Source organism: Lactuca serriola, chromosome 3, assembly GCF_051521515.1.
Source record: "Lactuca serriola cultivar US96UC23 chromosome 3, Lser_US96UC23_V15, whole genome shotgun sequence".
In the NCBI taxonomy this organism is placed as follows: domain Eukaryota; kingdom Viridiplantae; phylum Streptophyta; class Magnoliopsida; order Asterales; family Asteraceae; genus Lactuca; species Lactuca serriola.
Window position 1 is genome coordinate 241,843,287 of NC_136410.1, and position 72,089 is coordinate 241,915,375.

The following is a 72,089-nucleotide window of genomic DNA, read 5'->3' on the forward strand; positions in this document are numbered from 1 at the left end:
TCGAGTCAAAAGTCCAAGTTTGACCTGATTCGTGTTCAACACTATCTTAGTGCCACCCATCACTCGTTGTCCTACCTCTCCCCAAGAAATGGGAGTCCGACACTTTCTCCCATAAAGAAGCTCAAAAGGAGGCATATCAATACTCGAATGATAGCTTTTGTTGTAAGAAAACTCAGCCAAAGGAAAATAAATGTCGCAACATCCTCCAATATCCATAACACATACACGCATCATGTCCTCAAGCGTCTGAATCGTCCGCTCGCTCTACCCGTATGTCTATGGATAGTATGTAGTACTGAAGTGTAAGCCCACGACTGTCTGTCAGTATATGCCTCCTCCAATAGTATACGTCGAGCTCCGCCTGTATAGGGCACCCAAATCCAACCTCTAAAAATCATAATCCCACGACTGTCCGGCACAAACTCAGACACCTGCCCAATCACCCGATCCCTCTTACGGTTCTCCGGTCTCACGGCCTCCACCCGGGCCTCTCGAATGGTATCTAAAACTAGAGTCATCACCGTCATCCTCTTACACACATCTCGGAGCGGAAAACTCTCAGCTTTACAACTCAAGACGTAGGCTAACACATTAGTCTTGCTCGGATGATATAGGATCTCGCAATCATAGTCTTTCACCACATCCAACCATCTCCTGTCTCATGTTTAGGTTGGGCTGATCCATGAGATACTTTAGGCTTTTATGGTCTGTAAATATGGTACACCGAACACCATACAGATAATGGTGCCATATTTTTAGAGCAAATACCACTGTACCCAGCTCGAGATCATGGGTGGGATATCTCGTCTCGTGAGGCTTCAATTGCCTTAACGCGTATGATATCATGTGCGCCCTATGCATTAGCACCGCACTCATCCCTGATATAGATGCATCGTATTATACCACAAATTCCTCCACTCCCTTAGGAAGGGCTAACACCGGGGCTCGTACAATTTCTGGCAAAGTGTCTCAAATGAGGCCTGCTTCTCGGGACCCCAAATAAAAGTAACACCCTTCCGAGTGAACCTGGTGAGGGGGACGACAATCTTGGATAAATCTTTGATAAATCTCCAATAGTAGCTAACCAATCCAGAAAACCGCATATCTCGGATGGGGATCTCGGCACCTCTCATCGCATAACTGCCTCAATCTTGGTCGGGTCGACCAATATCCCATTCTGATTAATGAGGTGTCCCAGGAACTGGATCTCTCGTAACCAGAATTCACACTTGGAGAATTTGGCATACAGCCTCTCCGATATCTAAACCCCAAGAATCTCTCTCAAATGCTCCTCATGCTACTCTCTGGATCTTGAATACACTAAGATATCATCGATGAACACGATCACCAATCGATGCAAGATGGGCCTGCACACCCGGTTCATGAGATCCATGAACGCCACTGGTGCATTGGTGAGCCCAAAAGGCATCACCACGAACTCATAATGCCCATAACGAGTCCTAAAGGCCGTCTTCTGGATATCCTCCTCACAGACTCTCATCTGATGATATCCCGACCTTAAATCGATCTTGGAAAACCAAGACGCCCCTTGCAACTGATCGAACAAATCGTCGATCCTCGGAAGTGGATAACGGTTCTTGACCGTCAAGTTGTTCAACTCCTAGTAATCAATGCACATCCGGTGTGAACCATCCTTTTTCTTGACAAAAAGGATCGGCGCTCCCTACAGCGAGCTACTCGTTCTAATAAATCCCTTTCTCAACAGCTCCCGGAGCTGTGAGGATAACTCTTGCATCTCTGGCGGTGAAAGGCGATAATATGCCCTAGCGATAGGTGCCGCTCCCGGAACCAAATCAATCTGAAACTCCACTTGCCTCTTGAGAGGCACACCCAGTAGCTCCTCGGGAAAAACATCAGGAAACTCACTCATTATTGGAACCTCGGCGATAGAACTCGTTCTGTCAGTAACAACCCACGTATCCGACACATATGCTAGATAACTCATACAACCCTGCTGTAGACTCTGCCTCGCCCTGGTAGCAGAGTAGAAAGTTGACCCCAGATCTAGTACCCTCGCCATACAATGTAATCACTCCCCCACTAGGATCTCGTATAGTCACCAACTGATGCTCGCAGTCGATCACAACTCCAAAACAACTCAACCAATCCATGCCTACGATGACACAGACATCCCCCATCGTAATCGGTACCAGATCAATCAGAAACTTGACACCAAAAATCTCCGACACACACCCTCGGTACACATCAGTAGCAAACACCGCATGCTCGTCAGCTATAGAGACCCTCAAAGGTCGATTCAATGCCTCATGCTAGATACTGATGTGACGACTAAAAGCTATGGACACGAAGGATCCACTGACACCCGAGTCGAATAACACTAAAGTAGGTACAGAACTCACAAGCAATGTACCAGCCATGACATCAGGTGTTGCGCACACCTCTTCTACTGTAAGTTGAAAAGCTCTACCACTAGCCCTCAGAACCTCGGCCTTCACTGACCGACTATCAGCAGCACGCAAAGTAGCAGGTGCAGATCCATGTGTTGATCCTTGACGAAGCTGGGGCACTAGACCTTCCGGTGGCTGGTCTGGTTGTAGTGGAAGCAAACTGCAAACCCCTTGGGGCAATCCTTCTCCATATGCCCCTCCTTGCCACACTTGTAACAAATCCCCGCTTGGCACAACCCCTCGTGACACTTGCCGCACTTTCCACAAGGGCGTCACTTCTGGCCCCCAGTCCTCGAATCACCAAGCTTAGCCCGCTTCGTTGTCGGCTGCGATTGCACCGGCCTCCAATCTCTGCCCTGAGACACCGCACCTCCCTAGCCTGAGTCTCCAGATTGATCTCCCTCCTCCTGGCATTTGCCTGAGCTCAGCAAATGTCCGATAAGATGATTTCTCCACGACCTCTTGAATATCCCTCCTTAGAATGCTCAAATACCGGCTCATGCGTACCTATCCCGTCAACACATGGTCAGGGAAGAACAATGCCCTCTTGTGAAACATCCGAGTAATCTCAGTCACCGACCCTGTCTTCTGCTTAAGAGACATAAACTCCTGGTCTAACCGTTCCCTCTCCACCGGGGGAACATACTCATCTCGAAACAGCACAGTGAACCTCTCGCAAGTCACTACAGCGTGCTTTGCCGAAGTAAAACTTGTCGTCACAAACTTCCACTAGTCCTTTGCTCCTAAGTGAAGCTGGTTCAGCGTGAAATATACCCTCAATTTCTTTGGGCATGAACAAGTGTAGAAACACCCCTCGATATCAGAAATCCATCTCATCGCAGCAATCAGATCCCGTGTCCCATCAAACTCTAGTGGCTTCATGTTGCTGAACTCCCGGTACAGCAACGAGTCGCCTCCCCGTGGCCTGGCAGCAGCGACAACTACGGTGGCTGCAGCAGCAGCCGCCTTAGAAACTGCACATATCGCTCGTCAAACATCTTGATCAAAGTGGTCTTAACAAAACCAAACATCTCCGGAATAGCCTCTCGTATGGTTGCGACCACCTCGTCATGAATCATCCTACGAATCTCATCATCGCTAACTCCACTACTCCCTGAGGTGTGGTGCGTACCTACCATGATGTTTCTTAATCACAACAAAAATCATCAGAGACTCTCTCGAGCATACTCACACTCAACTACTCATCCCCACTTGCTCCTTATCATCTTAAGGATTCTTCATCCCCACTTGCTCCTTATCATCTTAAGGATTCTTACTTGGATTTCCTGCAGACCGGGTGCTTTCAGTAGTACGGGCCCAATACTACCTTCCACATCCCATCTGTAGTCACCCCAAGTCCTCCTCCTAGAATTCTAATTCACAAATACTCTATATCTCACGAATCACAGACTACTCTCTCAGTAGACCCATATTAAGCTCATTTAAGTATGTCTTCCTAGATTATCTCCTGACTCAGAACGTAGCACATACTCAAGCAAATAACAGATAACACTGATCAAAAGCATTCCCTAGGCTAAGGCATCACAAAGCAGACAATTCTAGCCCTAGAATATGAAATACCTAGCCTACCTTCTAAAATGAAATTCTAATAAAATATCTCATAATTATTTTATAATACAAAAGTAAGGGTATTTTGGGAAATCACCGTTCGGGCTCTGGCTGATTATACAAACTGCTTCAACTTGTTTTCACTTAAAACTCTTTCTCGTTTTGGAAAAGAATTCTTTTCTTTTGAGAACTCTTCTCAAATCCTCAGTTTGACTCCAATCACACCCGGAGGTGCATCTGAATCCCTCAAACCAAGGCTCTGATACCAACTTGTAATGACGTAAAATTTCAAATCAAAAATTTCAATTTAAAAACACATTTGTCTCAATAAATAAAACACAAAATGTCACAATGTCAAATCATCAAATCTCATATAAAAAACTGTTCATATTTCAAAACTCCAGGATCCTCTAAATCATAACTCAATCGTTGATGTGTGTACAATCAGGCTGGCGCCTTCCCGTGATCCTTAGAAGTACCTAAAACACATAACACATAACACGGTAAGCACAAAGCTTAGTGAGTTCACCAAAATACCACACATATCACATTAGCCACTCGAGGCTAACTCAATATGACCCTCTGGACAATGTGTTCCAGTGGAGACCCTCCGGTCTCACCACTCGGGAGGACCCTCCGACCCTAACTCAATAAGTTCATAACAATAAGCATAAACCACAAGAACAAAATGCAAAGTAGCACAATACACAAATAAGCACATTAGACGTCTCAGTCACACAAAGATACCACTCATGGTAAGTATAGTGAGAATACTCACCACGTAAGCTAGTAAGAAAAAGTCTCCTGCTCGAAAATCTCAAACTAGCCTCCGCCTAATACATAGGATAATCATCTCCAATTAATACTCTATTCATACTCAATTACACCAAAGGTTGCTCTCTCTTTCTCTTAAATTTTTGGAATGGGTAAAAGACCATTTTATGCCTACATGGTCCCCATTACTCATGTTGACCAAACCCTAATGTCAACATAAGTCAAACTCAAGTCAACAGTCTAAGTTTGACCTGACTCGCCGAGTGCACTCATGTGACTCGTCGAGTCCAATCGTCCCACATAAGTCTTCATGAAGGTCCAGCACGTCAAGTTAACCCCTAACTCGCTGAGCTATAGCATGGCCAGCTCATCGGGACAAACCTTAACTGAATCATCGACTCGGCGAGTGTGACAACCCGATGTTTCAACCTTATGTAATGACCTAAAAAGTCAAGTATTGTAGCTACCTTTGAAATAATGAAATTAAATTCGAAAATGAAATATGTAAAAGTCATTATAAGAATATCTATTATGTCAGATGTTGTGCCAAGGTTTACAGAAATACTAAGAACACTAAAATCCGAGTTATAACGAAGAAGTTATGACCATTCTAAGATTTCCGACAAAACCGGCAACACCGATTAAACGAAAAACACGAAGTTTCAATACAATAGCATTTAGCCTTAAGTATCTAAATGAAAGTTATAGATAACATTAAACCGTGAGCTTACACAAAAAGAACGTCCAAATCTGACTTCGTATGAGGAAGTTATGATTTTTCCAAGATCCGAATATAGCAGTAGACAGCTGAAAACTCGAAATAGAGCCCGAGAGACTTTAGACCGAAACAACCTAAATGAGAATCGAATGTCTCAACAATATTAGCGCAACGCGAAAAGTCTGGCGAAAATGGACATCGGATGAAGAAGTTATGGATTTTACACGGACTTTTCGTGTCCCGGCCCGTTAAAAATAAATAATTAAAAATAAAGTCAAAATTTGCCGAATAAGTCTTAACGAGAGTTGTAGATCATATTTTCAGCTACGCGTGCATATAAAGAACGTCGAAAACGGAGCTCGTACGCGAAAGTTATGGATTTTACAAGTTCGGGGTCCAAAATCCGAGGCTGTCAGGCCTCCCCACGACGTGGCACAGTTTTGCCGCGACCCGGCAAATGACTGAGGGCGTCCAATCAATGGAAGAGGATAGACTTGCTCCCCACGACGTGACCAACCCTAGCCACGATGTGGCACTCAAAAATACCCCCTATAAATAGAACTCTTGGGGTGCCGGGTTTAGGTGCTCCATTCTTCCCTCTCTCGTGCTGAAACTCTGCGGTTAAGCTCTCGAAGCCCTCCCGAAGCCCCGGTTTTCACACTCAATATCTGAAGGAAGGTTCTACTCTCCCGAGATTCCCGAGATTTCCGATATTCCCGAGAATCCTGAGAAAATAGACTTTCACAAGCTGAAGTTCTGCTCGATTTTCATCTCGCTTTCCCCAATCAATCAAGTGAGTTCATACCCCTATAAACTACACTTTCAAATGTTTATCACTGCTTTTTATACACTTTTAGCGGGGGAGGGAATACAAGTAAACACATGGTTATTATCGTGTGTAATATAAAGATTCAATATATACTCTTTTCTATCAAGTGAATCATACGTGATTCATAACTACTACATGGGAACTTTTGCATGAAATATATATTCACGATAACATCTTGACTTTTGGAAATAAAACATGTTTATATATATATATATATATATATATATATACACACATGTGTGAATCAAACCCTTTATTTATACTTTAAGTATATGTGATCATTTATGTCACTTTAGATGTTATACTTTACATAACAAGTGAGCATTACACTAGGATTTACTATACGAACGAAACACACACTTTGAATAACTATAATAGGTATAGTTTACGAGGATATCATGAACATTTACATACTAGAAATACTATATCAAAGAGATACTTTCACATTCAGGAACAAACGAACATTTTCATACGTAAATCTGTTTACTTTCACATTCAGGAACAAACGGACATTTTCATACGTAAATCTGTTTTATACTAAGTTTTGTGAGACATTTCACGTACCTTCGAGTATGCATTTTAAGTCCTGTATTATATACCATAATCCCTTGTAGGGGGAGCGTGATACTTGTGTATAGATCTATACGGGATTGACAATACCGCACCTGAGCTGTTAGCTACAGCTAGGCCGGCAAGCCTGGGGTGACAAATGTCATAACATATCAACGCCTGAAGAACGTTGTTACAGGCAGTCTGGGTCATTAGTATGGTTATAAAACTCACATAGAGTATTAAGAACTTATTGATTTACCGGGTTATCAAATGCCTTAGTGCTTTTATACTTACACAAATTTACTACTCTAGGCATGAAAAACACGATTGCATTTCAGTGTTGGAACTTTTAAACCACCACACACTTATGAACGGATATTGGATTTATAAAAAGAAAACCTTCAAAACAGTCGAGTCTTTCTAGAAGACTACTTTTATACTATTAGGAAATATTGGATCTCCTAGGAGTCTTTCGAAACATTTACAAACAAATATCATTTGATTTTATTCAAACATTGTCACTAAATACTTATGAACTCACCAGCTTAAATGCTGACCTACTCTTTCAAAACTACTTGTATTTCTCAGGGATTCAGTAATACAGGTAAACTACTGCTTTTGAAGAAGGGACGCTGCGGCGTTAGTTTAATTTCATTCTGACAACATATTGTAATTGATATTTTGGAACCTGTAATACCTACAAACGATGTAACTTTTTCAATTATATATATGTTGGTTGTGTTTGCTTTCTTTACTATGTATTCAACTATTTCGATACTACATGAAGTCAACTGCCCTCGAACGATTCCGTCGTTCTGGTTTAGGGGTGTGACAGATTGGTATCAGAGCATTGTTTATAGTGAACTAAGTATATCGAACCACATAAGATATACAAACTATAAATGCAAAGGGACTCAAAGTCTCTGACAAAACACTTTTACACCTAAAACCTTATTTCATTTAAATTAGATTGTTTTGGGTCGTAAAAGTACAAACACATGCATGCAACAATATATTTTTATGGTTAGAAATATACAAGAAGTATTAAGACAAGTTGGACACTACGATTAGGACTCGACATATGTAATCGGATTTGGGATGAATATAGTCTGATCAACTATATTTATCCGAGATTGGAATAATGTGTGTCGACGAATGGTCGTAGTGAGCAACAAGTCAAAACTTACCAAAATAAACATTAGTATCAAACATACAAATTTAAATTCTATAGGAGTATCTGGTACGTGCAATAGTTTAATCGACATGCTTAGTTTTACATGCTTCAAGTTTTATTCAATTCCTTTAACCCTATTCTCGTATAGTCAAATGGCTGGATTCATTCCACATGGAGACCCCTACTATCTCAACCAAGGTAACGGAGGATGGGTCGAAGAAGATCCCGAAGAGGATGAAGATCCTATCGAGTTGGATGAAGGGGATGACTCTGGGACAGACTCAGAACCAGCGGTAATCAACCCACCACCTACACAACCCCTTGTCTTTGTGAGAAACTTTCAGGGACCGACTCCCGTTTGGGGAAGTCACCTCCACCATTGGAGCCAGCAACAAGGGATACGTCCTCCCTACGGCATGTGTCGGGATTTCTACGATGTTCGTGGCGGAGGTTCGGCCGATCGAGCACTCCCAGTCATGGTGGGCAAGCTAGCCAACCAGTTCTATCAATCTGGGGTTCAAGCTAGCCGGATTCAGGAAGTCAACGTGGAAGTACAGGTGCACACTTCCGACATCTGCCGGCTGGATAGGTTGCAGGATGACACCCAACTCCGTGCCGATGCATTCCAAGCACAAATGATTACAACCATCTCTGAGCTGAGGGAACAACAAGCCGCCTTAGATAGGCGCCTTATGGAGGCAAAGCAATCAGACGCAGAGTCAAGCTCCAAGTGCAACCTATGTCGCAAGTAGTGCTTGCTGATCCCAAAATTTTGATATAGAATAGGACCATCGGCTAAAAGTCTTACTTTCTTTAACTTCCTGTAATCGGAGACCTTTAGAAAGGTCAAAATTTTCTAACTTCTGATGTAACGCAACCATATGTTTAATATATATAGGGCATATCTCTTTCGTGTGTTAAATATGTGCATTTCAGTCGAGTTCACGAGTTTGTTTATTTATTGTTTAACTCCATTGGTAAAACAAACTCAAAGACCTGCGTTGGTCAAACCAAAATTTTGAACTATTAAAGATAGTTAACTCATTGTCAATCAACTCTCAACGACCAAAACTCATGATCTTTTATTTTTTTTCCTTATCAGCATGATGCCGCCCCGTGGATCTACACGTCGTGTCAACAACGCACCACCTCCACCACCACCTCCCTCGACGGAAAATGCCGCTTTGATAGCTGCTGTAACGGCTGCAGTAACAGCGGCAATGGCCCAAATGAGTAACAACGGTTCTGGTGGGGGAGTAAATAGTTCTACGAATGGCCAACATCAAGGTCGTTCGGGGGATTGTACATATAAGGATTTCATGAATAGCAGACCCGTTACTTTTAATGGGACTGGAGGGATAATGGCTCTATCACAATGGATAGAGAAAACTGAAGCAGTCTTCGAGATTTGTTCTTGTCCAGAAGGGAGCAAAGTGAAGTTCGCTTCCTATACCTTCTTTGAGAGAGCTCTAACATGGTGGAATGGCCATGTCAATTCACTAACACTAGTAGTAGCTAACTCTATGGGCTAGGAGAATCTAAAACAAATATTACTACAAGAGTACTGTCCAAGTGGCGAATTACGAAAACTCGAACAGGAACTTTGGGGCCTTACTATGGTAGGCTCGGACATCACGACCTATACCAATAGGTATAGTGATTTGGCAATCCTTTGCCCAGGAATGCTTGCTCTAGAGAGCAAGAAAATCGAAAGATACATCTGGGGACTGTCACCCCAAATTCGAGGAAGTGTTCTAGCTTCCAAACCAATCACCTTCGAAAGCGCCAAACAGTTGGCACAAGCTCTCGTGGACCATGGGGTCTGCCAAAACTTCGCAACCACCGCACCGGAGCAACCCAAAATAAGCAACAATAACAACGATAATACCAACAACAACAACAACAAGAGGTTCTGGAGCAAAAGGAAGAGTCAACCTTCACAAGAACCTTCCAAGAAACAACAGATTGTGGCAGTCCATGCCGCTACTGCCCCCACTACTGCTCGTGTTACCTCCACCCCAGTAAAGCGATATGATGGGAACTTCCCGAAGTACAGCAAGTGCAATTTCCACCACAATGGAAATTGTCGGGAGATGCACTGCAACAACTGCAACCAAAAGGGGCACACTGCTCGTTTTTGCAGGGCACCGACACGACCAATCACCCAAGTCCCTGGGGTCGGTGTTGGCCAGACGTGTTATGGTTGTGGTGAGGCTGGACACTACAAGAGGGACTGTCCTAAGGCAAGGAACGCTGGCGGCACAGGACGAGTGCTGGCAATAGGGCAGAACGAAGCGATAGCTGATCCCATGGTGGTTACGGGTACGTTTCTCCTCAATAACGTTTATGCATGCATACTCTTTGATTGTGGTGCGGAGAGGAGTTTCGTGAGTCATAAATTCAAGCACGTACTAAAACAGAACCCTAAAACACTCAATAAGATATTTACAGTAGAAATGGCAAACGGTAGAACAGAAAGCACGAACAATATGTACATAGGCTGCACACTAACTCTAGACGAACACTCATTTCAAATCGATCTAATGTCGATCACTATAAAGAGCTTTGATGTCATCATCAGTATGGATTGGTTAAGCCTACACTATGCCGATATACTTTGTCACGAAAGGGTCGTTCGCCTAAATCTGCCAAACGGCGAAACTCTTGTTATTTATGGTGACAAACCCAGTACCAATTTACAAATCATGTCTTGCGTCAAAGCCCAGAAATACCTACGTAAAGAGTACCATGCCTTCTTAGCCCACGTGGTAGATAACGAAAAAGAAATGAAAGGCATCAAAGACATTCCAGAAGTCTGCGATTTTCCCGATGTCTTTCCTGAAGATCTTCCCGGAGTTCCACCAAAACGTCAAGTCGAGTTCAGGATCGAATTAATTCCCCGAGCTACACCAGTAGCCAAGTCGCCATACCGTCTAGCACCGGCAGAGATGCAAGAACTATCCAGCCAACTAAACGAACTACTCAACAAAGGGTTCATCAGGCCGAGCTTCTCACCCTGGGGAGCACCAGTCTTATTCGTAAACAAGAAGGATGGATCTTTCCGCATGTGCATCGATTACCGGGAACTCAACAAGCTCACTATCAAGAACCGATATCCCTTGCCACACATTGACGACTTATTCGACCAACTCCAAGGAGCGAGTTATTTCTCAAAGATCGACTTAAGATCCGGGTACCACCAACTACGAGTCTTGGAAGGAGATGTCCCCAAAACAGCTTTTCGAACTCGTTATGGTCACTACGAGTTTGTAGTGATGCCCTTTGGATTAACAAACGCACCGGCAGTGTTCATGGACTTAATGAACCGAGTATGTCGTTCATTCTTGGACAAGTTTGTGATCGTATTCGTCGACGATATACTCATCTAGTCAAAGACTAAAGAGGATCACAGTCAACACCTCCGACAAGTCTTGGAAACGCTAAGAAAAGAGAAGCTATACGCAAAATTTTCCAAGTGCGAATTTTGGATTCGAAAGGTAGATTTCCTAGGTCGCGTGGTTAGCAAAGACGAAATACACGTGGACCCTTCCAAAATCAAAGCAATCGAGAACTGGTCAGCTCCAAGAACCCCAACAGAAATTCGACAATTCTTGGGCCTTGCTGGCTACTACCGAAGGTTCATACAGAACTTCTCAAAGATTGCAAAACCACTTACCACCTTGACCCAAAAGGGTGTTACTTTCGATTGGAAAGAAAGACAAGACGCTGCATTCCAAACACTGAAGCAAGCTCTATGCAGCGCACCTATTTTGTCCTTGCCAGAAGGAACAGAAGACTTCGTGGTCTACTGTGATGCATCTAATCAAGGTCTTGGATGCGTACTAATGCAACGAGGTAAGGTCATCGCTTACTCCTCAAGACAACTCAAGATGCACGAAGTCAACTACACTACCCATGATCTTGAACTAAGAGCAGTCGTTTTCGCACTAAAGATCTGGAGACACTATCTTTATGGCACAAAATGCACGATCTTCACCGATCATAAAAGCCTCCAGCACATTCTAAACCAAAAAGAACTCAACATGAGGCAGAGACGATGGGTTGAACTACTTATCGACTATGAATGCGAGATTCGCTATCCACCAGGAAAAGCAAATGTAGTAGCTGATGCTCTTAGTCGAAAAGAATACTCAGGCCGCCGAGTGAAATCCCTAACCATGACGATCCATTCACATCTATCCACACAAATCAAGGAAGCTCAGAGGGAAGCCGTGAAAACAAAGAATGTGGCAGGTGAAGCCCTAAGAGGAATGGACAAGAATCTTGAAGTCAAGGGGGGACGGAGTTCGTTACTTCATGGATCGAATCTGGACACCGAAGTTTGGTGGATTCAGACACGTGGTCATGAACGAGGCGCATAAGAATCGATACTCCGTGCATCCAGGTTCGGACAAAATGTATCTGTACCTCAAGAAACTGTACTAGTGGCCGAACATGAAAGCAGAGATAGCTACCTATGTGGGCAAGTGTCTGACTTGCGCCAAAGTCAAGGTAGAATACCAGAAACCATCAGGATTACTACAACAACCCAAAATACCTGAGTGGAAGTGGGAACGGATAACCATGGATTTCATAACCAAATTACCCAAGAAAACAGGTGGACTAGACACCATCTAGGTAATTGTCGATAGGTTAACCAAATCCGCACACTTCCTACCCATAAAGGAAACCGATAAGATGGAGAAGCTAACTCGAACTTACATCTGAGATATTGTATGACTGCACGGTGTACCAATATCCATTATCTTTGACAGAGATAGTAGGTTCACCTCGCAATTCTGGCAATCGTTACAAAGATCCCTAGGAACGAGGCTCGACATGAGTACTGCTTACCATCCACAAACCGATGGTCAAAGTGAGAGGACCATACAAACCCTAGAAGATATGCTAAGAGATTGTGTAATCGATTTTGGCAAAGCATGGGATACCCATTTACCACTAATTGAATTTTCGTACAATAATAGCTATCACTCTAGCATTAAAGTTGCTCCATTCGAAGCCCTCTACGACCGGAAGTGCTGATCACCACTGTGCTGGACTGAAGTAGGTGACACACAACTAGCCAAGGGACAAGTACCCGACAACACTCTCACTAGCCTAGAAATCATAAGAGAGACAACCGAGAAGATTGTACAAATTCGGGAACGACTAAAGGCTTCAAGAGACAGACAAAAGAGTTATGCGGACAAAAGACGGAAGCCCTTGGAATATCAGGTCGGGGACCGAGTACTATTAAAGGTCTCGCCCTGGAAAGGGTTAATACGTTTCGGAAAGTGGGGGAAACTAAACCCAAGGTATATTGGACCATTTGAGATCCTCGCAAGGATCGGCCCGGTAGCCTACAAACTTCGTCTACCGCAGGAACTCAGTAACATACACCCTACCTTTCATGTGTCAAACTTGAAGAAGTGTTTGTCCGATGAGACCCTCGTCGTCCCTTTAGATGAGATCGAAATCAACGAGAGTCTCCACTTTATAGAAGAAACAATTGAAATCATGGATAGGGAAATAAAGAGAACAAAACAAAGTCGCATCCCCATCGTGAAGGTCCGCTGGAATGCAAAGCGAGGACCTGAATACACCTGGGAACGCGAGGATCAGATGAAACACAAATACCCACATCTTTTTCCCTAATACAAAAGTGTTTTTGTTACATTAAATTTCGGAACGAAATTCCCTCTAACGGGGGGATGATGTGACAACCCGATATTTCAACTTTATGTAATGACCTAAAAAGTCAAGTATTGTAGCTACCTTTGAAATAATGAAATTAACTTCGAAAATGGAATATGTAAAAGTCTTTAAAATAATAATCATTATGTTAGATATTGTGCCAAGGTTTACAGAAATACTAAGAACACTAAAATCCGAGTTATAACGAAGAAGTTATGACCATTCTAAGATTTCCGGCAAAACCGGCAACACCGATTAAACGAAAAATGCGAAGTTTCAATACAATAGCATTTAGCCTTAAGTATCTAAATGAAAGTTATAGATAACATTAAACCATGAGCTTACACAAAAAGAACGTCCAAATCTGACTTCGTATGAGGAAGTTATGATTTTTCCAAGATCCGAATATAGCAGTAGACAGCTAAAAACTCGAAATAGAGCCCGAGAGACTTTAGACCAAAAAACCTAAATGAGAATCTAAGGTCTCAAAAATAGTAGCGCAACGGCGAAAAGTCTGGTGAAAACGGACATCGGATGAAGAAGTTATGGATTTTACACGGACTTTTCGTGTCCCGGCCCGTTAAAAATAAATATTAAAAAATAAAGTCAAAATTTGCCGATGAAGTATAAATGAGAGTTGTAGATCATATTTTCAGCTACGCGTGCATATAAAGAACGTCGAAAACAGAGCTCGTACGCGAATGTTATGGATTTTACAAGTTCGGGGTCCAAAATCCAAGGCTGTCAGGCCTCCCCACGACGTTGCACAGTTTTGGCGCGACCCGGCAAACGACTGAGGGCGTCCAATCAATGGAAGAGGATAGACTTGCTCCCCACGACGTGGCCAACCGTAGCCATGACGTGGCACTCAAAAATACCCCCTATAAATAGAACTCTTGGGGTGTCGGGTTTAGGTGCTCCATTCTTCCCTTTCTCGTGCTGAAACTCTGCGGTTAAGCTCCCGAAGCCCTCCCGAAGCCCCAGTTTTCACACTCAATTTCCAAAGGAAGGTTCTACTCTCCCAAGATTCCCGAGATTTCCGAGATTCCCGAGAATCCCGAGAAAATCGACTTTCACAAGCCGAAGTTCTGCTCGATTTTCATCTCGCTTTCCCCAATCAATCAAGTGAGTTCATACCCCTATAAACTACACTTTCAAATGTTTATCACTGCTTTTTATACACTTTTAAGGGGGGGATACAAGTAAACACACGGTTATTATCGTGTGTAACATAAAGATTCAATATATACTCTTTTCTATCAAGTGAATCATATGTGGTTCATAACTACTACATGGGAACTTTTGCATGAAATATATATTCACGATAACATCTTGACTTTTGGAAATAAAACATGTTTATATATATATATATATATATATATATATATATATATATATATATATATATATATACACACACATGTGTGAATCAAACCCTTTATTTATACTTTAAGTATATGTGATCATTTATGTCACTTTAGATGTTATACTTTACATAACAAGTGAGCATTACACTAGGATTTACTATACGAATGAAACACACACTTTGAATAACTATAATAGGTATATTTTACGAGGAAATCATGAGCATTTACATACTAGAAATACTATATCAAAGAGATACTTTCACATTCAGGAACAAACAGACATTTTCATACGTAAATCTGTTTACTTTCACATTCAGGAACAAACGGACATTTTCATACGTAAACCTGTTTTATACTAAGTTTTGTGAGACATTTCACGTACCTTCGAGTATGCATTTTAAGTCCTGTATTATATACCATAATCCCTTGTAGGGGGAGCGTGATACTTGTGTATAGATCTATACGGGATTGACAATACCGCACCTGAGCTGTTAGCTACAGCTAGGTCGGCAAGCCTGGGGTGACAAATGTCATAACATATCAACGCCTGAAGAACGTTGTTACAGGCAGTCTAGGTCATTAGTATGGTTATAAAACTCACATAGAGTATTAACAACTTATTGATTTACCGGGTTATCAAGTGCCTTAGTGCTTTTATACTTACAAAAATTTACTACTCTAGGCATGAAAAACACGATTGCATTTCAATGTTGGAACTTTTAAACCACCACACACTTATGAACGGATATTGGATTTATAAAAAGAAAACCTTCAAAACAATCGAGTCTTTGTAGAAGAATACTTTTATGCTATTAGGAAATATTGGATTTCCTAGGAGTCTTTCGAAACATTTGCAAACAAATATCATTTGATTTTATTCAAACATTGTCACTAAATACTTATGAACTCACCAGCTTAAATGCTGACGTGCTCTTTCAAAACTACTTGTATTTCTCAGGGATTCAGTAATACAGGTAAACTGCTGCTTTTGAAGAAGGGACGCTGCGGCGTTAGTTTAATTTCATTTTGGCAACATATTGTAATTGATATTTTGGAACCTGTAATACCTACAAACGATGTAACCTTTTCAATTATATATATGTTGGTTGTGTTTGCTTTCTTTACTATCTATTCAACTGTTTCGATACTACATGAAGTCAACCGCCCTCGAACGATTCCGCCGTTCTGGTTTGGGGTGTGACAGCGAGTCCATTCAGACTCTTTTCTCATTCAAACGATTTCAAGGTAGGAACCCTTCCCAAACTCTAGATATAAACTCTTGAGGCTTGTTTATCACGTAAAGCCATGAGCTTTACATCCATGCATGGCACTTAAGGCTTGATATGCCAAAAACATACTCTATTAAGGGTTTTTCACTCAAGAGCCTTATTATGGTTGAATAAAGCAGTAACTTTTGGACTCTAGGGGCCTCACATGGTCCAGATGTGAAGTCCAAACCTCTATATGAACTCAAAACACTCAAAGTCCTCATATTAGATGGAAAAATCCCTAAACTCCCAAAATCATGAGATCTAATCAATAAAATGAGAAAGGTGTGAGCTTTATACCTTTCCCAGAAGCTCTAACCATGGATCTAACAGCTCCTTCTCGTCCCTTGTCTTGGAATCCTTTCCTTCTATTCAAAATATGCACCAAACACTTAAAGTTAGCTCAAATACTCTCTCTTAGCTCAATGGCTGATTAGGGTTTTCTCTCAGTGAAGGTAAACATATGGTGAGCCGTAAATGAGTATATAAATGCCCTTAAATAGGGCCTAAACTCGGGGATTTATGGTTTCTCTTCACAGCTTCTACTCGGCGAGTTGGCTCTCGGAGTCTTCGAGTAGATCATTAATCTACGTGGCACATCTCGACCCTACTCAACGAGTTATAGCACCAACTCGCCGAGTCACTCAATATTCCTCAAAGCATAAATAAACATAATACCTGGAAGCACGGGTGTTACAGTACAAGTCTTTAATCCCAAAATAAACACACACTTAAGAGAATAAACACACACAACCACCTTGTATTTTTCGGTGGTGGTAGATAGTGGCAGCCACCACTTCAAGGTGGTGGTGGGGGCCTTTTGTTGGCTTTCCAACCAAACAGAACACACACCCACCCTATGGCTTGCGAATTGTGTTGGATTAAATGTCTAAGTCCATAATTATTATTGGTATGTACTCGACCCGAGAGTAGCATGGTCCATTTGGGTTGCATGGCATCAGTACAATTGGATAGACTAAATGAGAAAAAGGATATTTACGATTTATATTAATATAATATAAGTTCTAATATATTAATATGAAATCATATTATTTAATTAGTATTGATCAAGAATTAATTTATTAATAAAAAGGAACTAATTAAATACAGACTCTTATATATATATACACACACACACACACACACACATATATATATATATATATATATATATATATATATATATATATAGGATGGGCCAAGTTCATTTAGGTTGCGCTAAGCTTGCATGGATAGTCCATGGAGTTTTTAATCCATGGATCCTATGGAAATGAAAGGTTATGAGTATTAGGGTTTACATGAATATAACCCTAATCCTCTACACTATATAGAGAGGTTTATGGTTCATGGGGGCTAAGGAACTAGTGTGTGTGTACACAAGACGGGAAACCGATTTTGGTGCTATTATCCTTATTCTCAAGTTATTCCAAGTTGTTTTTGGTGTTGTGTGATTCCATTTAAGGTGCAACACTTGGGGCACTAAGCTCTTAAAGGTTCAAGACTTCAAGCTTCATCAAAAGGTATGTTATCTAACTAGGCTTTTGTAGTATAGTTGCTTCATGTTATGCTAGTTAGGTTTGAAACCTTGGAATATTAAGTATTTGCATGTGTAATAGAGAAAACATAGATCCAAGGTTTATAGGGTTTCATGTACACCTTAGGAGTGTTAGAATGTTCAAAACCCATCAGTGGTATTAGAGCCTACGCTTGTTTTCATTTATACTTGATGCAATTGTTGAAAATCGAAGTTTATATGTTGTCTGGACAGCTGACTCGCTGAGTCCAATAAGGGACTTGACGAGTCCATCTGTAAAATCATCCAAATCGTCGAGTTGGTTCATGCACTCGACGAGTTGGACCCCCTGACAGCATATATTCGATTTTTTTGGCTGGAATTGGACTAGGAACATTATCCTAAGCTGTTTTTGAACTTGTAAACCTGTTTTTGATGTGGTAATGTCCATGTTAATCCAATTTCAAAGATACTTGTCAATAGATTCATGTTTTGTATCGGTTTAATGGTTAGGCTAATTTCATGAAAATTGTTTGATTTGAATTGTCTTGTTCTTATTAGTTAGTTTAGATTAATAGAAAAATTATATGATAATGTGTTTTCAATCCAAATTGATCTAAAAGTTGTTCATAAAATGTATTTTTGTAACTTGTCGTCAAGTTATATGAAAAGTCACATTTATGATTGTTACAACTCATAGGATTTCCATAAGTTATAAAAAATGAAGAATCTCATTTTTAAATGCTTTAAAGTCTTCCATAACTTGTCCTCAAGTTATGGAACTTGAAGAGTTTTTCATTAAAACTACTTTAAACTCATAAGTTATGGAATTGAAAAACGTTTTTGGATAGTTCAAAACTTGCCCTCAAGTTTTGGAATTTGTAAAGTTTCCCCTCATGAATACTTTAATTCCAAGTTAAACTCTTAGAATTTTAAAAGTTAAAATTCAACCCTTATACTATTATAATATTAATAGTTAATAGCTATATATATATATATATATATATATATATATATATATATATGTATGTATAAGAACAAAGTCAGTCTTATCGTTAGTTGGCCTCATTCACGAAGCCGGTCTATAAGGGGGGTATAAGGTTACTGCCCATAAAATGGCAATTTAATGGGTATCCACTCTCACCCACCGCTTCCTTGACTGGTTGAGGGTCGTTAGCCAAACAGGTAGGACAAGACTCTAATTCTCCATTCCTTAAAAGTATAATGATAAATATCCAGTAACTAAACACTTATAAATTCTCAATCTTAGTTACTTAGGAAAATGTGAATTTGGTGCTAACCCATTAAATTACACTTTGCACCTTGCTTAAGTCGTTAGTGGAGCATGTATGATTAACCGGCACACTAACTTGAATTTAACAAGGTTGGCAAAGGGTGGCTTAAGGTTTATCATAGATCAGCGGAGCACGTGTGGTTAACCAACACATCGATTAGGTGATAAATAATAAGGGTACCAAGTATATTTGCATGGTTATTCACACCTTGTTTGCGATCCTCGGCATCCCAATCACAAACTTGAGAGGGCACAATCGAGATTTAAACATGCCATTGAAAAGTTAAATGAATCTCAAAAGATCTAGGGGTTTCAAACCAATTAAAACCTAATTCCTATTTCGTTTTTCATGGTGGAAATTGGTGAATCGTCATTCGCCTACCTTAAAATATTTTATAGCTTGGATTACGGCATCCCTCTTCCAAGTTATAAAATATTGTGTTGGGTCCTAGCCTTAATATTTCATATTGGGTGTTATATTAAGGACTTTAAACCAACTAACTTGAATTTCTCCCATTGTAGATGTCTGGTTCAGACAGCTATGACCTTTCCAAATCTCTTGAAACAAGCTTTCCTAATGAAGATGATATCCCGTGATTGAATCATGGAAATCATACTTCTTTTCCTCCACCTCCTCCAATTATTCTCCCAGACCCACAAGCTCGAAGACTTGAAAAGTTTCAAGATCACTTAAGCCCTACTTGCAATAAAACATGAATATGGAAGGCTTGTGTGTTCTCACGTCTTAGAGATGAGGTCACATATTGATAGGCTGAGAGTGTTGGGTGTAGATGTCCCACTGAATTTAGCTGTTGACTGGGTTCTTTAGTCACTTCCTGAGTCATATAGTGAGTTCATTAAAGACTACTATGTGATAGATCACGACATAACCTTAATAGATCTTTCTTATTTGCTTGTTGCTGCTGAATCAACAATGATTTAGCGCAATGGTCAAGAAAATTTGATTGGAAGGTCTGCCTCTCAAGGTAACATTGGAAGTCTGGAAAAGTTTTGTCTTCCCAGTGGAAATGGATTGGCCATGGTCAACCCGGTTGACCAAATGGTAAAGAGAAAGGCTAAGTCTGTGACAGTCCCATGCACCATCCCCAAAGAGCCTATATATCTTCACTATCAAGAGAAGGGACATTGGAAGTGAAGGTACCGAACTACCTGAAAGATTCTTAATACATGATGTGACTAAGTTTCATTTTGATGTTTTGTAGGATCAAGAAAAGAGAAGGAAATTTAAAGGAAGAGTATGTTGAATCTGATTGCAAAGATGGATTTCAATCGCATGGTTCGAAGATCGGATTTTTGAGCTAATACTTAGGAGTTATGATAGATTGCTAGGAAATATGTAATAGCATAGTTTTCATTTAAAGTTGCATTGTAAGGGAAAACGTTTTTTTTTCCGCATTTTATAAATAAATAATTTTTTTTACTTTATTTTGTATCTCATTGCAATGGCATTTATGGAAAATTGATGTTTGTATTTTTCTAGCAATATTGGAAATATGAATTTGATTCTTTCATTTGTGGTAGTGTCTAAATTTAACAAATAAAGGAAATATTCTCATCACCCTAATTTCAATTGGACCGAAACTTGAAATCATGCAAGTTATATTGTATGATGAATGAAAATTTTCATCTTTGTAAAATTAAGACTAATTCCTTGTTCACATGTATATGTGAATCAAGTGAAGGAATAAGGGATCGAGTACACATTCTTCTGCACTGGTCAAAGTCCACCACAAAAGATTGATAAGACTATTCGTCATGATTTACTAAAGTTTAATAGATATGGTTATACTTACAAGCTTAAGTATAATTCTGAAACAATAGAAAAGTTCCAATGTATGGCAGAACGAATGAGAAGAATCAAATTAGGCAGAAAGATAAAAGTTTCTCGAATCTGAAAAGATGGGAGAGTACTTTAGTATCATGTTTTATGATCATCTTAATCATTATGAGACCATATCACAATTCATCCTCTAAGGAAATCTTAGTGCATTCTTATAGCTAAAAAGGGGAGTCATGAATTTTTGAAGTGGTTAAATCAAGAAGATGAGTCATACTTCGTTACAAAACAAGTCTCAGAGTCATACTCCAAGATTGTAACTTGAGTGACACATCTTAAAGAAGGTTTATAACACTTGTAAAATGTGTTCTACTCTTGTACATTTGAAATTGGTAAGCTGTGATGTTTTGGATAAAACAAAGACCAGCTAATTCCAAATTGTGTGAAGTGTTTGTCCTGATAAGAATCCGCACTATCTCTTGAATATTTCTTTGCCATGGAATGGTACTTGGCAAGTGAGTCTTATATGTCAAGATTGATGGGTTATGAGCATTCTAACACCCCTAAGTGTACATGCAACCCTAGAAAAACCATGGATCTATGTTTGTCTAAACACATGCAAAATATGATTTCCAAGGTTCATAATCCTATCTAGCATACATGGGGAACTTTTAATCTAAAAGATGGCTAGAATTACATACCTTGTAGTTTATTTGATTCCTTGAAAACCTTGAGAGCCTAGCACCCCAAGTGCGATGCCTCAAATGCTTCACACAACACCAAATGCTTTGGAATGACTTTGAGAGAATACAAACACTTGTAAAAATCGGCCTAGCCTTCTTGTAACTTCATGTAACCGATTTTGGTGAGTATCAAGTTCCTTATATAGTGTGTCACATCTAGTGTTACACCATGTAAACCCTAATGTGACATGACTCTTCATTTCCATGACCCATGGGTTTGTAACTCCCATGGAGCATCCTATGGGTTTAACCCAACTTGATAATCCATGGAACCTTTTAGCCCACTATACAAGTTATGGATGATTTACATAATCAACCCTTATATTTAATTAGTTATCTTTTGATCACTTAATTAATTCCAAATTAATTCTTGATCAATACTAATTAAATAATACTATTAATATATTAGAACTTATAATATATTAATAAACCATAAGTGTTATTTCTCTCATTTAGTCTATCCAAATGCATGATGCCATGCAACCCAAATGGACCATGTCGGGTCGGCTCAAGTACATACCAAATATAGTTATGGACTTAGACACCTTATGCAACAGTCTCCCACTTGGATAAGTCTAATAACTATATCTGCATGTATGACTTTAGGAACCGATCAGCAATCGTAGCTCTTTCGTGGTCTCTCGGAACTGAGAAGATGATGATGCGCCATTTAAGATAAGTGATCATATAATCCTATGTTCTAGATATCAGCTGGACAAATACATGGATCAATGTCTTTCCAATTTGTTTGACATAGAATATAATTGAACACATCAACTTAGTTCTGACCGGTCCCGGTACGTAGGTCAAAACAAAATCATCGAGGGGCCCAGATATCGCTTCTAATCCAAGAAGGAACAGATAAACTTCGACTCATATGCTTATTCAACTACTTGTTGAATCACACACAACAGTACGTTTTATAACATCGAGTTACCAGTGCGGTTTTGTACGATCAATGCATAACCAACTCATAGGCAACAAGTCATATCTCTTGGTTTGAAGACTTATATGATATTATCATCTCACGATCACTCGAGATAAGTTCCATGAAGTGATACCAGTAAGCATGGGTTGAGTCCAATGCTCAGAACCTATGAGCACTCATGAATGTTGTAGCCATGTCCAACAACTTAGACCTCTACAATCAACTCATGATAGTCTTGATTCATACCTACTTCCAATATATGACCGACTGTGGAGATTCGAATAATATGATATACCAAACATAATTATTCTGGAAGTCAAAACATGCAAAGAAATATAGTAAACGATTGACAAAAGATAGCAACACTTTACTCATAAATAAACACAACTTTTATTCATCATCAAATGTCAATTACACTTTAAAATTTTCAAAATTATCTAACTACTAAAACTACTATCATCCTTCAGCCCTATGCTCCGAGCATGCTGGAGATGCTTAACCCGACTCAGTCCCTTCGTGAGGGGATTTGTTGGGTTCTCATCCGATGATACCTTCTTTGTCAAGAGGAGTCCTTCTTCTATTCGGTGTCTAATGAAATGGTATTTTCTGTCGATGTGTCTGGATCTCTAGTGATCCCTTGGTTCCTTGGCTAAGGCAACTGCACTTTCACTATCACAGAAAATTTCCATTGGCTCCTTTATAGCTGGTACAACTCCAAGGTCTCCAATGAAGTTCTTCATCCATATCGCCTCCTTTGCTGCCTCGCTTGCTGCTATATACTCTGACTCTCAAGTTGAATCAACCACTGTCTCCTACTTGGAACTCTTCCAAGTAATTTCTCCTCCGTTTAAGGTAAAGACCCAACCTGACTGAGAGCGGAATTATCCCTATTAGTCTGAAAGCTAGCATAACTATACCCTACAACTCTCAAGTCATCATTCCCACCGAGGGTAAGAACCTAGTCCTTAGTCCTCTGCAGGTACTTGAGGATATTCTTTACCGCAGTCCAGTGATCCTTGCCAGGGTTCCCCTAATATCTGCTAACCATTCTTAAGGAAAAGGCTACATCACGACGAGTACAATTCATAGCATACATGATCGAGCCTACTACCGAAGCATATGGTAATTGAATCATTTCTACTATCTCAGCCTCAGTACTCGGGCTCTAAGTTTTACTCAGTCAGGCGTTACACTGGATATGTATCTCTCCTTTCTTGGAGCCCTACTTGCTGAACCTCTTCAGCACGTTATCCAAGTATATACTCTAACTAAGTCCAATTAGTCGTTCACTCCGATCTCTCGGAATCCTTATCCCGAGAATATAGGAAGCTTCTCTTAGGTCTTTCATAGAGAACCACTTCCCAAGCCAGGACTTCACTTCCTGCAAGGTTGGGATGTCATTTCCTATGAGTATTATGTCATCCACATACAGTACCAAAAAGCTAACTATACTCCCACTAGCCTTGACATAGACACAAGATTCATCTTCACTCCTTGAAAAGCGAAATTCTTTGACTTTCTCATCAAAGCAAAGATTCCATCTCTGAGGTGCCTGTTTCAATCTATAAATGGATATCTCTGGATTACACACTCTATTAGGGTATTATGTACCGACAAAACCCTCTAGCTGACTCTTGTAAACATCCTCAGCCAAACTTCCATTAAGGAAGGCAGTTTTGACATCCATTTACCATATTTCATAATCATGAAATGAAGTAATGGCTAACAGAAATCTAATGGACTTAATCTTTGCTACAGGTGAAAAGGTCTCATCATAATCAACTCCAGGAGTTTGAGAAAAGCCCTTTGCAACCAGTCCTGCCTTATAAGTGTGTACATTACCATCCATGTCAGTCTTCTTCTTGAAGATCCATTTTCACCCAACTGTATTACGACCTAGTACATTATCTACCAAGTTCCAAACTTGATTGTCATACATGGATTGTATCTCGTTGTCCATTGCCTCTTTCCAATTGGCAAACTCGGGGCCTGCCATGGCTTCCACGTAGCTGTTAGGTTCATCCAGACTTACCAATGTCTCATCACTGATAAGTGTCTCACCTTCAATTCCGCAGTAATATGGAAACCATAATAATGCTCAGGTGCATTCTTAAATCTTAACCCTTGTGGAACGCCTCAGAGGTATAGACTTGTCAATTGGCTCAACAGGAGTTTCCTCCTCAGGTTGAGTGTTAGGGTTAGAAGTTCCTTCACCACTTGACTCTTGAATTTCTTCAAGGTCAATTTGCCTCCCACCGTTTCCTTGGGTTATGAACTCTCACTCTCGAAAGACACCCCTCCTTGCTACAAATACCACATTGTCACTAGGTCTGTAGAAGAGGTAACCAAAGGATTTATGTGGGTAGCCGATGAAAATACACCTCTCACTTCGAGGTTCGAGCTTATCATGAGTCTCACGTCTCATGAAAGCCTCGCAACCCCAAATCTTGATGTGGTCTAGTTTGGGAACTTTACCAATCCACATCTCATGAGGAGTTTTGGCAACTTTCTTTGTAGGGACCAGATTAAGGATATAGGCGGCAGTCTATAAGGCATACCCCCAAAATGAAATTGGTAGCGAAGCTCGACTCATCATGGAACGAACCATATCCAACAAGGTTCGATTACGCCTCTCATCCACACCATTAAGATGTGGTGTCCTGGGAGGTGTCAATTATGAGATAATCCCACATTCCATAAGATAGTTGAGGAACTCTATACTAAGATACTCACCACCACAATCGGATCGAAGCATCTTAATGTTCCTGCCCACTTGATTCTCGACTTCCTGTTTAAACTCTTTAAACCTTTCAAAAGTCTCTAACTTATGCTTGTTTAAATAGACATATCCATATCTACTATAATGATCAGTAAAAGTCAAATAATAACGATTAGCATCCCTTGTGGCAGATTTGAAGGGTCCACACACATCCGTTTGCACTAGATCCCTCAAACCTTCACCCCTTGCACAAGAACTAGTGAAGGATGACTTTGTCATTTTTCCAAGTAAGCATGATTCACAACTATCATCTAACTTTAGGTCAAATGACTCCAAGACTCCATCCTATTGGAGTTGGCCTATGTGTTTCTTGCTCACATGTCCAAGACGACAATGCCATAAATATGCTTTATCCAAGTTATTATTAATCAAAGAATCAATACACAACACATTATTTCCTAGATTATCTACAACAAATACAGCTTCATACACACCATCACAAGGTAATGCTTTAAAATAAAGAACATTATTAAAGAAAGCATTTATTCCACCATTTTCATTATCAAAAGAAAAGGTAAACCCTTGTTTGTACAAATCATGAAAGGAAATAATATTTCTTGCCATTTCTGGAAAATAACAACATTTATTCAAATCTAAAGTAAACCCACTACTTAGCAACAAAGAATAAACTCCAATCTTGGTGATAGGTGAAGCTTTCCTATTCCCCATGATCAAGTTTATCTTTCCATGCTCCACATTCTCACTTCTTCTTAGTCCCTGCAAATCAGAACAGATATGAATATCACAACCTGTATCAAGGACCCAAGAGTTAGAATAAGGTGAGTTATTAGATAGAATAGTGTAAATACCTGCATGGATGGTTTTAACTTTCCCATCCTTCACATCTTGCTGGTACATTGGGAAGTTCCGCTTCGAATGCGACTTTTCATGGCAATAGAAGCATTTAACCTCTTTTGGGTCAGAAGAAGGAGTGATGAAACATTTCTTGGTTCCACTTGAAGAAGAGCTATCAAGGTTCCTATCCTTGGTACCCTTCTAAGAGCTCTTCCTCTTCTTCCCTCTACCTTTCCCGATTGCCAAGACAGGGGCGGAGTTTGGAGTAGGAGTAGGAGTGTTAACAACCGACTTACCTTTAAGACAAGTTTATGTGGTCTTTAAGAGTCCTTGAACTTTTTTGAGTGTGACTTCTTCCTTATTCATGTGATATGTCATGCAGAATTGATCATAACATGAGGGTAACGAGTGCAAAATGATATCTATTGCAAGCTCCTCGGGGAAGTTCACATTAAGCTTTAGCAAACGGTCCACATACCTTTGCATTTTCTACATGTGGCCCGTGACGCAATCTCCGTCCTTCATCCTGGTTGTTATCATGGAGGAGATTATTTCATACATCTCTTGACGAGCACTCTTATGGTATCTTTCCATCATATCTTGGTGCATCTTAAAAGGGTAGTAGTCCTCATAGGACTTCTGGAGTTCAGCTGTCATGGTGGCCATCATGATGCATGCCACTTTGGTGGCATCTCTTTCATGAGTTCGAAAGTTAGCGATCTCCTGGGGAGCAGCAGTGGACTCATCGATCTCCTTTAGCTCCTTATCGAGGACATATTCCTTGTCTGTCACACCCCCAAACCAAGGATGGCGGAAACGTCCGGGGGTGGAGGACTTCATGTATAGTATCACAACAACGGGTATAATAGTGCTCAAAGTACAAACAACCAACATAAATATAATTAAAAAAGTTACATCATAGTAAAATTTAACATGTTTCTAAATCAATTACATTATGTTGACAAAAATAAAATGTTTGACGACTTAGCGTTCCATCCTCAAAAGCCGTTGTTTACCTGATTCACGGATTCCCTGAGAATAAAAGTAGTTTTGAAAAAAAAATGTCAACAATTAAGTTGGTGAGTTCATAAGCTTTTAGAATGAAACGTTGAAATCCTTTCTTGTAAAAGTAGTGTATGTTCCAGAAAATCCCATATTTTCTCTCTAAAATGTATTGTAGTCTAAAATGCCAAGACTAATAGTATGTTAGTATTTTTCCATTTAAAATTTGAATTATGCAAGTTTAAATCGGCATAAACTTGTTATTTTAAATGGAAATCCCATAAATATTATGTTTGTTAATACGCTATGTGAGTTACTATAACCATACTATAACTTAGTTGGCCTTGTATACGACGTTCTTCAGGAATCGGAATGTTAATGACATTTGTCACCCCAGACCTATCGGTCTAGCTGTTGCATGCAGCTAAGGTGTGGGTTTGTGAAACCCAATATAGATCTATACACGACTATCACATTCTCCCTACGAGAGATTCTGGTTATAATTAAAGGACTATTGTTGCGCTACTTGGAAGTAACGCGAAGCGAATGTCTCACAAACTAATTCATTAACAAATTTACGTAGTGTGTTAATGAAAACCCGTTTTGTTGAAATGTATTCTTTTGTATTGTATACGTAACATAAACTATACCTATTATAGTTTATCCAAATGTTTGTAGAGTGTAGTATTCACTTTCTATGCAAGTAAAAGGTATATAGCAAAACGATTCTATGTTTACCATGCTTCATAATGCATTAATTGTAATCATAAGAAATTCTTACAATTTGGTGAATGTTTTTCTATATAATAAATATGTCCAAACAGAAAACTCATGCAAAATATGAAGACATCAAGGTTTTACACTTTTCTCAACATGTTACAAAGTGTTAATAAAGTTGTAATCTGTAAATTTTGTTTTTACCATTTCTGCACTGATTTAGAACGATCAAAAACAAGATCCATAAACTCTGAGAATTTAGAAAATGTGTCTAGTTTGTTCATAAATTTTATTATGATTTTTAGAAGTCCCTAACTGGTGTGAAAATGTTCATATTCACAGACTATTCCAAATTTGTAGCTACAGTGATAGGCAGTTTTGTAAAAATCACTATAAATTGTAGAAAAATCATATGGACATGTGCAAGTAGTAATTTTAAAGTTATAAACCTAAAGTATTTGCACCTAATACAGTTTTGAATACTAAAAAGTTTAAGGTGTTCAAAACAGCTCGTATAATGAACATTAAGTTTTCTGTTGAAAGTTGTTGTCTGAGTTTAGTTATGTTGTTGGTGTTTTAACTTGTATCCCCCCCCCCCCCTCAACCTTGAAGAAAACATGAAAATGTGAGGGTATGAACTCACCTTGAGTGATTTCAGTAGATGGATGATGAAGAAAAGAAGTGTTCAACTCAAGAACACTTAGAAGATTGCTTGAAGATTCAAAGATCTAGCACAATTATGATGATGTTGGTGTAAGATATCCATGATTTAAGTAGAAAGAAAAGAGGAATAATCATGTGAGGAGTGATATTACTTACTAGGAGTAGATGAAGAACTTGGAAATTTCCCTTGAATCTCGAGATTAGTGGGAGAGAGTGAGAGAGAGAATGAGTTTTTGGCTTCTTGGTGCAGAATGAGTTTAATGGGAGGAGAGATGAGAGTTCTCCAGCCTTTGATTAAGAGTGTGGCTAGAAAATGGTGGGAAAAGGACAATGATTTACTAGGTATGGTGTAATAGTGACTAGGAATGGTCATGGGGTGAGTATGGGAGGTAACTTGTGTTCTTGTACAAAGGATAAGTCAACACTCCACCTAAATAACTTACCCACCATATTTTATTCTTAAATAAAGATTTCCATAAAAATGTGTTTAGATTGTGGAAGTATGGGGTATTATATGTCAAAATATAAGTTTGGGTGAAAATCCCGCCTTAAAATCATGAAAAACGGGCCTAAAACACTAAAAGTATTGAAAACCGGATAAAAGTTGCGAATATCCAAAGTCTGGGCCGGAGGTTCGGTCCTTGGTGCTTAGAACCGAAAGTAGATGGGAGCCGAGAGGAGGTTTTGGTCATTGGAGAAGAACCGAGAGAAGGGTTCGGTCCCTGGGCAGTCTCGTTAGTGGCTTGGGGAGGAACGAAGGCGAAGGTGGGGGAAAGAGGCGAAGGCGAGGCTCAGTTCCGACATGTTCGGCTCTGACAAGCTCGACTCTGTGGTTTCGCTTCTCGAGAGTTTCGGCTCAGGAAGGATTTTGATTCCTTGGGGAGGTTTGGCTCCTAGGAGGGTTCGACACTAAGAGGGTTCGGCTCTAAGAGGCTGATTTTCGTGACTTCTTCCCGTTTTGAGTGATTTTTGACCAAGTTAAAGGTCGGGATGACTCAGATGACTATAAAAAGTTGAGAGAGATTTGGGAAAGATTTCACATACACGGAGAGATTTGGGAGAGATTTCACATACATGGAGAGATTTGGGAGAGGTTTCACATATTTAGAGAGATTTGGGAGAAATTTCAGATAGAGAGAGGTTTATAAAGTGAGATTGAGAGAGACTTCGTTTGTGACCTTTTTGGATGTTTAGCTTAATAATGCAAGGTTCATACACCCCGTTAAGCTTAGTTATGATGGTTTTATGCCCTTGCGGGGTATGAAATAACATTTTATCGAATAGTTTCATCACTTTCTCCAATTACGGTTTGAAATTTCTGAACGAATGAACTTTCCAAGTGATAAATTCTTATTAAAATAGTGAGTTGCACTATAGTAACATAGCGTAAGCCCTAATATACAAGGGTTATATGATCTAACCGGTCTGACCTGTTGACTTTATTTGACTTTGACTTGATAAAAAATTGATGGTTTTCACATCGTCCTTGTAACGAGTCACCATCCTGATGTTCCGGATCCAATCCATAAAGTAGGAACCATCGAAGATGACCCTCCCACATAGGTTCATGACGGAAAAGGAGCTAGTAGGGTTTGAGCCAGAAGCAGGGTTGTTGGAAGACATCTGAAAAGAAGAGAACAAGATTAGTTTAGATATAAAGAGAGTCCTTAATAAAACACCCAAATGTAATATTAAGGCTAGGATCCAATCACAATATATCATAACTTACAAGAGGTATGCTGTAATCTAAGCTATATCATATTTGAAAGGTAGGTGAATGACGATTCACCAATTTCCACCAAAAATCAAAATATAAATTATTAGGTTTTAATTGGTTCTTAGAAATTCCTAGATACTTTTGAGATTCAATGTACTTTTCAAAGGCATGTTTCAATCTCGAGTGTGCCTGATATGTGTATTTTTATATATATTTTTATGCATTATATCTTAATATTTTGGCCTTTATTATTCTCTTTTAGAACTAAAAAGTACTCATAATGCTTTGAATTATGATTTGCAGCTATTCGTTGTCGATAAAGCACAAAAGAAAAGACTGAAGTGGAAATTGGGCTTAGAAGCTAAAAGAAAGGAAAAATGATGGAGGAGCCAATTACGCCCTGCGTAAGTTGCATGTACGCTAAGCGTAATGACCAAATACAAGTTACACACAGCGTAATATTAGATTACGCCCCGCATAATGGCTGGCATCAAATAACTTCAATCGCGTAATAATCTTCACTACGCCCAGCGAATCCGACTTACGCCCAGCGTACGTAAGTCGGTTACAAGGGTTATAAAAGTCGATTATCAGCTAACCAGAAGGGGGGATTCGACTTCCAACTTAATTTAGTCGATATTAAACTTCTGTTAAGCAGTTTTGAGGGTCTAGAAGGCGGCCGGAAGGCCGTTAAGCTAACGGGAGTGGAGATCGGAAGGGTTGGAGAGCGGAATTCCATTGTGTTACTATTATGTATTTAGTTTCTGATTTAGGTGTAAAAACCTTTTACTTTGCGTTTACGATTGAATGAAACTTTCATTATTAGACTAATTGCTATATTGAATTGTTTGTTTATGTTTAATTTTTCTTGCCAAGCTTGTTAAAAGATCCTTACGTGTTAATGATAATTATTTGTTGTTAATTATTAAGTAAATTGAGTTGTATGAACATCTGCTTGATTGCTTGTTTCTTATGATTTGGATGACCATCGAGATTATAAGTCTAGGAATAACGAATGTGAAACTAGGATTAACTTGAGAATAAGTAAGTTAATGTGTGAGCCTTGTTTGATGACCATCAACAAGAGGTTAATTGAACGACCAATTTGCTTAACTATATTACAAGTCTTGATTGATACGAACTGAACAGTAGGAAGCATGTTAGTTTAACCAACTGATCACTGTTTGAATTAACTTGTTTGCTAAAGGATTAGTTATAGTGAACGCGAATCTAATCATTTTAGGAATCGGTGAACATGAATAAATGAATTTGTGTATGCAATTGTCTATGTTTTTAAGGTGTAATTTATCTAAACCAAAGTACCTGAAGAGATTTGCTTTCCTGTTGGTTTATCGAGAATTGTTATTAATTGTTTGTTTGAGATTTATTAAACTATTTCTTTATTCTTTTCGTATGACCTGTAACTATAATCAAATATTTTAAATTAATTCACCACCGTTCCCTGTGATCGACACCCGACTTACCTAAGCTATACTGTAATCTGACTAGGTACACTGCCTATAAGTGCATAGTTAGTCTAAGTTTGTTAGGTTATAAATATTAAAATTAGTGGGTACTTTTGCGCACATCAAGTTTTTGGCGCCGTTGCCAGGGAACGGCTTGTCAGTTAATTTAGTTTATTTGATTATTTGTTATTTGTTTTTAGTTAGTTTTTTATTTTATTTTTTTTAGTTGATTTTCGTTGATATCATTTCACTTGTCAGGAAGGTTCTTGTTGTTATTTGCAGGAATTTGGGATTATACACATTGCTTGACTGTACCTTTTGCATGGGTTTCGAGAATGCAAGCGATTAGGGAAATCTTGACCTAGTTAGCCTACTACTTTGTTGATTTGTCCAACTCAATCCATGAGGCGTAGTATAGCAAGGTGTATTGTGGTGGTTAAGTGGAAGACCGAGCTCTTGATGTTCTTGACTAGTTAGTGTTGGATTAGTGTCTAAGTCCATAACTATTTTGGTATGTACTTGACCCGATGGTGCATGGTCCTTTTGGGTTGCCTTCACCAAAGCAATTTGATTGGAGAAATAATTAAACAGAGAGAGGTTATTATGATTTATTAATATGTTATAAGAATAATATATTAAAGGAGAAATCATATTTGTTTAATTAATATTGGTCAATAATTAATTAAGAATTAATTATGTGATCAAGTGTAATTAATTAAACTAGAGGTGTTGAATTGTAATTATGTGATAGTTACAAAATAGGGCAATGGTTATCCTTGTTAAAGGATGGACGAATTCAAGGATAAGGATATCCTTAAAATCGTCCAAAGGTCCAAGAGATAAGGGTTTTCAAGGCTTATCTTATGGTTGCTTGGTGGACAAGTAACTAGATAAGGATAAGGACTGAAACCCTAATCCCAACCCTATATAAAGACCCCTAAGGCCTTAGAATTTCGGGTACTTGTTCCCAAGAGGTCCTAAGGACGAATTCCTGCCCTCTCCTCTCTCTTTATACCTTCTCCATTTGCTCTTGGTGTTTGTAAGCCATTAGAGGAGTGACACTTGTGACTCTAAGCCTTCCAAAGTCAATTCAAGGAGGATTAGGATTATTATTGCCATATAACAATCAAGGTATGTTCTTAAACCCATTTATATGTTAATATTGATTTCCATATGCTAGAATTAGGGTTTATAGTCTTGGATTCAAAACATGTACAATAGAGAAACCTAGATCCAAGCTTTAGGGTTTGCATGAGCACATAGGATGTTGTTATGACCAAAACCCATCAGTGGTATCAGAGCCACGATTGGTTTCTATTGTATTGATGCATTGTAAGTTTGAAAAATTCGTTTCTTGTGGTTCTGCCTCCTGAACTCGGCGAGTACCACAGTGTACTCGGCGAGTACAGTGTGGTACTCGGCGAGTTCGCGCGTCAGACAGAGGTATATCCGGGATTTCTTGATGTTTTTGCTTATGGATAGTTACCTTATCATGTTAGATCTATATTAATCCGATTATATGATATATTTGACTATATTTTTGATCTAATTGAAGATATTTATCAATTAATAAGATAATTGTTTCCTTATAAGATAATTGATTAATTATTTTGAGTAAATTGATAAATTGTTTTGCAAGAAATCATTAAATAAATCAAATATGGATAATTATGTGATTAAATATTAATTTGAATTATTTGTTATTTGATCCTTGTTGTTATGAAAAGTTTCATATTTTGCTCTTTAGGTTTTATAGTTTAAATTTGAACCCAATAGTTTTGTAGTTTTGAAATTTAAATAGTTGAAACCCTAATATTTTGAAAAAAGGTTTCAAAACTTGCCCTCAAGTTTTGGAATTTAAAAGTCGATTAAAAGTTTAATTAGGAATGTTAAATTCTAAAACTCTAGTATAGTTTTTAAAAAGTTCAAATCACACCCTTATGGTTTTGTTAATTAATTAAGGTGTATAATTAAAAGAAGTTTAATAAATCCATAAAAGTTTAGGTTTACAATTTAATTGAATTAAAAGTATAATTGTTAAATAAGACCACCTAGTATTTTGAAAGTATAAAATACACCCTATACTATATATAACATTAAAAGTCTAACATTATATATATGTATGAGTAAAAGTCAGTCTTACCGTTACTAGGCCTCATTCACGAAGCTAGTCTATAAGGGGTGTTTAAGGAAATTGCCTATAAAATGGCGATTGAATGGGTATCCACTCTTACCCACCGCACTCTTGACTAGTGGAGGGTCGTTAGCTGAACGGGTAGGATAGGACGAAACCTTCCATTATAATTATAATGAATTACTAAAGTTGTAACGACCAAAATACAACAAATTTTAAATTTTGCAAAAACATCTCAATTCCAATAATTCTTTACAAAAAGGTTTTCAATACAAAATATTTATCGTATTCCTAGAATCATAACACCACAAAATTATGAGGAGCGGTACGATCACGCCTTCGCCTTGCCACGATCTCCTGAAGAACCTGAAAAACATGAAACCACAACTGTAAGCCCGAAAGCTTAGTGAGATACCCCCAAAATACCAACCACAAATACCATACACGCATAACATGCCATAACATATTCGATCATAGAACAGCCAAGCTCTCCGGGTCTACTGTGTGACTGGTCCGCCGCACCGGCCAACAGTCCACCTGGTCCACCCTATGAGTCCATCCACATACATCGAGTCTGCAGTGTGATTGGTCCGCCCGTTCCCGGGCCTTCAATCCACATGGTCCACTCTCTGAGTCTACAGTATGACCAGTCCGCCCACACCGGGCCTTCAGTCTGTCTGGTCCACTCTCCGAGCCTTCGGCACGTCTGGTCCGCCCCTATCAGGACCTACAGCCTATCCGGACCGCTCGCTGGGCCTACGGGACAACCGGTCCGCCCTGGGTATCTTGGCCTACTGCACACAGCAGGACCCGCCTCAACCCAACTCTAGTCCAAACATCCAGGTGCACATATACATACAATCATCTAACAATTCACAGTTAATAAGCAGATCAACAGATCACATAACATACCACCATCCTAACCAGGATACCGACCTAACAGGTCACTAACATAGCATCTCCCTATCTCTCAGGATACCGATCTCAATCAGGTCTCTAGCATATACCATCCTAACTCACAGGATGCAAACATGTCAAAGCAGTAACATAATAACAACCACCCGGATTTCAATCCGATAAGGGCCGGCCTTGGTGCCTTAGACCCCGTTGATATAGTGAGGATAACTCACCTCGAAGCTGCCGACTGAACAGATAATCCAAGCTACTCCGATCACTGATACGATCTCCACCACTGGTCAACCACCAATGCGCTGAACTCAAAACAGCAAACAATAATTACCAAAATGCCCCTGGACACCATTGGTCAACCCTTGGACAAAGACAAGGTCAAAGTCAACTCCTGACTGACCCTACTCGCCGAGTTGTTCATACAACTCGCTGAGTTACAGGCTATCTTCATCCGACTCGCCGAGTTGTTCTTCCAACTCGTCGAGTCCCAGCTCATCTTCAAGCAACTCGCCGAGTTCACCCATGTGACTCGCCGAGTACCACCGATCTGAATCCTTTCAGAAGCATTCCAGGCCATGCAAATGATCCAAAACATAGATCTAGCCTTATACAACTCATCCATCACGTAAAGTGGCAAACTTTACGTGAATCCCAAGAGATCTAGGCCTTAATCACTTATAACTAGGGTTTGGGACTTGCAAGCTTCACTAAACACTCCAACACAGGGACTTTCATGCTCTCTGATTCTCCTCCCTTCCAGATCTGAGGTAGCAACCTCAGATCTAACCTCTAGACTCCCATTTACATCCTTAGACAAGATCCCACAAACCCCAAATTGAAGAAACAACATACAATCAGACCAAGAACGAGATATTACCTCCAATGGACGCCCCCAATTGCAATGAAGTTGATTCCAAGCAAAGCCCCTTTCCCCAAGCCTTCAATTCCCACAAAATTCCTTCAACAAACTTCTCCAATGCTCCAATCCACTCAACAATGGAGCTCCTCTGCGATTTAGGGTTTCTGGAACTCAAGAGGGAAATAGAGAGGCTGGGGAAGGAACATAATGTTCCTTATATAGGGCTGAACCCCGAGAATTAGGGTTTTCTCCACCCTGCGCCTACTCGCCGAGTCCATCTCATCGACTCGCCGAGTCGGCTACTTAACACGCGACCAAATTCGCGACTGTACTCGCCGAGTCCATCCATGGACTCGCCGAGTCACTCTTCCTCAAATAACACTTTTAGCCCTTCAACTCTACTCTTGCTATTTCGGGATGTTACAATTCTCCCCCACTTATATTAGGCTTCGCCCTCGAAGCCTATAGCAGCTCAACTCCAAAGATACTCCCGCTACGCGCCACCTGGCCTCAACCAGACCAGGTCCCTCAAGGCATACCTAAACGAAACTCGAATACGCTTCCTTTCCCTCACGGTGTCCTGACCACCGTCTCAAATAGGGCACCGGATTCACCCTCTAATAACTTCACTTAACCCCTGAGAATTACCCATAGTGCAACACTGCTCCAAATCACAACCATCACTCGACTCATAAAGATTAGAAAACCATGAACCATCGGATCCCCGATCCGAATCCCACTCTATCCATTCCGTGACGACGGAAAACCCATTCTCTATCACAGAGCACTCCCACGAGTCCTCCTCTTACAAACACATACACATGCTGAACTAGCTCCAGCATCCTCAGGTTTGGAAAACCCGACATACTGATGACACCCTCAAACATCCCCCAGGATGAACCACTAATACATCCCCAATGCCCTGATCGGAATCACACTGAGAGTCCATGACTCTCTCCCTGCATCCTTTCCAAGCCCCTGGGCTCTACACCTGCGGAATTCCTTCCGCAACCTCAGCAGACATCCCAAACTGGATGAGCTCCTACTTCACTGCCGCGAGCACGATGCTCAAAACCATACTCGAAATACTCTAATCATAACTCTGCTCTGCAGCTTTCACTTTCACGAATTTGCACTCCCCTTCGGAGTTACACCTTTCTCTCTTCCTTTTCCAAGGAATCCACTTGGCCACATTGCCACTCCAACACGTGCCACGGTGCTCGCCCAATGCGACACCACCCTTTTTGTGCAACCGCGATTCAGATACTTTGGCTCTCATTGTAGGGGCTCTCAAGCCCATGCACTCTCTCAACTCATCAAAATCACTACCCGGGGCCAGACCTCCGAATGCAATCACACTGCAACATACACAATCAGCAATCTCAAACTGATCCAACAATACCCGCAGAGTCTTTAGCATGACTGGACCGCCTCATCAGGCCTTCAGTCCATCTAGACCACTCTCTCAGAACCTTCAGCCAATCTGGACCGCTCTCAGAGCCTTCAGTTTGGCTGGACCATTCTCCGAGCCTCCGGTCTGACTGGTACGCCTTCCGGCCTTCAGTCTATCCGGACCGCTCACTATCAACCAACATTCCATGCTATCCCCCTCGGGATTCCTCCCATGCATACCGTTCTAGCCCTCTAGGGGTTCCGAACTCTAACTCCATCGACATACTCGATCCCGGCCTGCTTCCAGACCTCCATAACCAATGCCATACGTCTGTATCCCGCCCCGTATGCCCGACACTCGCTCCTATCAGCCTATACTCTAGGCTGACAGAACACTGCTGAATCCCAACAGCTAAGCACCCTCAAATACTCATCGATCTCCTGGAGAATTCTCCAATTCTCCCCCACTATAGCACTGACTAACAACCGCCAGCCGCCATCAACGACCTTCCAAAACAACCCTGCACTAAGAGCCCACTTACACACAGGCCACTTCCACAAGCGTAAAAAACCCTTAGCAAAACACATCTCCTCACTGATCAATCCGCTCAAGAAGAATCCGATCTCCAATTATCCCTTCCACGAACGAAGATGCTACCTGACGTATAACCCAATGCCGCATCTCCACTAACAACCCTTACAAACGATAACCAACGAAAGCACCAAAACACTAACCATAATCATATCAAACCCTCAGGGAACAACAGATACCAAGATGAAAACCCGAAACACAAATCCATAACCCAAACCACAACCCGCAAAACGAAGAATATCACACGAAAACCAAACAATTACCGGCTCATGAACATTACACCACAATAATCACAAGATAACAAGACATCAAGAAAGAAACATACCCGCAACTGTCTCTGGCACTGCCCTAACCTCCTCTGCAACAAGCTGAAAAACACGACCCTGAGCCCTTGGGGGCTCCGCTCCACCCTGACCTCCACCTGTGATCCTCAAAGTGGCCGGTGTTGGAGCCTGCACCGATCCAGCAGCAAACTGTGGACAGTTGGCCCTCAAATGTCCAACCTGATGACAATGATAGCAGATCCTCAAATCCCGAACTGGCGCTGACTGCCGACAATCCCTCGCATAGTGCCCATCCCTTCCGCACTTGCGGCATGCACCACCGGTCCTACAAACCCCGGTGTGACCCTTCCCACACTTCCCACAAGTGTGGCTGCTCAAATCCCCCACTCTAACATCAACGGTCTTGGACTGTTTCGGCGCCGGCTGCGACTGCACCGGAGCCTGCCTCAACTCACGCATCTGCAACTCAATCTCTAACTCACGCCGCCTAGCGGCCTCCTGCAACTCCAACAAGGTCTCGCACCTCTGCGCAGACACAAACTGTCTGATGTCCTTCTTGAGCATGCTCAGATATCGGGACATCTGGGCCTGCTCCGAAGCGAACTCTGGGCAAAACATCGCCCTCTCAGTGAACATCCTGGTGATCTCAGTCACCGACTCTGAATCCTGCTTCAGCCCAAGGAACTCCTGTGCCAATCTCTCCCTCTCAACCTGCGGAACATAACGAGTACTGAACATTTCTCTGAACTGATCCCATGAAACCGCAGCCCTCTACGCCTCCGAAAATGACCCTGTGGTCAATCTCCACCAATCCTTCGCCCCGAGCCTCAACAGGTTCAGAGCACACCTCACCCTATGATCAGCAGGGCATGAACACGTGAAGAAACATCCCTCCACATCTGACAACCACCTCATAGCAACAATCGGGTCCTAAACTCCGTCGAATGTGGGAGGCTTCATCCTATCGAAGTCCCGATACTGGAAACCCCGACTAGCTCCTCCCCCTGCCGCTGCTACAGCTGTTGTAGCCGCCGTGGCAGCCGTCTCGGTGAGAGCCGCATAACGCTCATCAAAATACTCAACCATGGCGGTCTTAATCGACCCAAACAGCTCTGGCAACTCAGCCCGGAACAACTCCGCAATCTCCTCACGCAGGATCTCACGAATCCTCACGTCCAACTCGCTCGTGCTCATCTGACCGACAACCTCAGGCGGCACCGATTCGCCCGGAACCCTTTCTCCAGCTCCCGATCCTGACCCGGATCCACTCTCATCATGCCTCGGAATCTCCATACTGAAAAGAACACCACACAAAATCTTAGACTCTTCCCACACCCTGGGATCCAACTCTCTCTCAACCCACCCTAGAGATCATGGTTTCCCTGATACGCGTATGGGTCCTGTGCTTTCAGTAGTACGGGCCCATACTACCTTCCACACCTACCCACATTTATATGAAGTACTACCACAATACCCTAGAGAACAAGCATAACAATAATCAACCCTCACCACTAGAGAAACACTGAGAATCTCCCATAAGGGACCCTAGGCTACAGGCATCACAAATCAGGCAACATATCATGAAATCCTGAAGATCCCTAGCCTAACACTAGCATGCTGTTCTATCAAAGCTCAAAAACAAATAACATGCATGGTATTTTGGGGTTACTTACTGGCTCCGGCTGATCGTACCTCCGCGTCCTCCTTTACTCATTTTTGAAAACCATTTTTAAATACTCTTTCGAAAACTCTCCTCGATTTGAGACTGGAGTCACACGAGTGTTTCTCCAATTCACTCAAACCAAGGCTCTGATACCAACTTGTAACGACCAAAATACAACAAATTTTAAATTTTGCAAAAACATCTCAATTCAATTAATTCTTTACAAAAAGGTTTTCAATAAAAAATATTTATCGTATTCCCAGAATCATAACACCACAAAATTATGAGGAGCGGTACGATCACGCCTTCACCTTGCCACGATCTCCTGAAGAACCTGAAAAACATGAAACCACAACTGTAAGCCCGAAAGCTTAATGAGATGCCCCCAAAATACCAACCACAAATACCATACACGCATAACATGTCATAACATATCCGATCATAGAACAGCCAAGCTCTCCGGATCTACTGTGTGACTGGTCCGCCGCACCGGCCAACAGTCCACCTGGTCCACCCTATGAGTCCATCCACATACATCGAGTCTGCAGTGTGATTGGTCTGCCCGTTCCCGGGCCTTCAATCCACATGGTCCACTCTCTGAGTCTACAGTATGACCGGTCCGCCCGCACCGGGCCTTCAGTCTGTCTGGTCCACTCTTCGAGCCTTCGGCACGTCTGGTCCGCCCCTATCGGGACCTACAGCCTATCCGGACCGCTCGCTGGGCCTACGGGACAACCGGTCCGCCCTGGGTATCTTGGCCTACTGCACACAGCAGGACCCGCCTCAACCCAACTCCAGTCCAAACATCCAGGTGCACATATACATACAATCATCTAACAATTCACAGTCAATAAGTAGATCAACAGATCACATAACATACCACCATCCTAACCAGGATACCGACCTAACAGGTCACTAACATAGCATCTCCCTATCTCTCAGGATATCAATCTCAATCAGGTCTCTAGCATATACCATCCTAACCCACAGGATGCAAACATGTCAAAGCAGTAACATAATAACAACCACCCGGATTTCAATCCGATAAGGGCCAGCCTTGGTGCCTTAGACCCCGTTGATATAGTGAGGATAACTCACCTCGAAGCTGCCGACTGAACAGATAATCCAAGCTACTCCGATCACTGATACGATCTCCACCACTGGTCAACCACAGTTGCGCTGAACTCAAAACAGCAAACAATAATTACCAAAATGCCCCTGGACACCATTGGTCAACCCTTGGACAAAGACAAGGTCAAAGTCAACTCCTGACTGACCCTACTCGCCGAGTCAACCCGAGACTCGCCGAGTCCAACAACTCAGAGTCCACTCGCACACAACTCACCGAGTCATCCCTTGACTCACCGATTCTCGACTCAACCAGAGAATATCGGAACTCTTCGACAAGACTCGCCGAGTCCAAGGACAGACTCGTCGAGTCCAAGGCTATCATCAACCTACTCGCCGAGTTGTTCATACAACTCGCCGAGTTTCAGGCTATCTTCATCCGACTCGCTGAGTTGTTCTTCCAACTCGTCGAGTCCCAGCTCATCTTCAAGCAACTCGCCGAGTTCACCCATGTGACTCGCCGAGTACCACCGATCTGAATCCTTTCAGAAGCATTACAGGCCATGCAAATGATCCAAAACATAGATCTAGCCTTATACAACTCATCCATCACGTAAAGTGGCAAACTTTACGTGAATCCCAAGAGATCTAGGCCTTAATCACTTATAACTAGGGTTTGGGACTTGCAAGCTTCACTAAACACTCCAACACAGGGACTTTCATGCTCTCTGATTCTCCTCCCTTCCAGATCTGAGGTAGCAACCTCAGATCTAACCTCTAGACTCCCATTTACATCCTTAGACAAGATCCCACAAACCCCAAATTGAAGAAACAACATACAATCAGACCAAGAACGAGATATTACCTCCAATGGACGCCCCCAACTACAGTGAAGTTGATTCCAAGCAAAGCCCCTTACCCCAAGCCTTCAATTCCCACAAAATTCCTTCAACAAACTTCTCCAATGCTCCAATCCACTCAACAATGGAGCTCTCTGCGATTTAGGGTTTCTGGAACTCAAGAGGGAAATAGAGAGGCTGGGGAAGGAACATAATGTTCCTTATATAGGGCTGAACCCCGAGAATTAGGGTTTTCTCCACCCAGGGCCTACTCGTTGAGTCCATCTCATCGACTCGCCGAGTCGGCTACTTAACACGCGACCAAATTCGCAACTGTACTCGCCGAGTCCATCCATGGACTCACCGAGTCACTCTTCCTCAAATAACACTTTTAGCCCTTCAACTCTACTCTTGTTATTTCGGGATGTTAGAAAAGTAACTAAATCTTTTTCAAAATTCCCAATCTTAGTTACTTAGGAAAAGTGAATTGATGCAATTCCATGAAATTACACTTTGTGCCCTTGCGAAGACGTTAGTGGAGCGTGTGTGGTTAACCGGCACACTAAATGGTTCTAAGCAAAGGTAGCAAAGGGTGACTCAATGTTTATCATAGTTCGGTGGAGCGTGTGTGGTTTACCCGCACATCGAATAGGTGACTGTAACATGTGAGGGCACCGTGTAAGTTTGCATGGTTATTCACACCCACTTTGTGATCCTTGGCATCCCAGTCACAAACGAGAGGGGCATATCGAGATTTAAACATGCCATTGAAAGTTCAATGAATCTCAATGGATCTAGGAATTTTCATAGATTTAAAACTTAAATTTCTTTTTCACTTTTCGTGGTGGAAATTAGTGAATCGTCATTCACTTACCTTCAAATGTTCTGCAATTAGGGTTACGGCATCCCTCTCCCGAGTTGTAGAATATTGTGTTGGGTCCTAGCCTTAGTATTTCATTTGGGTGATTTACTAAGGACTCAATCTATCAACTAACTTGAATTCATTTTACTCCCGTTTTGTAGATGTCAAAGTTCGACAACTATGGTCTTCTCAAATCCCGTGGAACAAGCATTCCACATGAAGCTGATATTCCACGATTCGATTGAGGAACAAGAAATCATGCTTCACTTCCTCCTCCTCCTCTTATTATTCTCCCTAACCCACAAGTTCGAAAGCTTGAAAAGTTCAAGCTCACTCAAGCCCTTTTGGCAAGTAAACATAAAGAAGGAAAGTCTGTGTGTGCACACGTCCTAGGGATGAAGTCACACATTGATAGGTTAAGAATGTTGGGATCCGTTGTCTGTGAGGAAATAGTTGTTGATTGGGTTCTTCAGTCACTTCCCAACTCATATAGTGAGTTCGTAAGAGAGTACTATATGATAAACTACGACGTGACCCTCATAGATCTCACCTATATGCTTATTGCTGCTGAATCAGCAATGGTTTGGCGCAAAAGAAAAGCAAAGTTGATTGGTGAATCTGCCTTCGAGACCTCTATAGATATAGACAATGGCAACGAAAGACATCCTATGATTGATCATAAGAGAAAGGCGATGTCTGAAGTAGTTCCATGTCCTGTTCCAAGAGAGTCGATTTGCTTTTATTGCCAAGAGAAGGGGCATTGGAGACGAAACTCCCCAATTTACCTAAGAGATCTAAGTGATGGGAGAGTCGAAACGTATGGCTCTAAGATAGGTAAAATCCACTAACTAACTCTTTTAAGCTTCTATTCTAGATTCTTAATACATAATGTGATAAGATTACAATTGATGTGTTGTAGGATCGAAGAAAAGAAAGGAAGCTTAAGGGAAGAAGTGAGCAGAATCTAACCGTGAAGGAATGGATTTCGATCGCATTTCTCGAAGATTAGATTCTTGAGCTACTACTTAGAGTTAGAATTAGATTGCTAAGAAAGATGTATTAGCATAAGTTTTTCAATGAGTTGCATTGTAAGGACAAATTTTTCCGCAATAAAATAAATTTTGATTTTAAATTTTATTTATTTATCCTTACAGTGGCATGTATGAAAAATTGATGTTAAAATGTTTCTATTATTAGCAATAATGAATTTGGTTCTTATTATGTTATTTATGGAAAGTCGAGAATTTACCAAATAGGGAGAGTTTCTCATCGCCCAAGTTTCAATTGGACAGAAACTTGGAATCATGCAACGTGGATGCACGATGAATGAGAAATATTGTATTTGGAAATTAGACTAATTCATTGACAAAGTGTCAAGTAAAAGACTAGGAGATCGAGTACACAAAGTTGTGTGTTGATCAAAGTCCACCATAAGAGTAACAAGATATTCGTCATGATTTACTAAAAGGTTTAGTAAATATGATTATACTTATAAGATTAAGTGTAATTCTGAATTGATTGAAAAAGTTTAAATCAATAGTAGAACGAATAACAAGAATCAAGTTTAAATCATTAGACATAAGCAAATGTTTGCTGCAACGTTCATGAGTGCTTATGAATATGATTTGAGCATTGGATTAAACCCACGCTCACTTGGATCACTCCATGAAATTGTATCACGAGTGATTAGTGAGACGATAACATCTTATATTCTTGAAACCGAGATGTGTGAGTTGAATCTTGCGAATCGGTTGCACATTGATAATATGAAAACGCACCAGTAACTTGGTGTTATAAAACATATTGTTGTGTGTAATTAGGTGAGTGAGTGCAAGCAAGCTTTGTATCAAAGTTTATCCATTCCTTTTATCCAAGGTAAGATAAAAGCAATATCTTTTGGGCCCCTCGATGGTTTAGTGATGACAAGCGTAAATGCTCGGCCGGGCTAGGGCTAATTTGATTTGTTCAATTAGTCAGTCGTCATAAATTGGAAATCGAGATATAGTACAAAGAGAATGATTTGAAATCATGTCTCATATGATATCTAGAATGGAGGAATATATGATCCCTTATCTAAGGACACGCGTATTTGATATGATCAGAGTTGACAACGGCTTTGGAAAGCTATGATTGCAGATCAGGATCTGAAGTCATACGCATAATAGTTATTAGGCTTATCCAAGTGGGAGACTGTTGGATTAGTGTCTAAGTCCATAACTATTTTGGTATGTACTTGACCCGATGGTGCATGGTCCTTTTGGGTTGCCTTCACCAAAGCAACTTGATTGGAGAAATAAATAAAGAGAGAGAGGTTATTATGATTTATTAATATGTTATAAGAATAATATATTAAAGGAGAAATCATATTTGTTTAATTAATATTGGTCAATAATTAATTAAGAATTAATTCTGTGATCAAGGGTAATTAATTAAACTAGAGGGACTGAATTGTAATTATGTGATAGTTACAAAATAGGGAAATGGTTATCCTTGTTAAAGGATGGACGAATTCAAGGATAAGGATATCCTTAAAATCGTCCAAAGGTCCAAGAGATAAGGGTTTTCAAGGCTTATCTTATGGTTGCTTGGTGGACAAGTAACTAGATAAGGATAAGGACTAAAACCCTAATCCCAACCCTATATAAAGACCCCTAAGGCCTTAGAATTTTGGGTACTTGTTCCCAAGAGGTCCTAAGGACGAATTCCTGCCCTCTCCTCTCTCTTTATACCTTCTCCATTTGCTCTTGGTGTTTGTAAGCCATTAGAGGAGTGACACTTGTGACTCTAAGCCTTCCAAAGTCAATTCAAGGAGGATTAGGATTGTTATTGCTATATAACAATCAAGGTATGTTCTTAAACCCATTTATATGTTAATATTGATTTCCATATGCTAGAATTAGGGTTTATAGTCTTGGATTCAAAGCATGTACAATAGAGAAACCTAGATCCAAGCTTTAGGGTTTGCATGAGCACATAGGATGTTGTTATGACCAAAACCCATCAGTTAGGTCACTTCTTGTTCCACTTTTAGTTAAAAGTGCAACGAAAACAAAGGAAATATTCTAACGGGTCCCGAAAGTGGTTGTTTTCGCAAACCAATTCTTGCGTGCAAAGGTTTTTTGATCAACCGTTGTTGTTTGATCTCGACAAAGACAAGTGATTATGACGTCTCATTTTTTATGTCACTCATCGGAAAGTCATCAGTTGTTGAAGCAATTGAAAAGAAAAATAATTAATTATAATAAGTCCCTAAATTAATTAGTTAAAAGAAAAGAATTTCAAATAAAGAAAAGGGGAATATTTTAGTTACGCCCAGCGTAAATTTTAATTACGCCAAGAGTAATAAACCACTGATCGTGGATGGCCTTTTCACGGAGTTGGGGTTACGCCCAGCGTAAATCAATGACCAAGTCTTATCATTTTACCCTTTGACTTCTTTGTTACTCTTTCAAAGTCTTATGTTTCACCGCATGCGCTGTGACGAACAAGCTCTCCCAAAATCTCGATTTTTTTATTCATTTCTTGTAAAATTCGACACACATGTATGTTATTAGGTTACTCAATGGTTTTGATTTGTGTTTAAATCGATGAAATAAGCTGCATTATGCCTTTGTTCGAAATCTAGGGTTCATGTATTTCTTGAATTAGGGGCCGATTTCACAAATGTATGACTGATTCTAGCTTAAATAGACCGATTTCGATCAATAGACTAAACCCTAGGACCTAATTTGGTCTTAATCCCGTCCCATGACCGCCGATTTAAGCTTGGGGACGGACGCCAAGCGTACACCTATACTCGACTTCGATTCTTTAACTGCCCCAATGAAGTTTTCCCTGTGTAGTGTTTGCTAATCTTGAATAGATAAGGAACGAACAGGGGATTGATTCATCTTTTTGGACATAAGTTTAAAGGTGGTCCCGTTTTTTTTCTACTGTCTTGGACCACGCAGCTGTATGCTCGATATTCCCCATGTGTTTGCCCCTGCTGTGTTTGTTGCTTGTAGACGTGCTTAATTTGAAATTTTTGATATGTGTTATGACTTTAGAACAAGCAAGGGAACCCGACACAGATTCGTGAACCCTAGACGTACGCCCAACGTAAGCTGGATGTACGCCCAGCGTACAGACCATGCCCAAGGACCATTATTTCATTCTAAAAAATTTTAATGTTGTGATATGTTTTTTTTGGTTTTGGGTTGGTGTTTATTTGTGCAGATTATGGCCCGAAGAACTCAAAGGACCAACCCACCCGAGGACGTGACCGATCACCGTTTCTTGCAATTTTCGCAAACTCTGAACGATGCGACCTGGGCACGATATGTCAATAATTTGAGTTTGCTACTCACTAAGGAGATCGACATAGCACCCTCATTTGACTGGGAATTGGCGACCCAGACTGGACTTGTTGCACTGATCCAAGATTTTTTGCAATACACGCACTCGGACGCGAGTGGAGTGCATTTGTTCGTATGTCAGGGATGGGCACGATTGTTCAAGATCCAGGAGCCTATTTATCGGGAATTTTTGCTGGAGTTGTACGCTACAGTTTCCTATGACCCTAGGAAGGCACCCGATGATAGGACAACTTTTTCCTTCAGACTGGGGGGTGTGAGTCGGGAATGCAGTGTCATAGAGCTTGCGACTCGAGTGGGTATTTACACAGCAGATGAGACGAGGAGTGTCCACTTTCCGGCATTCCTTGCTGATTGTCTCATGGACCGGCCAGATGACTATAACGAAAACACTTTTCTGGCCGAGATTACAGGAGGAGTTTATACGCCATTTACTGCACGGGGGAGGATGATTCGGTCTACTACATACAGACTGCTGCACCGTTTGATTTCCATATCTCTCATGCACCACAAGAATAGTGAGAGAGTGCCTTCGACAGACTTGTATTTCCTATGGGCACTTGTTACTCCAGGGAGGCACCTGAACCTTCCAGTTGCTTTAGCTGCATATTTGGGACGGAGGGCCAGGGGACTTCGGGAGGATAGCCCGATTTGCGGAGGGCATTTTATCACGCGTTTAGCTCGATCATATCAGTTGTTGACGCGTGAGATCACGAGATCGATGGTGTTTCATGATATGAGGTCGATGAGCCTTCAGTTGTTAGAGTCGATGCGTGTACTAGATCGGGGTGGAGATGGTGTCTTGCGGGTACTATCAGATGATGTGGCGGACGAGGAGGGTGTCGTCGAGCCACAGCCGAGACGGGTCCAGCGGCGTAGACCTGCTCCTCGGGGAGCGCAGCAGGGACCTGAGCCGAAGATTGATATGTGCTACCTAGCTCAGCGCATTGACCGTATTGATTTGGGGGTTCAGAACCTTGGTGGATATGTTGCACACGTGGAGAGACAACAACAGTGGTATGGGGATGCGTTGACCGCATTCTTTGCCCACCAGGGGTTTCAGTACTCGGTTCCCTTCCCTCCACCATTCCAGCCACGACATGATGGAGTCGGTACTTCTAGGACACAGCAACATGATGACGGAGATGATGAGTGATTTAGTTATCCTTTTTATTATTAGTTTATTTTTGTTATTTTTAGTTTAGTATTTTTATTTGGTATGTAATTAAACTATAATTTAGGGTGTTTTACTTTTGTTTTCCATGTTGACGCTCTTTGGTTGTTTAGATCTCTGTAGAATTTTCGCCCTTAGAAAGCTGGCAGTAAGTTCAGCAGCTAGGTCCGACTGTTGCTAGAGAGAGCCGTGTGAGAGTTCGAAGATTATAGTCAAGGCCCAATATTTTTCATAAGTGTGGGGTGCATATTGATTTCGTGAGCGATTGTTTAGAAGATTGGCATTTTTACGATATTTTGACTCTTATGATATGGATGAGCTGTTCCCACACCATAGAGTTTTATTTCGACGCGAGGAAGAAGTATCATCCCGGCTGCCACGACATGGTTGACACTTTCCTATGTTGCGGGGGATTTTTCATCGCGAGAAGAGGATGTCATTCTTGACGAGACAATGTGGTCGACACTTCCCCACGTCATGGTTACTATACATTGCATTTGTTTGCAATCTTTTGCACCACATTTTTGAAGCCGGCAGTCTTGATTTTATTCATCGGCAAATTCAGAAGCAGCAGTTCCAGTTCCAGTCTTTCAGCAATATTTGAAGCAACTTGTAGCAGCCCCATTCGATCTCGCCACAACTACCCAGGGGAGTCTGTTCCTTTTTCTCCCTTTTTATGTTCTTAATTCGTTTTAGCATACAATGAGGGCATTGTATGAAAAAAGTGTGGGGTAGGGGGTCGGTAAAAGTAAATTAAAATTAAAAGAAAAAATGAAATAATAGTTTGGAAATTGCCAGATTTAGAAAATTTAAAATTTTAAAAAACTTGAAATAATAGTTTAATTTAGAAAAATCTAGTGATAATTTAAAATTTTTGCTAATATTGTATGAGATGATCCGATGAGAACTCAAATGTTTAGTTGAGCCAATATACGTTATAGTGCATTTGTGGCCTCCCTTATTTTAGTGAAATCATGGAACAAAAACATAACCCCGCTTGGTTTGAGGGATGCAATATGTTTAGTAGCCTAAACTTGAAATGTATCCAGGAAAATTATTATCATTAACCAATAAAGGTTGAGGTTGAGCGCCTCTGCTAAAGCATGTAGGTTTTGAGTGAAAAAAGTGAGGTACATGTAAAAAAAGAGAGAATTACAAGAAAAGCTTGAAGAATTTTGGAGCAAATACAGTGAAGATCAAAAGATCAAAATTCCAAGAAATTCAAAAAGTTGAAGATACTAGAAATCAAATCAAGTAAGGTGGTGAATTCAAAGAAATCAAAAATCAAATTATCAAGAAAGTGAAGAATTCAAAAGAGCTCCATAGTGGTATCATAAATTGTAATTCTAGATTATGTATGCTTAGGTTGCTCAACTAAAAGTACCTTGAGGTTAGGAGGTTTTCTGCGGATGGATTCGGAGGGTTGCATAAAATGAGCATTGTTCGGAAAAAGTGGGCAAGTGTTTATGAAGATTGTGAGTATTTAAAGTATGGGGGGTACTTTAGGAAAATTTTAGACACAAATGCATGTGTTGCGGGCTTGACATAATGACTGTGTTTTAAATGGATTGTTTAGTACGATATTGGTAAAATAAAATTAAATTTGTTTGGGGGCAAGCAAAGGTTAAGTGTGGGGTATTTTGATATGTGTATTTTTAAATATATTTTATGCATTATATCTTAATATGTTGGCCTTTATTATTCTCTTTTAGAACTAAAAAGTACTTATAATGCTTTGAATTATGATTTGCAGCTATTCGTTGTCGATAAAGCACAAAAGAAAAGACTGAAGCGGAAATCGGGCTTAGAAGCTAAAAGAAAGGAAAAATGTTGGAGGAGCCAATTACGCCCCGCGTAAATTGCATGTACGCTAAGCGTAATGACCAAATTCAAGTTACGCCCAGCGTAATATTAGATTATGCCTCGCGTAATGGCTGGCATCAGATAACTTCAATCGCGTAATAATCTTCACTACGCCTAGCGTACGTAAGTCGGTTACAAGGGTTATAAAAGTCGATTATCAGCTAACCAGAAGGGGGATTCGACTTCCAACTTAATTTAGTCGATATTAAACTTCTGTTAAGCCGTTTTGAGGGTCTAGAAGGCGGCTGGAAGGCCGTTAAGCTAACGGGAGCAGAGATCGGAAGGGTTGGAGAGCGGAATCATGTCGATAATCATATGGGTTGTTAACGTGATCATGTTTAGCATTCCATTGTGTTACTATTATGTATTTAGTTGCTGATTTAGGTGTAAAAACCTTTTACTTTGCGTTTACGATTGAATGAAACTTTTATTATTAGACTAATTGCTATATTGAATTGTTTGTTTATGTTTAATTTATCTTGCCAAGCTTGTTAAAAGATCCTTACGTGTTAATGATAATTATTTGCTGTTAATTATTAAGTAAATTGAGTTGTATGAACATCTGCTTGATTGCTTGTTTCTTATGATTTGGATGACCATCGAGATTATAAGTCTAGGAATAACGAATGTGAAACTAGGATTAACTTGAGAATAAGTAAGTTAATGTGTGAGCCTTGTTTGATGACCATCAACAAGAGGTTAATTGAACGACCAATTTGATTAACTATACTTACAAGTCTTGCTTGATACGAACTGAACACTAGGAAGCATGTTAGTTTAACCAACTGATCACTGTTTGAATTGACTTGTTTGCTAAAGGATTAGTTATAGTGAACGCGAATCTAATCATTTTAGGAATCGGTGAACATGAATAAATGAATTTGTGTGTGCAATTGTCTATGTTTTTAAGGTGTAATTTATCTAAACCAAAGTACCTGAAGATATTTGCTTTCCTGTTAGTTTATTGAGAATTGTTAATTAATTGTTCGTTTGAGATTTATTAAACTATTTCTTTATTCTTTTCGTATGACCTGTAACCTATAATCAAATATTTTAAATTAATTCACCACCGTTCCATGTGATCGACACCCGACTTACCTAAGCTATACTGTAACCTGACTAGGTACACTGCCTATAAGTGCATAGTTAGTCTAAGTTTGTTAGGTTATAAATATTAAAATTAGTGGGTACTTTTGTGCACATCAGTGCCCTCCAAGTTTTGTGATTGGGATACAGAGGATCACAAAACGAGGTGTGAAGTAACCATGCAAATCACTTGGTACCTTTAAAGTTTATCACTCAAATGATGTGCGGGTTAACCACACACGCTCCACCGATACTATGATAAACCTTAAGTCACCCTTTACCTACCTTGTTAATTCCATGTTAGTGTGCCGGTTAACCACACACACTCCACCACCGACTTAAACAAAGTGTAAAGTGTAATTTAATGGATTAGCACCTTATTCACATATTTCCTAAAGTAACTAAGATTTGGGAATTTAATAAAACATTTAGTTACTATATAATATTCATCATACTTTTAATGAGAATTTATAAGTCTTTGTCCTACCCGTTCGGCTAACAACCCTCCACTGATCAAGGAAGCAGTGGGTGAGAGTGGACACCTCTTAAGCTGCTATTTTATAGGCAGCAACGTTATACCCCCTTATAGACAAACTTCGTGAATAAGGCCTACTAATGGTAAGACGACTTGCTCTTATATATATATATATATATATATATATATATATATATATATATATATATATATGTATGTATATATATATATATATATATATATATATATAATTAACTTATAATATTATAAAGTATAAGGGTTGATTTTTAACTTTTAAAAAATCTAACTAAAGTTTATTAAGTGACTTTACATGTTCCAAAACTTGAGGGCAAGTTTTGTAACTTTACAAAATCTTTCAAATTCATAACTTATGAGTTATTAAAATGAAGACTCTTCATTTTATAACTTATGTGTTCTTTTAATGGTTTTTAACACAAAGAGACTTTTGGTTATCCATAACTTGAGGACAAGTTATGGACTCCATTAAAACACATTAAGATCATGAATTAATCATTTAAACAAGTAATTCCTATGATCTAGAACATGAATATTTATATCAAAGTTTCAAGAACATATGAACACATAAAATCATGAAAAAAATGATATTAGCCCTTATAAATGGATTAGAACAACCATTACACCATTTAAAACAAGTTTTACAACACCAAAACAGTTTAGGGTAATGTTTCTTGTCCATTTCCAGTAACAAAACTCGAAATTTTGCACCCTGCATGGCCAACTCTTCGAGTACACGAAGTGACTCACCGAGTTGGATGCATTTTCACTTGGACTCGTCGAGTCCTCCCCGTGGACTCGTCGAGTACCCTGCGCAGACACCTCAAAAATCAATTTTTTACACTATTTTGCATCAAGTATTAACAAACAAGCCTAGGCTCTTATACCACTAAAGGGTTATGAGCATTCTAACACCCCTAAGTGTACATGCAACCCTAGAAAAACCTTGGATCTATGTTTGTCTAAAACACATGCAAAATATGATTTCCAAGGTTCATAATCCTATCTAGAATACATGGGGAACTTTTAATCTAAAAGATTGCTAGAATTACATACCTTGTAGTTGATTTGATTCCTTGAAAACCTTGAGAGCCTAGCATCTCAAGTGTGATGCCTCAAATGCTTCACACAAAACCAAATGTTTTCGAATGACTTTAAGAGAATACAAACACTTGTAAAAATTGGCCTAGCCCTCTTGTAACTTCATGTAACCGATTTTGGTGAGTATCATGTTCCTTATATAGTGTGTCACATCTAGGGTTACACCATGTATACCCTAATGTGACATGACTCTTCATTTCCATGACCATGGGTTTGTAACTCCCATGGAGCATCCTATGGGTTTAACCCAACTTGATAATCCATGAAGCCTTTTAGCCCACTATACAAGTTATGGGTGATTTACATAATCAACCCATATATTTAATTAGTTATCTTTTGATCACTTAATTAATTCCAAATTAATTCTTGATCAATACTAATTAAATAATACTATTAATATATTAGAACTTATAATATATTAATAAACCATAAGTGTTATTTCTCTCATTTAGTCTATCCAAATGGATGATGCCATGCAACCCAAATGGACCATGCTGGGTCGGGTCAAGTGCATACCAAATATAGTTATGGACTTAGACACCTTCTCCAACAAAGAGGACAGTGGGAGTCTAAAAGATCTCGAATGAGTTTCAAGAACTAATCAAGAATAAAACATGTAGATTATCACTAGCGCGCGACTCGAGGTTTATCACCTATCATGTTGACATATTCTTATTTATGTGCTCATTCTAGTTAAAGTTGACTATGCATCTGAGTTCTACAAATTGCAATTGTTTGCATAACAACCTACAAGCAATGGTTGGCCATGTGCTGCCAAGTGGCAAGAAGTTAAGATTGCACAAGTACAGTACATATTAGTTTGTATTTGCCACTAACCTTGTCTTATGATTTTGGCTTCAATCGGTGGAGGAACGGCGGCTGGAGAAGAAGGGGTGATAAGGTGGTGGTTGGGAAGGTGTTTAGGGTTTGGGTTTTTGATAACCGGTAGTGCTAAGGTTATACACCCAATCCTCATAACCATTTTCCATAATGCCAAGAATAGCCCTCCCCATACAAATCTTTGCAAGAAAGATCTCATATTTACCCATTACACCCCTATTCTTGTAATTCTTTACATAATCAATCCAACAATTACCGAATAGCCCCTCCTTTACAATTTTTTTTTCAAATAAAGTCCATAAGTTACCCTTCAGCCCTTAGTTTTCCAAAATCTTTTCAAATTAACTCCCAATAATTTACCAAGTAGTCCTTGCCTTCACAATTATTTACGAAATCAATCTGACACTTACACTTTCAACCCCCAACTTCTAAAATTGTGACAATTAGCTCCTCGAGACCAACACCTTGCTATATAATTATTGATTTTAGGGCTACTATACATTCATTAATTTATTTAATAAATGGGGCGTTACATGAAAACTGTAAGCACGAAGCTTAGTGAGTCTCTCCAAACTACCATATACCATTCACATAATCACATATATCATACATTAGGCTATGCCCTACTACATCGAGCACTGCCCAACATCGGCTTGTCCAGCATCGAGCCCCAATCAACATCGAACCGCATCTGGCATCGGGCCCCACCCGGCATCGAGCACAGCTTGGCATACATGTGAGCATAAACTACTAACAAACATAACATAAACATAATCACTTAATTATAGACATATAAACATTCCTCGGGCCCCTCCCAACATCGGACCGAAATCCGAAAACATGCAAACATTCCTCAGAAACCACCCCAGCATCGGACCATAGTCCGGAAACATACAAATACATGCACATGAAAGAATCACAAAGACATCGAGCATACTAATATCCTTCGGGTACCATCCCGACATCGGATCGAAATCCGGAAAACATATAAACCTACATCGAGCCCCGGCTGGCATCGGATTTTAATCTGGAACATACTAACATACATAAATGGGTTGGCCTTGGTGCCTTAGACTCGTTCCTACTGGAGGAAAACTCACCTCTCAAGTTGGCTGCTAAAATTTCGTCTGACGAATCTCTAATAACTGCTCCAACGACTCCCCAACTATCATTATCACAATAATCACTTAGTCAATAACTAATAATCCTTCTAAGGGTAAAATGACCATTTTACACCTAGCTAAAGTCATCATTCTGGTCAAAGTCAACATTTTGTCAGACTCCACTCGCCGAGTGGACCTATCAACTCATCGAGTTCTATAACTCAAAAATCCTAGAAATTGCTATTTAACTCATCGAGCTCTATTTGTCACAGAATTAGGACACCACGATTCAACTCGTCGAGTCATTCTATGGACTCACCGAGTTCCTTGTTTTCTTTGAGCCAACGTAATGGATTAAGCTCCTATCCTTCAGATCTAAACCCCATACTTCATCTACATACTGAAAACATACCTTTAAGTGTAAACATTCCAACTTTACCCGCTATTAATCCTTCTTAAAAGGTTTAGCTCAAACCCTAGCTCTCTAGATCATAGATCTTGGTCCAAAAGCCATAATAATCCAAACTAAATAATACTAACATAGATCTAGGCCTTCGACATCACTTGGACACGTAAAGCTCCTAACTTTCCTTCCATGCATGGCCTTTTGGGGCTAAAAATGCCAAAATAACACCTTAGGGCTTGCATGGGGTTTCCAATGGCATAAAGTTTGCACCTTTATGCCATAACAACCATTAATGATTCCAGATCTGAAAGGATACTTGCTTGGGACATCCATATCCCAAGGGTCAAGCTTCTTGGACCCAGAAACCCAATAAAGTGACAAAGAAGAGATCTAACAAGCTACTAAGCAAAGTTGAGACTTGAATACCAGAAAATGAAGAGGATGAGATGTTGATTCTGGATTTACTAGCTTCCTTCTAAAACTCCAAGCTTCTTCTCTTCTTCACAGGCTTCAAATACACAAGGTTCACACGAAAATGGCTCATAAACCCACAAAAGGCTTTAAGGTTTCGAGGATTAGGGTTTGGGACTTAGAGGCTGGAAAATGAGGCTGATATATGGGGATTAAGATGCTTAAATAGGGTGCAAAACCTTGAAATTAGGGTTTCATTCTGGCAGACCTACTCGTCGAGTTAAAGGTCTCCACTCATCGAGTAGATGGCTTAAAACCCGCATCCAATCTTGTTTCTACTCGACGAGTCTATGACTCCCAACTCGTCGAGTAGCTCATCAAAAATAAGTAAATTATAAATAAATACGTACTAGGAACCAGGCGTTACACACTTTCACGTTCTAAAAGAACCAATATCCACTATTAATATTGCTATTATTAGAAACATAATCAACACTTTGATTAATGTCTTTGCAATGAAATATAAGATAAGGCATCTTCAGAAACCAACACTTCATTTTATTTTTAAAAGAAACTTGGAACTTGTCCTTACAAAGCATAAAATGAAAAAAATATATGTCTACACATCTCTGAAGAGTAATACCACATCTATTAAATTATCTTAACTCCTATGTAGTAACTCCAAATTTTGACCATCAAACCATGCAACAAAAGTCCATCTCTCACGATTAGATTTAGCTCACTTTATTCTTAAGCTTCTTTCTTTCTTTTAAATCCTGCAATACCATCAAAATGTGATCAGCGCATCATATATTAAGATTCTAAGAATAGGAACTTATAATGTGTTGGATTAGATTTCTAAGCCCATAACTATTATTGGTATGTACTTGAACCAAGAGTAGCATGGTCCATTTGGGTTTTATATCATCAGGAAAATTTGTTAGGATGGATTTTTGAGAGAAGGTTATATATATGATTTATTAATATATTATAAGTTATCAAATTTTAATATGAAATCATATGTTTTAATTATTATTGATTAAAATTTAATTTGGAATTAATTTTTTGATGAAAAGAGACTAATTGAATCTATGGGGACTAATTATGGTGATTAGTTATATTTATATGTGTTGGGCTTATGATCCATGTTGGACCACGTTTATGTATGTATACATAAAGAGTTGGGCGACATGAACCATGGATCATAACTCCCATGGGTATGGGTTTAAGTTAACCCATGACCTTAGGAATTCCACATATAAATATGTTACTTCATAGATAAAATCAAAACGAATGTATTCTTGGAGGATATGGACGGTTTTGATGTGTGTGAATTCTTTCTCAAGTTTCATCCTTTGTCCATGATGTGTTGTGACTTTATTTGAGGCTTCCACACTATTGGGGGTAAGCTCTTAAGGCCAAATACATCAAGACTTCAAGCTACATAAAAGGTACGTTACCCTAACTAGTATCTTATATGCTTTATGTCAAATGCATGCTAGTTATAGGTTTAATGCATTGGAAACCATTTGCATGTATAATTTTTGAAAACATAGAACCAAGGTATTTAGGGTTGTATGTGCACCATAGGATATTGTAGTATACAAAACCCATCAGTGGTATCGAAGCCTAGGCTTGGTTTTTAATTATACTTGATGCAATTGCTGACAAAAATCAATTTTCTATTGTTCTGGTCAGTGGACTCGCCGAGTCTACAAATGGACTCGCTAAGTCCTTGTACAAATTCATCCAACTCGCCGGGTTTGTTCTTGTACTCGACGAGTCGGAGCCCATGGGTGCAGATTTTCGATGTTTTAGCTGGAGTTGGACTAGAATCATTACCCTAAGCTGTTTTTGAACTTCTAAACCTATTTTGATGTGGTAATGATCATTCTAATCAAATTCGAAAGATAATTGTCAAAATTTTCATGTTTGGTATTGGTTTAACGGTTAGGCTAATTACATGAAGATTGTTTGATTTAGATTGTCTTGTTCATATGAGTTTAATCTAGATCATAGTTTTTCTTGACATGTTTGTTTGTTTATTAGATTATCTAAATAGCCTTTAATGGATTCCATAACTTGTCCTCAAGTTATGGAAAACCAAAAGTCTTTCTTGTTAACGAGTCCTTAAATGTCATGAGTTATGTATTTGAAGAGTTTTTCCCATATATTGTTTTATGACATCCATAACTTGTCCTAAGTTATGGATTTTCAAGAGTCTTGCCACTAAAAGCCATATTAAACTCATATGTTATGGATTCCAAAAGTCTTTTGAATTTTTCAAAATTTGCTCTTAAGTTTTGGAATTTGTAAAGTTTCCCCCGTGAATACTTTAATACCAAGTTAAACCCTTAGAATTTTAAAAGTTAAAATTCAACCCTTATACTATAATAATATCATAGTTAATAGTTATATATATGTATAAGAACAAAGTCAGTATTACCATTAGTAGGCCTCATTCACGAAGCCGATCTATAAGGGGGGGTATAAGGTTACTGCCTATAAAATGGTTGTTTAATAGGTGTCTACTCTCGCCCACCGCTTCCTTGACTAGTGGAGGGTCGTTAGCCAAACGGGTTTGACAAGACATTAATTCTCCTTTCATTAAAAGTATAATGATAAATATAAAATGACTAAACCTTATTAAATTCCTAATCTTAGTTATTTTAGGAAAATGTGAATTTGGTGATAACCCATGAAATTACACTTTGTACCTTACCAAGTAGTTAGTGGAACGTGTGTTGGTAACCGACAAACTAACATAGACTAGTAAGGGAGGAAAATGGTAACTTAATGTTTATCATAGATTGGTGGAGCACGTGTGGGTAACCGGTACATCGATTAGGTGATAAAATTAAGGGTACCAAGTTAATTTGCATGGTTATTCACACCTTGTTTGTGATCCTCGGCATCCCAGTCACAAACTTGAGAGGGCACAAACGAAATTTAAACATGACATTGAAAAGTTCAATGAATCTCAAAAGATCTAGGAGTTTCAGTCCAATTAAAACCCTATTAGGTTTTAATGGTGGAAATTGGTAAATTGTCATTCGCCTACCTTCAAATATTTTATAGCTTGGATCACAGCATCCCTCTTCCAAGTTATAAAATAGTGTGTTGGGTCCTAGCCTTAATATTTCATATTGGGTGTTATATTAAGGACTTAAATCTACTAACTTGAATTTCTCCCATTGTAGATGTGTAACGCCCGTTCTTGAAATATCTATGTATGGGTTCCCGAGAGCAAGAGTAAGGGCGTTTCGGTCCTTGGTGTGGATATAGAGTTTATCGGGAACGGGTTTAGAATAGAGGAGTTGCGGCATTTCGAAGATATTGTCGATTATAGCCCTTAATGGGAAAAGTGGATAAGGAAGGCCAAGTATGAGAATGGGACACGCTGAGTATGCCCAGCGTAATTGGGTAAATAGACGCGGGTGCGAGGTCGAGTATGCCCAGCGTACTAGAGGTACGCCCAGCGTACTCTCAGAGTCTTAAAACCCTAATTTTAGGGTCAACCACTATATAAGGAACATAATGGTTCTTACCCTAGCCTCCATAAGCACTCTCTTAACCTCAGAAACCCTAGATAGCCATTCCACCTCCATTGTTGGGTGTGTTTGGCCTTGGAAAGCTTGTTTTGGCAAAAGAGAGGCTAGAAGAAGAAAGAGGAAGTTGTCAAAGAAGGAGTTAAGTGGCTGGAGCTTGTAGATCTGGAAAGACATCCTCTTCTGGATCCCTTTTGAGGTATAAAGTCTCTTGCTTGACAATCTTATTGTATAGATCTATGTGCTGTGAAGTTTTGACATCATTCTTGTCCCAAAATTCCTCATCTTGATGCATGTTTCGAGTTGGTCGAGATTATTTGTCCTTTCAGACCTCAAGAGAGGTCTTGAGTAAGAGAAATGAGGTCCCAAGGGCTGTGGTTGTTCCATGTGTGAGATAAGTAGGTCTTAATGGATTAAGAGCTTTATGGACGTCCCAAGTAATAAAGTTTAAGACCTTATGAATCCTAGGCATATTTGGTCTATGGATCTGAAGTTTGGACTTAAGAGCTAAAGCCATTAATATCTTATGGGAAGTTGTAGTTCAGCAGAGTTACGCCCGGCGTAACTGAGAGTACGCCCAGCGTAGTGGGGTTGTGCCCCGTTTCCTTCTCGCGATCAGCGTTGTACACCCAGCGTACCAAGGAGGGTAAGCCCAGCGTACTCCCCCTGTTCGGTTTTCATTTTGGGCCTTAGGAGTTTGGGTTGTTATTGGGCTATTGGATTTTGGATCGTGACTGGACATTATGGATGGAGTATTGTGGACTCACTAATTATATTGGACCTTGGATCTAGGCCCATTTGGTGAGGTGGGCCCAATTTAGTAAATTGGGCCAATATTGGGCTTTGCTTCAGACTTTGGGTCTTTGGGCCATTAGTGGGCTTGAGAGCTTATCTAGTGTTAGGCTTATCTACCAATTTACCCTTGGAAGGATATTGTGCTTGGTCTAATGCTTGTTTTGCTACTTCGGATAGTTCGGGATTTTCGGTGAGGCGGTGATTCGGGAATCTGCTTCTTCAGTTCAGAGTTTCGTCAGTTGCGAGGTGAGTTATCCTCACTATATCAACAGGGTCTAAGGCACCAAGGCCGGCCCTTTTATCGGACTGAGATCCGGGTATCGTTGTTATGTTATTGCTTTGCTATGTTTTCTTCCTCGTAGTTAGGATGGTATTATGTTAGAGACCTGGTTAAGGTCGGTATCCTTGTATATAGGATGATGCTATGCTAGTGACCGGTTAGGTCGGTATCCTGGTTAGGAGGATGTTATGTTATGTGATCTATTAGATCGGTTGATTGAGTGTAAATTGTTATATGTTTGAATGTTTATGTGCACATGGTTGTTAGACTGGGGTTGGGTTGAGTCGGGTCCTGCTTTGTGCTGTAGGCCACCATACCCAGGGCGGACCGGTTGACCTGAAGGCCCAACGAGTGGTCCGGATAGGCTGTAGGCCCCAAGAGGGCAGACCAGACGTGCCGAGGCTCGGAGAGTAGACCAGGCCGACTAAAGGCCCGGTGTGGGCGGACCAGTCATATTGTAGACTCAGAGAGTGGACCAGGTGGATTGAAGGCCCGGTGTGGGCGGACCAATCACACTGCAGACTCGATGTATATAGATAGACTCGGAGGGTGGAACAGGTGGACTGTTGGCCGGTGCGGCGGACCAGTCACATAGTAGACCCGAAGTGCATGGTTGTTCTGTGTTCTGATATGATATGGCATGTTATGCGTGTATGGTATATGTGGTTGGTATTTTGGGGGTATCTCACTAAGCTTCCAGGCTTACAGTTGTGGTTTAATGTTTTTCAGGTTCTTCAGGAGACCGTGGCAAGGCAAAGGCGTGATCATACCGCTCCTCATGATTCTGTTTTATGATGTGATTCTAGGAAGACTCTGATAATAATTGTATTGAAAACCTTTTTGTAATAACATTATGAAAATGGGTTGTTTTTGAAAAGTTAAAATTGGTTGAAATTTTATGGTCGTTACAAGTTGGTATCAGAGCCTTGGTTTGAGTGAATTGGAGGAACATTTGTGTGAATCCAGTCTCAAATCAAGGAGAGTTTTTAAAAAGAGAATTTAAAATGGTTTTCAAAATGAGTAAAGGAGGACGCGGAGGTACGATCAGCCGGAGCTAGTAAGTAACCCCAAAATACCATACATGATATTTGTTTTGAGTTATGATAGAACAGCATGCTAGTACTAGGTTAGGGATCTTCAGGATTTCATGATAATGTTGCCTGTTTTATGATGCCTGCTAGCCTAGGGATTCTTCTGTGGGAGATTTCCAATGTTCCTCTAGGAGTGAGGATTGAGTTCTTGTTATGTTTGTTTTCACTAGGGTGTTGTGGTGATAATTGATATAAATATGGGTAGGTGTGGAAGGTTGTATGGGCCCGTACTAATGAAAGCACAGGACCCATACGCGTATCAAATAAATCACAACCTCTAGGGTTGGTTTGGGGGTTGGTTCCCGGGTTAGTGGGAAGTATCTGAGATCTTGCGATGTTTTTCAGTATGGTGGTTACGAGGCATGCTGGGAGCGGATCCGGGTCAGGATCGGGAGCAGGAGAGGATGGTCAGGGTGGGTCGGTACCGCCCGAGGTTATTGGTCAGATGAGCACAGGCGAGTTGGATGCTAGGATTCATGAGATCCTGCATGATGAGGTTGTTGCGTTGTTCTGGGCCGAGCTGTCGGAACTGTTTGGGTCGATCAAGACCGACATGGTTGAGTATTTTGATGAGCGTTATGCGGCTCTCACAGAGACGGCTGCCGCAGCGGCTACGGCGGCTGTAGCAGCGGCAGGGGGAGGAGCCGGTCGAGGTTTTCAGTATCGGGACTTCGATAATACGAAGCCTCCTACCTTTGATGGAGTTCAGGACCCGATTGTTGCTATGAGATGGTTGTCAGACGTGGAGGGATGTTTCTTCACGTGTTCGTGCCCTGGTGATCAGAGGGTGAGGTGTGCTCTGAACCTGTTAAGGCTCGGGGCGAAGGATTGGTGAAGATTGACCACGGGGTCATATTCGGATGCGCAGAGAGCTGCGGTTTTATGGGATCAGTTCCGGGAGATGTTCAGCACTCGTTATGTTCCGCGGGTTGAGAGGGAGAGATTAGCTCAGGAGTTCCTGGAACTGAAGCAGGATTCGGAGTCGGTGACGGAAATCATCAGGATGTTCACTGAGAGGGCGATGTTTTGCCCTGAGTTCGCTTCTGAGCAGGCTCAGATGTCCCGATATCTGAGTATGCTCAAGAGGGATATCAGGCAATTTGTGTCTACGCAGAGGTGCGAGACCTTGTTGGAGTTGCAAGAGGCCGCCGGGCGGCGTGAGTTGGAGATTGAGTTGCAGTTGCGAGAGCTGAGGCAGGCTCCTGTGCAGTAGCAGCCGGCGCTGAGACGGTCCAAGACTGTTGATTCTAAAATGGGAGATCAGAGCAGCCACACTTGTGGGAAGTGTGGAAGGGGTCACACCGGAGTTTGTAGGTCCGGTGGTGCATGCCGCAAGTGCGGAAAGGAGGGGCACTATGCGAGGGATTGTCGGCAGACAGCCCCGGTTCAGGATTGGTGTCACACCCCGCTAAAGCGGAAACGCAAGGTATGACAGCGATAACGGTTTCAATGCAAAAGATAAAGATACATCACCATAGAAATATTTAAAAGTTACAACCCATAGCTTCAAACGAAACAGAATACAAGTTTTTCAAAATAACATTGTTCAAAATATAACTTCATAATAGCTTCAACACGATGCAGCATGCTCTATGATGATGAATCTTTACATTCACTTACTAATGATTTCCTGAAAAAGCATGTAAAACGAGCGTCAACTATGAAAATAGTTGGTGAGTATCACAAGTTTATAAAAGCGAGCTTGAAATAATGCTTTTCGTAAGTACAAGTACATTGCTTTAATGATACAAAGATGATTGCTATTAAGGAATACAAGTTTATTGCTATAACGAGAAACGCGTTTGTATGTGTATGAGCAAACAATGAGTCTCAACCAAACCTATGACTGAAGCCCTATCGAGATCTATGCTTATCGTTCCATAGATGAATATGGTATCATGCACTCCAGCGATTCGGGCGAGTGAGGAGTTGTCAATTCCTAATAGCGCTATCCATAATGACCATTGGCTCAAAGAGTTAATGGTTAGAGATAAGGGAAGGGCCTTAGTACGATAAGTTCTCATGTTCCGTGTTGCATAGACATACATAAAGAAACATAGCAATACAATAGCAATCATGTTTGATAATAATCAATTTAAATACCACATGCAAACAATAGTTTTTCTGGACATGCTTTTCCACCCCAAAACATAAAAACTGAAAATAGGGGAGTGCGTGAATACTCACGATATTTTGTGTAGACACAAGCAGTACTTCGGGATGCACCAACGTCTTATTACCGGGATCCTACGACATCAAACACACGCACTAGTGAGTTTCCATGTCGATATCTAATGCTAATATACTAAATTCTACATATAGGGAAATGCCAATTTATGTTTTAGTATTGGATTTTATATCAATTAGTTACACTTTTTCTGAAGTAATGAAATTCTATATATCGGGCGATTAATTACAACCTTGGAATATAAACTTTCCAAATTTTTAAGTCCTTATTACAACATAAATTCACGAAAATAGCATTCGAGGGATAAAAATTCTCAAACTTTTTATTTAACTGCTATTACACAATAAAATGCTGGGAAAAATATAAAAATGGATTTTCAAGCTGTTTAATTATATTTTATGATTTAAGGGCATTTATTCCAATAAAAATTGAAATAAATAGAAAACAGTTTCCGAAATTAGCCAAACTTTTTATTTAATTGTTATTATACATAACTACACTGGGAAAAATATAAAAGATATTTTTCAGTGGTTATTTGTATTTTTCCTTGTTTTATTTCTTTAAATAGTCATTAATTAAAGAAATAATATTAAACAGTTAAAATAAATCACCATAAATTTTTGTAACATCATTTACAGTATAAATATCCTGGGAAAAATATAAAAAGTGGTTTTCATAATGTATAAACCGGTTTTGGGTAATTATGTATATTTAAGTGTATTTTAGTGCAATTAACTTTAGAAAATAAGAGAAAAATAGTTTACAGTAGAGAAAAATATTCAAAATTTTTATGTAACCTCCTACTGTATAATATTATATCCTGGTAAATTTTCATGAATTTTGGATAATCAGAACTATTTTTCCCATTTTTAGACCATTTTAATTACCAAGAATTGGTAAAAATAGTAAGACATGATGAAAAATCTTGAAATTATTTTCTGAAGTCACCCATAACAGTTAAGGTATGCGAAAATTGTTAGATACAATTTTCATATCCTCTAAGGTGGTTTTGTAATTTATCATGTCCTAAATAAAAGAAAATTAGAAATCGTATTAAACAGTAACAAAAATTTCTGAAATTTGGTGAGGGGTCATTATTCCCCATAAGTATCATCCATGAATTTATTTAGGATTTATTGACCTCTGGAAGTATTTTATATGATTTATGCCCTTGGTTTTAGCAATAACTCTAATAAATCAAAGAAATAACAAAAGCTCTTGAAATTTTCCAGATTATCTTATGCATGCAAGGGCTTTTAAAAGGAAAAATGTAAAAAAATGAATTCAGAAGAGAAATGAGGGTAATGATTCCAAACAATTTAAGAAAAGTTGCATGCAATAATGCATGAAGTCTAGATGTGGCTGAAGTTCATGAATTTGTGTAGCCCATTCTGTGAGGTTTTAAGCCACGAAATTTCAACCATCATTCACTAGATATGTTAAGTTTCTAAGGTATTTTTCCTCAGATTTATGGTTGGGTTTAAGGCCATTGTTTAAGCAAGATAAAAATAGTGATCACAGAAAAAGAGCTGTATGCGCAACCTTTTTGTAAAATCTGCCAAAAATCGGATATTTAATATTTTACAGTAAGACCAGTTGGGTTTGAAAGTTAATTCGTGGAACTAACCAATACAAAAAGAATATCATGATTTGGTTAAGAAATGACTGAGTTATGACTGTTCAAAGTCGAACAAAGTAATCTGGCAGATTGCATGTTTGCTTGTGTGCATTATTAAGGTATTTCAACAAGAACATCATGCATGTCTTTGGTAAGGCCCGATTTCTAATACATGCATGGAATGAATGAGCATCCAAGATGTACTAGAAATGGTTTAAATGCTTTTGTTCATGCATGAACACAAAAGAAATGGAGAAGAACATGAAATATTAGGTTTTGATGTCACATGATCATATGTGCATCTTTTCCACTCCTTGCATGGGTTTGATCCCGGATTTTCACCATCTTTAACACATGCATTGTGTTATGGTGAGAATCTACAAACCACAAGGGGAGAATAAAGATTTCTAGCCATGGAAAGGCATAGAATCCGAAAAGTAGAGAAGATTAAGAAGAAAAGAAGTTTAACCATGAAATTATGGAAGAAGATGTTGTTGTTTACCTTGGTTTTGACCTTGAGAGAAGTAGGAACACTTCAAGGGCTTCACAATCTCGAAATTTTGCAGAGAATTGAGAGGATTTTCGTGAGTTTAGAGAGAGGGAAGAAGAGAGTGAAGTGTGTGAAGAGAGTGAAGTGAGAGAGTGAAGAGGGAAGAGGTGGAGTAAAGGTTTAAGCTTAATGATTGTGTTTTGGGGAAGAGAGAGGGCATGGGGAGAGGTGATGGCCGGTTTTTGCATGCATTTTGGCCTCCTCTCTCCTAAATTTTAAACTTTATAAAATTCCCTCCTAAATCTTTATAAAAATCCTAATTTTATAAAAGTGTTTATTAAGCAAATTTGGATTTATTTAAAATCTTGTTTTCAACAAATAAATTATGATTAATACTTGGTTATTTAATTTCTATTTCATTGACTATAATTCATAATTGATTAATAAAAATTTGATATTAGGAAGTTTATAGCCAAATTTTATAAAGTTTTTAAGCTTTATAATTTATAACTTTGGATTTTTGGCTCTTTAGGGTTTTTGGAATATTGTTTGATATTCAACAACATGTTGAAGTATAATTAGAATGTTTTAATTTATTTTTAGAGTTTTATACCCTATTTCAATTATAACAAAGCTTGAGGCTTTATTAATTATAGTATTGGCATTTCCTATTGTAGCTAAGCGACTTACTAGAATTGTAAGTATCAAGTATATTAGTCCTAGACCTTAGTTGGATCCTAGTTTATGCAAGATTTTTGACCTAATCTATACTACTAGGTCATGGCATGTTGTGCATGAATGGTTTTTATAAAGATGCATGAGTCCGAGAATGACCTGAATTTGACAGTTGTCACAGTATCCCCCACTTAAAAAGAATTTCGTCCCGAAATTCATTCTATGTCATCGTTTGTCGTCGCAAGGGAAAAGTTGTGGATACTTTTCCTTTATGAAGTCCTCGCGCTCCCAGGTGTACTCCAGCCCGCGTTTTGAGTTCCATCGAACTTTCACAATCAGGATCTTACTCCGCTTAAGTTGTTTAACCTCCCTGTCAAGGATTTCTATCGGTTCCTCAACGAAGTTCAGCTTATCATTGATCTTAACTTCCTCCAGGGGTACTACCAAGGCTTCGTTGGCTAGACATTTCTTAAGATTGGAGACGTGGAATGTGTCGTGAATGGCGCTTAACTCTTGGGGCCACTGGAGTTTATAAGCTACCGGACCAATCCTTTCAATGACTTCAAAGGGTCCAACATATCTCGGGCTTAGTTTTCCTTTCTTACCAAAACACACAAGCCCTTTCCAAGGCGACACTTTTAAAAGTACCTTGTCTCCTACTTGGAATTCTAATGGTTTTCGACGATTATCCGCATAACTTTTCTGACGATCTCTAGCAGCTTTAAGCTTATCCTTGATGATAGCAATCTTGTCAGATGTTTCCTGGATAAGTTCGAGCCTAGTTAACTGTCTGTCTCCAATTTCTGTCCAGCATAAGGGCGAACGACACTTGCGTCCATACAATGCTTCATATGGAGCACATTGGATACTCGTGTGGTAACTGTTATTGTAGGAAAACTCAATTAGAGGTAAATGAGTATCCCAATTTCCTTTGAACTCAATGACACACGCTCGTAGCATGTCTTCCAATGTTTGTATTGTTCAGTGTTGATATGTGATTTTGTGAAGGTTGCCGTTCTAGTGGGAATCAGTTCGCGTGTAAGTGTTTGTGTTGTGTAAGGTTATTGAGGGAGGTCGGTGATGGCGACCGGTGGTTGATAGTCAGTGCTCTAAGTGGGGGAGAATTGGAGAAATCTCCAGAAGATCGATGAGCATGAGGGGTTGTTTAGCTGCATGGGATTCAGCAGTGTATCTGTCAGCCAAAAGCGTAGGTTGGTATGTGTAAGTGGCAGGCGTGCGGGGCGGGATACAGACCAAGGGTAATTGATTATAGAAGGCCTGGGATCGGGCCGGGTTTGAGTATGTAGGAAGGAGGTAGAGTTCGGAACCCCTAGAGGGCTAGAACATTTTGCATGGGAGAGTTTCCCAGAGGGATAACTCGGAATGTTGATTGCTAGTTGAGAGGTCCGGATAGACTGAAGGCCGGTAGGTGTACCAGTCAGGCCGAAGGCTCGGAGAACGGTCCAGCCAGGCTGAAGGCTCGGGAGGGCGGTCCAGATCTACTGAAGGTTCTGAGAGTGGTCCAGATTGGCTGAAGGCCTGGTAAGGCGGTCCAGTCATGCTGAAGACTTTGCATGTGTCGTTAGATCGGTGCGAGGAAATGGATTGAGTATGTCGCGATATGTTAGCGTTAAAAGGTCTAGCCCTGAGTATTGATCATGGTGGGTGGAAGGTAGAGCATGGACTTGAGAGTCCTTGCGGGAGGATCCAGAGCATGTGTGGTGTATAGGATAGCAGTTATGCTATAAGAGAATGGTGTAGTATTGAGTGAGCACCATGGCACTTGTGGTAGTGTCAAGGCAGCCAAGTGGATTTCCTTGGTAAGGGAAAGGAAAGGAATGTAGCTCCGAGAGGGAGTGTAAGTTCACGGAAGTGAAAGCAATAGTGCAGAGTTATGATTAGGGTGTTCCAATCATGGTTGATGAGCAGTGTGTCGGCGGCTGTGGTATGGAATCACATCCGGGATGAATGTTTGCTGAGGCTCGGAAGAATGCAGGGATGGAATCTTGGATTTCCAGTCTGATTTTGTTTTATGTGGTGGAAATTCATCCTGGGGGATGTTTGGAGGTGTCGTCAGTGTATCGGGTTTTCCCAACCCGAAGATGCTAGAGCCAGTCCAGTATGGGTGTGAGATTGCGGTGGAGAACTCATGGGAGTTGCTCTGAGGCTGAAGGATGTGTCATCATGTCAGCATGGAGTGGATAAGTTGGGCTCAGACCGGGAATTCCGGTGGTTCATGGATTTTTCTAGCTCGTATGAGTTGAGAGATTGTTGTGTTTTGGAGCGAGTGATGTATCATGGAGTGGTATTCAGTTGATAAGTGTGGTTATCAGAGGATGAGGCCGGTGGCCGGTTTGAAGCGGTGGTCAGAACACCGCAAGAAAAGGAAAGTTGGGTTTTGAGTTTTGGTGGCTGTGTCTTGAGAAACCGGGTCTGGTTAATGCCAAGTGGTGCATTGCGGGATTAGTTTTGGAGTTGAGCTGCCGCAGGCTTCGAGGACGAAGCCTAATCTAAGTGGGGGAGAATTGTAACGCCCCGTTCTTGAAATATCTATGTATGGGTTCCCGAGAGCAAGAGTAAGGGCGTTTCGGTCCTTGGTGTGGATATAGAGTTTATCGGGAACGGGTTTAGAATAGAGGAGTTGTGGCATTTCGAAGATATTGTCGATTATATCCCTTAATGGGAAAAGTGGATAAGGAAGGCCAAGTATGAGAATGGGACACACTGAGTACGCCCAGCGTAGGCTGGGTTACGCCCAGCGTAATTGGGTAAATGGACCCGGGTGCGAGGTCGAGTATGCCCAGCGTACTAGAGGTACACCCAACGTACTCTCAGAGTCTTTAAACCCTAATTTTAGGGTCAACCACTATATAAGGAACATAATGGTTCTTACCCTAGCCTCCATAAGCACTCTCTTAACCTCAGAAACCCAAGATAGCCATTCCACCTCCATTGTTGGGTGTGTTTGGCCTTGGAAAGCTTGTTTTGGCAAAAGAGAGGCTAGAAGAAGAAAGAGGAAGTTGTCAAAGAAGGAGTTGAGTGGCTGGAGCTTATAGATCTGGAAAGACATCCTCTTCTGGATCCCTTTTGAGGTATAAAGTCTCTTGCTTGACAATCTTATTGTATAGATCTATGTGCTGTGAAGTTTTGACATCATTCTTGTCCCAAAATTCCTCATCTTGATGCATGTTTCGAGTTGGTCGAGATTATTTGTCCTTTCAGAACTTAGGAGAGGTCTTGAGTAAGAGAAATGAGGTCCCAAGGGCTGTGGTTGGTCCATGTGTGAGATAAGTAGGTCTTAATGGATTAAGAGCTTTATGGACGTCCCAAGTAATAAAGTTTGAGACCTTATGAATCCTAGGCATATTTGGTCTATGGATCTGAAGTTTGGACTTAAGAGCTAAAGCCATTAATATCTTATGGGAAGTTGTAGTTCAGCAGAGTTACGCCCGGCGTAACTGAGAGTATGCCCAGTGTAGTGGGGCTGTGCCCCGTTTCCTTCTCGCGATCAGCGTTGTACGCCCAGCGTACCAAGGAGGGTACGCCCAGCGTACTCCCCCTGTTCGGTTTTCATTTTGGGCTTTAGGAGTTTGGGCTGTTATTGGGCTATTGGATTTTAGACCGTGACTGGACATTATGGATGGAGTATTGTGGACTCACTAGTTATATTGGACCTTGGATCTAGGCCCATTTGGTGAGGTGGGCCCAATTTAGTAAATTGGGCCAATATTGGGCTTTGCTTCAGACTTTTGGTCTTTGGGCCATTAGTGGGCTTGAGAGCTTATCTAGTGTTGGGCCTTTCATATTTTGATGGTGGGCCTTAGTCATGGGCCGGATTGAGTTAAGGGTAATTTGGTAAATTTACCCTTGGATGGATATTGTGCTTGGTCTAATGTTTGTTTTGCTACTTCGGATAGTTCGGGATTTTCGGTGAGGCGGTGATTCGGGAATCTGCTTCTTCAGTTCAGAGTTTCGTCAGTTGCGAGGTGAGTTATCCTCACTATATCAACAGGGTCTAAGGCACCAAGGTCGACCCTTTTATCGGACTGAAATCCGGGTATCGTTGTTATGTTATTGCTTTGTTATGTTTGCATCCTGGTAGTTAGGATGGTATTATGTTAGAGACCTGGTTAAGGTCGGTATTCTGGTATATAGGATGATGCTATGCTAGTGACCGGTTAGGTCGGTATCCTGGTTAGGAGGACGTTATGTTATGTGATCTGTTAGATCGGTTGATTGAGTGTAAATTGTTATATGTTCGAATGTTTATGTGCACATGGTTGTTGGACTGGGGTTGGGTTGAGGCGGGTCCTACTTTGTGCTGTAAGCCAACATACCCAGGGTGGACCGGTTGTCCCGAAGGCCCAGCGAGCGGTCCGGATAGGCTGTAGGCCCCAAGAGGGCGGACCAGACGTGCCGAGGCTCGGAGAGTGGACCAGGCCGACTGAAGGACCGGTGCGGGCGGACCGGTCATACTGTAGACTTAGAGAGTGGACCAGGTGGATTGAAGGCCCGGTGTGGGCGGACCAATCACACTGTTGACTCGATGTATATGGCTAGACTCGGAGGGTGGACCACGTGGACTGTTGGCCGGTGCGGCGGACCAGTCACATAGTAGACCCGAAGTGCATGGTTGTTCTGTGTTCTGATATGATATGGCATGTTATGCGTGTATGGTATATGTGGTTGGTATTTTGGGGGTATCTCACTAAGCTTTCGGGCTTACAGTTGTGGTTTAATGTTTTTCATGTTCTTCAGGAGACCGTGGCAAGTCAAAGGCGTGATCGTACCGCTCCTCATGATTTTGTTTTATGATGTGATTCTAGGAAGACTCTGATAATAATTGTATTGAAAACCTTTTTGTAATAACATTATGAAAATGGGTTGTTTTTGAAAAGTTAAAATTGGTTGAAATTTTATGGTCGTTACAAGATGTCTGGTTCAGACAACTATGATCTTCCCAAATCTCTTGGAACAAGCTTTCCTAATGAAGATGATGTCCCACAATTGGATCATGGAAATCATACTTCTCTTCCTCCACCTCCTCCAATTATTCTCCCTAACCCACAAGTTCTTGAAAAGTTCAAGGTCACTCAATCCCTATTGGGAATCAAAGTCTATATGTGTTTACATCTTGGAGATGAAGTTACATATTGATAGGATGGGATAGTTGGGAGTCAAAGTCTCGAGGAAGTTGGTTGTTGACTGGGTTCTTTAGTCACTCCTTGATGACAGATCACAACATGATCCTTATTGATCTTACCTATTTGTTTGTTACTGTTGAATCAACAATGATTTGGAGCACTGGTAAAGCAAATTTGATTGGAAGATCCACTTCCCAAACTTCCATAGACATTGACAATGGTGACATTAGTAGTCTAGAAAAACTTTCTCTTCCCAATGGAAAGGGATTAACCATGTTCAAGTCATTTGACCCAATGGTAAATAGAAAGGCTAAGTCTGAGATAGTCTCGTGTACCATTCCTAGAAGTCCATATGTTTCTTTTGCCAAAAGAATGGGCATTGGTTGCGAAGCTGCCCAATTTACTTGAAAGTCCATAAGGATGGTAAAAGTCAACAAATTTGACTATGTTTCAGGTAAAGTCCATGATCTGACTCTATTAAGTTCCTATTTGGAGATTCTTATTACATGATGTGACTAGGTCACATTTTGATGTTTTGTAGAATCGAAGAAAAGAAGCTTAAAGGAAGAGTAAGCTAATTCTGATCGTGAAGAGATGGATTTCAATCGCATGATCTGAAGATCAGAATTTTGAGCTGTTATTTAAGAGTTATGAAATATTTCTTAGGAATAGACAACAACATGTTTTTCATATGCATTTGCATTTTAAGGATAAGCTTTTTCCGTAAGTTTTAAATAAATGAAAGGTTTTGATTTTATTTATTTTAAATTTCCTTACAATGGCATTTGTAAAAAAATTGTTTATATGATTTCGTTGATAGCAATATTGGAAAATGGATTTGATTATTTCATTCGTGGTAGTGTCATAATTTACCAAATAAGGAAAGATTTTCATTACCCAAGTTTCAGTTGGATAGAAACTTGGAATCATGCAACTTGTATTATATGTTGAATGATAATTTTCATATTTGGGAAATTAACACTAATTCCTTGTTCACATGTATATGTGAGTCAAGTAAAGGA